Source organism: Akebia trifoliata, chromosome 9 (assembly GCF_017979445.1).
Source record: "Akebia trifoliata isolate Shusen 1 chromosome 9, ASM1797944v1, whole genome shotgun sequence".
Lineage (NCBI taxonomy): Eukaryota > Viridiplantae > Streptophyta > Magnoliopsida > Ranunculales > Lardizabalaceae > Akebia > Akebia trifoliata.
In genome coordinates, this window is record NC_141383.1 from 19,075,825 (window position 1) to 19,138,145 (window position 62,321).

General features: G+C 35.0%; 3 protein-coding genes and 1 long non-coding RNA gene across 27 annotated transcripts in view; 2 read left to right on the forward strand and 2 right to left on the reverse strand.

Moving 5' to 3' along the window:
• The window catches only part of LOC147394506 (uncharacterized), a 6,758-nt gene extending 3,097 nt beyond the window's left edge, over positions 1-3,661 (forward strand). For 9 of the 23 annotated variants that reach the window (XR_015181435.1, XR_015181436.1, XR_015181434.1 and 6 more), the window contains 4 exons: positions 167-1,792; positions 1,910-2,234; positions 3,133-3,278; positions 3,431-3,661. Coding sequence is in view for 11 of the 23 variants with exons in the window: in XM_086453833.1 (XP_086309959.1) it covers positions 1,649-1,792; positions 1,895-2,234; positions 3,133-3,149 (501 nt within the window). In the remaining 12 variants the exon portion in view is untranslated. Of the gene's footprint in view, positions 1-166; positions 1,793-1,894; positions 2,235-3,132; positions 3,279-3,419 lie in introns of all 23 variants that reach the window. The other 14 variants (XM_086453842.1, XM_086453834.1, XM_086453843.1 and 11 more) reach the window with 5 other exon arrangements.
• A 6,473-nt stretch (positions 3,662-10,134) lies between these two features.
• LOC147394507 (dihydrolipoyllysine-residue acetyltransferase component 4 of pyruvate dehydrogenase complex, chloroplastic-like) lies at positions 10,135-11,492 on the reverse strand. Its single transcript, XM_086453998.1, has 2 exons — positions 10,459-11,492; positions 10,135-10,373 (listed from the first exon to the last, which is right to left on the reverse strand). Exons 1-2 carry the CDS (start codon positions 11,331-11,333, stop codon positions 10,370-10,372), a joined length of 879 nt encoding a protein of 292 aa, XP_086310124.1. The 5' UTR covers positions 11,334-11,492; the 3' UTR covers positions 10,135-10,369.
• Positions 11,493-11,649: 157 nt separating this feature from the next.
• On the forward strand, positions 11,650-14,763 carry LOC147394508 (uncharacterized). Of its 2 annotated transcripts, none has more exons than XR_015181453.1 (2): positions 11,650-14,395; positions 14,498-14,763. It is a non-coding gene; the product is annotated as an uncharacterized LOC147394508 (long non-coding RNA). The 2 variants fall into 2 exon arrangements; XR_015181452.1 differs by having other exon boundaries at positions 11,650-14,210.
• A 7,440-nt stretch (positions 14,764-22,203) lies between these two features.
• On the reverse strand, positions 22,204-57,297 carry LOC147394509 (rust resistance kinase Lr10-like). The gene is made up of 3 exons (XM_086453677.1): positions 56,496-57,297; positions 23,573-23,614; positions 22,204-23,464 (listed from the first exon to the last, which is right to left on the reverse strand). Exons 1-3 carry the CDS (start codon positions 57,205-57,207, stop codon positions 22,359-22,361), a joined length of 1,860 nt encoding a protein of 619 aa, XP_086309803.1. The 5' UTR covers positions 57,208-57,297; the 3' UTR covers positions 22,204-22,358.
• Between the last annotated feature and the right edge of the window lie 5,024 nt (positions 57,298-62,321).

Sequence of the window (62,321 nt, forward strand, 5' to 3'; positions counted from 1 at the left end):
AACATGCACAACACTAAATAATTAGATTTAGTTGCTTTACTTTTCTTTTTAAGACACAATTTGTGTGATTTCGGTGTAATACTTTTAAACATATTGAGATGTGTTGAACCAAATTATTGATTTAGAACATTTTCCTCCCCGTAACATTTCAAGAACTATTTTTTAGGTCGAGTTGGAGGACCCTGTTGAGAACATTGGTGCTAAGTTGGTAAGGCAGGCTGGGGATGTGACAACCACCTCTGTTGTTCTTGCACAAGGTCTGATTGCCGAAGGTGTTAAGGTTTGTGAAGCATTCCTCTTACCTGATTATCTTAATTGGATCAAATCCAAACTTGTAAACTTTTCCATGGATGTGCATTCCTTCGGGCTAATAAAAGCCACTTACATTATCCAATCATTTGGAGCACAGAAGTAAAGGTGAATTATTGACATTGTGAGATTCCTTTATGAAAGTATGTTCTTTTTTAATACTCACACACAAGTATGATCTTTCATTTTGAAAGACTTTGTTGGGCATCTTGCAAGCAACAAGTTAAGATTTTGTTTGCAAGTGAGAATCGCAAGGTGAATTTTTTTGTTCTAATGGAAACTCACCACTGTTAAGGTCCATGGGCCTAACTCAACCTCAAAACCATGGTTATAAGGTGAGGGTTGCCTTCTCCTTATATACCGCACAGATTAGACTCCCACAAGCAATGTGAGACTGTCATTCTAACAGCCACAGAGGCAACCACCTTTGCTGCATTGTGATATTAGGATCTTATCATCACTCTTGTTTTAACATTGTAGGAGACATCATATCATACTCACATCTCTGGGTCCGGACTTTACATGGTGGTAAGCATAGCTAGGCATGGTTTATGGTTATGGTATCGAATATTGACACTCAACGACTTTAAACAAACTTAGTTAATTTGCACCTTAAAAAAAAGTAATAATAAAATACTTAAAAGAATTAATCCATTGTTTTTAGGAGGGTTCTTTTTTAATATTTTTATTTAAACGTCATCGGATGTCATGATTTAAGTAGATATCTACTTAGTCGTATTGTGTGGGTGCTAATGGATAAACGTCATCGAAATGTCACGATTTAATTAGATATTTCCAAGTATTGATGGTTGCCTTGAATTTGGCTTCATCTATATTCTATAACATGGCTTGATGTTTGACCTGTTTTCATCCCAATTATTAGTTTATATATATATATATATATATATATATATATATATATATATATATATATATACTAATCCTACCATCATTTTCAATCCCCCATGTCCAAGAACACATGTGAAGTTGAAGATTCTATTACTTATCACCAGCTTGATGATTTGTGCATGGGCTTGCTTGAATTCTTCCATACACTTGCGCCTTTGTACAAGAGAGTAGTTTTCTTTCTCCCTTGATCTCCACACTAGGCTTTGTGATGGACCCTCTTGTGCTATCAAGAGATGAGTCTGGGGAAGGACTGATGTCCTAATCATTCTGGCACTCAGACCATCATAAATCAAACTAAGTAGCTAAATTTCATAGTGCATGGCAAAATATAGAGGAAGACAAATCAAGGGAGTTATTAGAAACAGAGGAGGAGAGCCCAAGGCAGAAAATTGTTATCAAAGAGGAGAAAGTGGTGGTTGCATCTAGATGCATGCAAAGTGTTACCGTTTCAAATTCGAATTCAAAAAGAAATGGAACCGATTGCACAAACATTGGGAAGATCAATGGGATTGAAAATGGTGGGCCTAGTAAGAAGGTTGGATCATCAAAAACCATGGAAGAAGCTATAGGGCAGGTATGATTCCAGCCTGATACATAAATACATTAAATATTTACAAATTTTATTAGAAAATTTTACATTTGATAAGTGTAAACATGATTTAACAATGATAATTAGTATTGCGTGTCACAGACACGGCCAACAACTCCTGCCCGCAATCAATCTGATGCCACCGCTAGAACAAAGGCAGACATCGTTGGAGCCAACATTAAAGAGACATCGATCCTTTCAAAGGGCTTAACTCCCAAGCAAATCACAACTAAACAGGAGAACCTCAACTTGGGTTGTTTCTCAGATAATGGAAACAAAAATAGAACAAAAGATACTCTTTCTTGGGGTTCTCTACCTGCCAATCTTGTGAAGCCTGGGAAACGTATGTTGTCTCTTTTCCCATTCTTCATAATTGCAATGTTAGTCCTGCCGGTCAATCGAATTCTCATAGTATCAACTTATAAAGGTACTCACTTTCTAACTTAACCTCATTGAGCATGTGAGCTGGTGGGCTTGTCTAACTAGAATGTTGGAATTTCTGGATACATTCTGTTTCTTTTCTTCTATGTTTAACTTGTTTATTCAATAACATAACCATTATGCATGCCTTTTCTTTATTCAATAACAGCTTGCTTCAACCATTCTACTTTGTAATGAGAACCATCAAATAACTTGTGACCCACTTCATTAGAGTAATGATTCTTCAGCAACGTACCTTTATAAGTTGAGATGATGCATGCTGATTCTTCAGCATGAGTAGTTCATGAATTTGGTGGATTACATATCTTCAATAGTATAATAATGATTCTTTATCATGTGGAATGGGATATAGATAGAGATACCTGACAACCTCTCGGTGTTTGTAAGTTGAGAAAACTAAATTACGTGAAGTTTTACCGATCATTTAAAAAAAAGAAAATAGAAAAAAGAAAAAAGAAAAAAGAAAAAAGAAAAACCCTTCCCTGAAGTTGTTATGGTGAGTACCCTTATATTTGGTGTAATTTTACCTGATGAGATCTATGTTAGAAAAGTAAAGGAGATATGGCTTTAGACAAAATTGAATGGAGGAACATATATCCATATGGCTTTTGTGTGTCATTTGGCTGGTTTGGTTGCTACAAATTTAATTTTGTTCCAATATTTGATGTAGACAATTTGTTTCCTATGTTTGGGATTAGCTTACATATATGTATCCTGTTTTTTAGTTGTGTTGTCATTGACTCCCTGGATCAACCTATTGAATTTGTTTGCATAGTTATTTCCATGATTCTTACATTCTTCAAGTATGGAAGTTAAAATGCCAGGCATAAATTTAAGTCACCATCCAATAATTGAAAGATTTTACATTTCTGTTTGTGTTCAAGAGGTTCTGTGGAGTTAGCTTCAGCAGGTGTTTCTATATCAATCTTCAACATTATATCCAAGATATTCAATATTCCTCTCCTTAGTGTCGCGACTTCATTTGTAGCTGAAGACATTGCAAAAAATGCCAGCATGGACTCTGCCTCAGGTGAAGTTAAATTGATCCTTTAATGGCTTCCAAGGAACTCAACATGCCATCTTATATTGAGTTCACTACACATTTATGAAATACTTTTGGGACAACTGTCTATTTTTCTATCTTAATTTGAGCTGATTGGTGTGCTGATAGGAGTTTTTCAGGAGAAAGCAATAATGGTAGACCACTTGATGAAAAGACTGGAAGAAAGCAATTAGCATCTGTCTCTACTCCCTTATTTTTAGTTGTTGGAATTGGTATTTTGAGGCTTTAGTCTTGTACTTGGGATCTGGATTGTTAGAGCCTAATTGCTTTTATTAAAGTTTGTTTAGTAATGGAATTTCAATATATAATATGAATTTAGTGGTGTTTAATTTAATTTGGAGTTTGTTTTATGATTTTTCTTTTGTTTTTGATTTTTTTTTTATTATTTCGTTTATTATGATTGGTGAATTAGAGAATCATGCTATTGTTTGTTAAACCTCCAAATTCGACGGTCATACTCAATAGATTTTTGTTTGTTTTTTTTTAAGTTCATTCTCCAATAATTTGATAGTCCAGGGCCGTCAAAAAAAAAATTCTACAAGAGAATATTTGACGGTAAGGTCCATCAAATTTCTCAAAATTTGATAGGCTAAGACCGTCAAATATGGGCCTTTTTCACATAGTGAATGCAGAGTATGTTAGAGTTATCACCGACCTACAATTATTGGATCGGTGGAATGGTTCCTAGATTAAATTAAATAGAGTTAGATTGAGATTCTATTTGTGTTAGATTATGATTGTTTTTAATTAAATCGAGTTAGATTATTTTAAGAATTCTAGTTGAATTAGGAGTTTAATTTATTTTCTATATAAAGACACCGATAGCCATGATTTAGTATGTGTTAATTTTTGTCTTAAAAAAATTAAAATTTTACATTATTTTATTATTCTCTCTCAACTTCTCTCCTTCATCTTCTAGGTGTGGTGTAGCATGTGACATGCTTCTCTTTCTTTTATGTACCCGCAATAATAAAAGCTCATGAAAATTTCAACTCTGCTACATAGAAATCTTAACAATTGGTGTCAAAGCGGGATGATTCATTGGGAGAAAGTTGTCGGCACGGCTACGCAATGAGTTTGATTGAAGAAGATGACCGATGACTCGATTTTCTCATCTTCACGAAATATTAACAACTTTAACTATGATTTATGGAAATCATGTATAGAGTTGTACATGATGGGTCACAAGCTCTAAGACATGATGTGTGGAGACAACATGGTTCGACTAAAAGACCCTACATCGGAGACAAAGTGGAATGTCAAGGTTGGTAGAGTTCTTTATGCACTGAAGCAATCCGTAAATGATAACATGCTAATATATATTTCAGATACAAAGACACCAAAAGAGGCATGGGATATTTTTGCAGGTCTATTCTCAAAGAGAAACATGCATTGCCTTCAACTATTAAAAAATGAGATTGGAAGTCTAGAACAAGGAAAACTCTTGGTAGTAGAGTATTTCTTTCGTAGGAAGACTGCATGTAAGGAGTTGTCTATATTGGATCTAGAGAATAAAATCTCAGATTCCAAGATGAGGAGATTCTTTATCAGCAGTTTACGACGAGAGTACACGTCATGCGTGACAACTATTACCCAGTAGGCGACATAGCTTTCAGTGGATGAGTTGGAAAATCTGCTCATTAGTCACGAGATGGTGCCCGTTAAAAACGATATCTTGAAGATTGAAGATAACGAAGAAGCCATATTTTCTAAAGACTCCAAAAGAAAGTAGCAAGGCAAATTCAAATCCATTTTTTTAAAACCATTTTTGATGGGATTAGAAGTTTTAGAATGAGCTGATTTTTGGTGATGATGATCTCCTCACCGTAGAGATCATCCTCACAAAAAATCAGCCCATTCCAAAACTTCTAACCCATGTTTTGAAAAATGTTTTGCCAAAATGTTTGGTGCCGAACATTTCCCATATATATATAAATTGACTAAAGAAAACCCCTAAGATGAATTAGAGAGAATCTCAATATAGGTTATCTCCCAAGAAACGCTTAGTTTAATGTCTTCAGTTAGACCTATTTGAATCAAGACTCAAAACTTATAAACACTTGGGTTGCCTACCAATAAGTACTAAATTGTGTTTAGTGATCACTAATACATTTCAAAATGTATTATTCTTGATTTTATCAAAATGATCCTGATAACTTGACCAAGAAATCCTTAGCTTGACTGGGAGTTTGGTTCAAAATTTCCCTCTATGCATTGACTCAATTAGCATGAATTGAACAGTCGTCAGTCGTCTGTCCATGCAAAAAAAAGTGGACCAATTGTGCCTTGTTCGATCCTATGGTGACTATGAAGTCATTAAATCTTTCTCAAATTGGGAAAATTCATCATCTACTGGCCTACTAAAATTTCATAATGGCATTCTTAATTTTCTCAATTTTTGCCATAAGGTAGGATTTGGACATGAATTTCTTTTATAAATAGTCCCATATCGTGATTGAATTGGAGACTAAAGAATTTAGGTATGTTGCTGCATGATCTTATAGCGATAACGGGAATAGACAGAGTTTTACATTCTCTTCATCTAATTTTGATTCCTAAATATTTGACAGATAGTCCAATGTTTGTTGAGACAAGTAAATTTATTGTTCACTCTCAAACTGTGAAATTTAGGGATATATTACATATGAATATAAATTATTTATATATTTCAAACACTCAATGCATATCAGACTGAAAGATGATTGTTTCAAAACCAATACAATTAGTTTTCACATCAGATTCTTATAAGAGAACTCCCATTGAAGCATCTTGAAGAGTTGAAGCTTGCATCCAAACAAAAATGCATTAACATTATGAAAATATATGCGACGACTTCCTTGTGTGGTCTTTCTTAGTCCTTACATGAGAAGTCCTAGTTATATGGAATTCTATGGAACCGTGTAGGGTTCTTTTGTGAAAGACATCTGTGGTCCTCTGCCCACTAATTATTCCTTGTGGCTTTAAACCGGTTCTTGCTTGGAAGAAGGATCCTAATTTGACCTGAACCCGATTCATTGACAGCCTTATATTTCACCTACTTTCCAAGAAAGAAAAATGAGACATGGTGGACCCTATAGCAGATAAGGATCATTGAATGGTTGAGAATTTAGAGAGCTGTAATTGGCATCGATATGAAGAAAATAATTAAATGGTTGAGAATAAGTAAATGTTGGGGTGCCATTAGAAAAGCTCTTGTAATTTTCTTTTACTAGATTTATATTTTTTGGGTTTAGAATTTTATTAGCCTAATCGCAATTGTAAACAACTACTGAAATTATTTGAACAAGGGTTAGAATGTTGAGATTATAATTTGTGCTAAACTTTTGTAATATTTGAATGGTGTGAGAAATTGGGGTGTAGTAAGTAAAAAATTGGGGTGCCAATACGAGCTCTCATTATTTATCATCACGTGCTTGATGAAGGTTGGGTTTCGGCACCAGATCAAGACTCTCCTTCATCAGTGTTTGCTAAGTCTTCTCTCTTTCCCCAAATGGAAATAGAAAATCTTCATGCGAATCATACTGGGCTTTGTTGGGGTCCATAATAATTCAAAAGTCCAACAACTTGGCCCATTAACAAGGACTCACAAAAAATATTTACAGGGACAGTTGGGAATTTTGTTCCTCAAAAGGGATATTTTCTCAAAAAATCGTGGACTAATATGTTTTTTAATTGAAAAAAATATTTTTTTTTGTTGGTCCAAACAAATTAGTTTCTTAATAAGGATTGTAGTGTTTCTTAAAAAGAAATAATGTTGAAATTGAAAAATCGATTAACAATCAAATTGGATTTCCAATTTCATCTCGGTTGGGTGCTTTCCTAATTGAGCTAGTGGAGAGAGATCCTACAAATTTCTATCCTATTTCTGTGACGAGTGGAAATTAGTAGACCTAATATCAATATATAACGAACGTGTCTAGAATGGAGAGTAGTGGATCACATCTCTCTGGTTATGTACTACTATCTCTAGCGTACCATTTTGGTGGCAAATTTAACAGATTTTCTCTCGGACGCTCTGATTCTGTTCTTCAAAAATTAACCTCAATCACTAATCCTAATTTAAGCTTAACAAATAATTGCAAAATCTTTAGGACTCTAAACTTGTTTCTTGTATCCTTAAAAAGAGAGCTGTTATTGACACCCTAACTTTACTTATTATGCCCCAATTGAAAAGAAAAAAAAAAGGTAAATGAATGAGAAAAAGTAAAAGTTAGAGTGCAAATATAAAAACTCTCTCTTCTAATTTTTTTTTAGACATACTGAAGTTGTTTGAATGAATGCTACAAATTTTGTAATGTTGAGATTATAATTTTAGTCAAAGCTTTGTAATGTTTCAAGAATGTGTTTTAATCTTTAAGTGGGGTGTATAAATAATTAAGAATTTGGGGTGTAATAAGTAAATGTTGTGTTTCTGTTTTTTCAAAAATAACCTCAATCATTAACACTAATTTAGAGCAATAAATTAGATTACAAAATTTTTAGGACTCTAAACTCATCGTGTAAAATTAATTACTATTAAAAAAACTTGTTTCTTTCTTTAAACAAATTAATACTAAAAAAAAATCTTAGTTTCTTGAATCTTAAGAAAGAGTACAAGTTCCAACGTCTACAATTAATTAATATTAAAATAATTTTTTTTTCATTTCTTGGTTCTTTGATCCATGCTTATTGGGTTTTGAAACCCAACAATTGATATCAGAGCAAGGATCGAGTTCTCACATTTGATCGATTGAGAAAGTTGAATATTCAATTTTGATATTCTCAATTAGAGAGTGAAAGATTTTGAAAAAAAACCTTGGTTTTACCCATGATTTTGATGCCCAAATCAACTGTGGCATCGTCTTCTCAATCCCCCCATTAATGTTGTTGGGCCTACACCAATCCAAGGCACAGGAGGCCAGCCTATTTTTTATTCATGGTTAGCCCTGGTCATTTACCCAAGACGAGTCAAGGGGAAGATACTGAGGACCTTGGTCAATAGACCATGACTGAAGCCCAACAAATTTGTTGCACAGGATCCAAACCCGATCCATTCTACCAAATCGAACCTAGGTAGGACCTGATGCAAGATTTGATCCATGAACACTCCATTTGACCTGTTTGGATCCAATCTTGACATGATATGTTGACCCAATTTGACTATGGTCAAACGAAGTTGACTCATTGACTTGGTCGATCCTTCAATTGATTGGGTGGGATTAATTGATTTTGTTTTGAATTTCATTTGGGCTATGTTTATCATGCTTTGGTGAATCAACTTTTCAAGAATCCCTTTTCTTTTAAGGTTCGTTTTGTAAAATGATCCATAATCAATTTTTCCTAGAATCCATCTGTTTATGAATCATTTATGTTAGAGATCATTTCGATGCCCCATGTTAAATATTTTCTTAATCCATGCATTTTTGCAGATATTTCTGTGTAGTTAAACAAGCCAAATATTATATGATTTATCTTGTAAGTGCCCGGAGGCAATATATTGCAAATGAGGAGCAATTGTGCAAAATTGGGACTACTACACTCAAGGCATAAGAGGGAGAAAATCAAGTAAGGATGAAATACCACACCACCATGGCATGACCAATATGGGTGGTGACGCGGGTGGGAGATCATGACCTGCTCCTGCTCCTACTTGTTTGATGATGGAAATCAGTAATCTCACACATATACCAACCTTTGAATGTGCCAATTGGGCTATAAATACTCCTTAGGCTGTACTTTTAGAAAATGCCACAAATGTTAATAGATTAGGCTAATTTAAGGCTACATCTTCTTCCCCAATTCCCTATGATTTTCTACAATTTTGAGAGAGAGAGAGTGTGTGTACTTGAAGTTGCAATTAATGAAGAATTGTTTACTATATATATTTATTCTTCTTTCCTTCAATATCTCACAATGAAAAGTGATTAGATCCTTCCATTAGAGAGGTTTGTAGACACCACATTTTAGTCCGAATCATGTCAAGCGATCAAGAAAACATGTGTAAGAAGGATTTGATATAAGGGAACAACCACAAGATCCATGGGTCTTGTCAGAAAACCCGTATCCAACTCCTAAGCCCAATCTAATCATAAAATCAATCTCAAACTTGTCTAAACTCATTCATATTCCTAACTCAAGCCCAAATCCAACTCTTCAACCCTCAATAGCCCATGTGTACCAAGGTGGACACATGTCACCACCACACTACGTGAAAATCTCAAATTTTAATCAAAAAAATTGTTGGGCTTGGCCTGACAAATTTTAAAATCTAAAATTCTATGGCCTTTTGACCATGTTTTCAGTCTCTTTCTTGATTTTTCTCTCGATCTCATCTCTCTATCTCGATCGACCTCTCTCTTTCTCTTTATCTCTCTCGATAGACCTCTCCATCTCTCTCTCGACCAACCTCGCTCTTTCTCTCTCTCTTTATCTCGATCGACCTCTCCATCTCTCTTTCACAATCTCTCTTTCGATCGACCTCTCATTCTTTCTCTCGGTCTCCCTCGACTGATCTTATCTCCCACTCTATTTGATAGATCGATCTGTCCCCCTCGATAGATCTTATCTCCCATTCTATTTGATCGATCATTCTCAATCTAAATCTGATCCTCGTTTTATCTATATCTCATCTCTCATTTCTCGAAGTGGTCTATCGATCTCTCTACCTATCTCTGATAGCTCAAAGTAATCTCTCATCTCTCGATCACATTGGTCACAAAGAAACAGTTATCGACTGCATCACCTCATACAACAAGCCAAGAATCATTGCGACTTCGGGCTAAGTACTTTCTCTGATCCCTATTTTCTTTATATAGATTGTATTAAGGTGTTTTATCCAATATATTTAGATTTAGATTGAAGATTTGAGTAATCTTATTAAATGCAGACCGTGTTTGCATCTTGTAAAACAGAAGTAATGAGCCCTCCATTGATTGCCACCGCTACAACAATATTTATACTACCGTTATAGGTAAAACTCTTCCCATCTTTACAACTCGCATTCACAACCGGATGTTGTGCGAGTGCCATTGCTGCTGCTGCTTTCTCCAACAATGCAGTCATCGTCACCCCCTTAGGCTTCACCTGAAATTATCAAATTCATCTAATTCAAATCCCCAAATCCTATAAAACAGACTCAAATTTAACCAAAAACCAATAAAAATTGTACCTTTCATAGAGATAATCAAGAGCGTCAGTCATTACTGGGTACCCAACACGAAATGTTGGCACCGATAGGCTTTCTACCATGTTCTTCCACACTACAGATTGCATCGTTGTGAAAGGAATGACGGTTGAACCAGGAATTTCAGGAAGAGAAGCCAAAGCCGAGGGTTTTGGAGAAGCGACAATGGAGGGCTTGGGAGAAACTACATTGGGGACACTCACACTACTCTTAGAAGGAGAAATTCCGGCCGCAGCTTCGATATCTGCTGGAGTTATCCGACCGAAAGATCCGGACCCAATTACCGATCCAATATCAATTTTATGCTGTTTTGCAAGCTTTTTCACGAATGGGGTCGCAACTATCTTTCTTGACCCTTCGGAAACTGTCGGAGAAGTGGTTTTCGGAGAAGATGGCAATGGAGGTGAAGCAGAAGCAGAAGCAGGAGGTGGTGACGGAGATTGAGGAGGAGAAGAATCGATTTTTGAAGCTTTGGCTTTAGCTTCTGCGACTTCGTCTTCTGTTTCTGCAAGTAATCCAATTGGGGCACCAACAGGAGCGGTTTCGCCTTCACCGACAACAATTGCGGCGAGAATTCCATCGTAGAAAGTTTCGACATCCATATCGGCTTTATTGGATTCGACAACAATGACACTTTCACCTTTGGAGAGGATATCTCCTTCAGATTTTACCCAAGAAATGATCTTGCCTTCAATCATGGTGGAGCTAAGAGCAGGCATGAAGATCTCTTTGATTTTGTTGAGATCTTGCGATGGGGAATGAGATTGAGGATGGGAATGGAGGCCATTGGAGAAGGATGAAGAGAAGGATATTGCTGTTGTGGAGGTTGGGGAAACCCTAGAAAGGAGAAGAGACGCCATTAATGGATCTTTAACTCTATTTTTCTCCCTTGCTTTCTATTTCTCTGGTTCTGTTTCTTTGGAGAAAATGAGAGATTAAAAGTTGGCTTTAGAGGGATTTAGAAATTAGAATAGAGATAGAGAGAAGTGACGGAGAAGACAAGGTGATGTACACTGTTAGCATCGCCAAAGTTGTGTGAGTTAGGAAAAAGGTTGGTTACCCAATTGGACTTATTATGTGTCAATTGCTTGGTTTAGATGGATCGGATCGGTCGATCCAATAAGGATTCATAGAAATTGGACATTTTAATGCCATTTACTAGGGGTGTCAATGGATAGTCGAAATCCAAATTTGAATTCGAAAATTCGTATATTATCCGAAATTTTCGGATATCGGATTCGGATTCAGATGTTATTTTAAAATTTGAATGAGTTTCGGATACGAATTCGGATATTGTAAAATCCGATCTGATAATATCCGGTCCGATATAATATACATATTATGTATTCATGTTTTATAACAAAACTTTTATATATGTATATATAAGTGTCGTGTATGCATGTTATACAACAAAATAAAACTTTTTAACTTTATCTTCTCTCATGTCTCACCACACAAGGACCAGTAGCCATTAACGATCGGTGAGGGGGTTTTCGACTGTGAGTTCCATACCCATCGTCTTCTCCAGTTGACGACATCCAGATACACATTCTTTCTCTCTCTCTCTCGTCTCTCGGTAAAATCAGACCGACGGATCATAACCATCGTGACCGACGAGCTTCCAAAGATACTCTCTCTCTCTCACACACACACACAAAATAAAACCCTATTTTATCTGATTTTAAAATTGAAATAGTTAGAAGATTAAAAAACAAAATGAAAATCGATTTGTTTTTTTTTACCGATTGAGAATGATGGTATTTTATAACATTTTTTTTTTCGAATCGGATATCCGATACATTTTTTGAATTTGAATTCGAATGTTTAGTAGTGATATCTGATCGGATTCAGATTCGAATTCAGATATCATCATTTTTTTTTCAGATTCGAATTCGGATATAATACTATCCGATCGAATATCTATCTGTTGACAGTCCTCCCATTTACTATGGATGCAACTTAATATGGTTCAAACTAAGAGCCGAACCAATCTGTGATTTTTGGATTGAATTGGTTCGGTTTTAATTAAATAACGATTCGGTTTCGGATTAAAAAATTATAAATTGATAGGTTTGGATCGGTTTTCGGTTCCGTATTTGTATATAACTGAACCAAACCGAGAACCGAATCAAAATAATATAAACATTTTAAACCCTAACCCTTTACTCTCTATCTCTATCCCATCTCTGGCTCTCTGCGGCTGTGGCTGAGGCTGAGGCTGCGACTGCGACTGCGACCTTGACGCTCAACGGTGCGAGCCCTGACGGTGAGAGCGGTCGGTCCCTCCCTCCCTCTCTCTCTCTCTCTATTTGTACGACCTGTGATTGTAGATCGGTGCGTCTCTCTCTCTCTCTCTCGTTTGTCTCTGCAACCTGCGGTTGCCGATCGGTGCGTCTCTCTCTCTCTCGTCTTTATCGTCTCTGCGACCTACGGCTGCCGACCGTGCCTCTCTCTTTCTCTCTCTCTCTGTAAAGCTGGAAAACAAATTCAGAGAGATGAGAGTTCTCGTCGATCGGAAAAACGACTGAATTTGTTGACAACCGTAGAACCGAAGCGAACCGAACGGAGTGAAGATCGGTTTGGGCTGGTTCGGTTTTAAATTAATTCGGTTCGGTTTTGATTCTTATATAATGGAACCGATGTTAGTCGGTTTGGTTCTGATTTTGCTCTAAACCGAACCAACCCGAATCAAGTTGCACCCCTACCATTTACAGTTGAGATAGGAGTAGATGTCAATGGATCAGATGGAATTAGATTATAAACTGATCCAATAAACAATTTTGTAACTTAAATAAGAAATACAATTAATATAACTAAAAATTTCATATCTAAATAAGAAATAATTAAAAAATATATTAAAAATAAATAAACCTATATAATTAATATACAAATATTTATATGTTTTGCCTGAACTCTCAACCCAAGCTCAACCTGAAATAAGGGTTGGGTCAAGTTATTCTAACTTGGATGCAAAATGCGTTTCTTGATTTTGGGGATCGAAGGCCCCTTCAATTACAGTGAGCTTCTTTACTTGGCTAGCCGCGCTTTATAAGTTACCTACTCTCGATCACATAATCCTTAAGGGTTTTATGACTCTAAATTTTTGCTTTCTTTGCAATTCAAATAAAGGGTCAATGAACCATATCTTAATTCATTATAAATTTTCTTATCTCATTTGATTCAATTTTTCAACGTTCTAAATATTTTTTGGGTGGTCCTTAGATCAACATAAATGGGATCCCTCCCTATTTATGGGGAGAAAGAAAATCCTTGACACAAACTTCTTCCTCATTGTTACTACTTGGGAGTTACGATTGGAAATGAACATGGGGGTCTTAAAAAATGTTGATACTTTTATTCAGGAACTTACTCTAAACATCCTTGGGTTATTGTTCTCTTGGTGCAAATTTCGGCCCGACTTTGAGGGTATTTTTTTTGAGAATTTTGTATTTAGATGGATCACAATGTGCTTTAGTTAAGAGTGTTTGTGCTTTTATTGATCATCTCGACTGCCTTTTGTTTCTTTTGTATCCTCTTCTGATTCAATAAATTTGTACTCATCTCTCTATGCCTTTTAAGTAATTGTTCCTAGGTGTCCCTGGAGAAAGAAAGAATTACCCCAGAAGTTGGAGCACTTCCCCAACTAGAAAAGAAGGAAAAATACCCTCAAATCGATTGGTGTTAATGGAGGGAGAATAATCACAAGGATTAATCGGTTTGGATGCCATCTAACAATGGTAAATTTTCTTCGACCTCTAGGTTGGAGTTGATTCGAGATCGTAGTCCTACCCACAACAAGTGGAGTTTTATTAGGAAGACTGTTGTCCATTTCAAAATCAAACTATTCGACTGGAAGGTTTTTATTAAAGTAATTCTCGTGGATGATTTCGAAAGGAAAAAAAGAGACATTTAGTTTGCTTATGTATGTCCTCTTTGTTTTAGTGCAAAGGAGACTTTGTCTTACTTATTTACTTGCAATTTTTTTTTAAGAGGTTTGGGTGACTTTCTCGTTTAAATTTTGCAGATCTCCTCCTCGTCAAGGCCCTGTTTCTTATATCGTTTCTTATACCAGGGCAAAGCCACAGAAGGCCCAATGGGGGTTATAGCCCTACCAAAATATTCTAAAAAAAACTTGAATATTTAACCCCTCATGTTTTGTAGGATATTAGGGATAGCTTGTGTTGATTTTTGTTTTTTTGTTTTTTTTATAAGTACATGAGCCATGGTTTTATGGTTTTGAAGGTGATTCATTCCTATTGCAACTTACGGTGTCTACGTGACACCTTTTTATTCTTGAATAAATTCATCCACATGCAATAGAAAATTAGGACCCCTATATGTTTTAAACTCTAACCAAAATGTGCCACCTATACATCTTATCACACTGTTCTATTCCAGGGATAAGCTACTACCGCTACAAGCGGGATGTTCCTTGGTGGGTCAGCTCAATTAGTGAAGGGTACTTATGAGTTAACTAAGTGTTTGATTGATGGCGATTGAATTTAGGTCACTGGGGTTGTACTATCCACATGCTCCTGAGTTGGCTTAAGGAATACATTTTTTGGGTCCGTAAGGGAGGCCATTCATTGCTCACGAGTGCATCTACGTCTTGATCTGTCATGCTTCCATTCATCCATCAATTTTCTTACAACATAGGGCTTTCACGAAAGAGTGTCACCAAGTATGCTTAGTAATATATTCTGTGGATTAATCTTCTTATAAGGAAACACCATAATCGAACATTCTATCCATCCAACGATTTAACTGTTTAAGTTTTCAATACCTTCATCTACTTTGGATTAGGGATAGCCCATATCCGTGGTATAGGTATTCTACTTATGTAAAGTAGAGTTGTGCCTGAATGACTATCTCCCCGCACGCTATATGTTCGAATTGTGGAGAGTGTGGACTCGGTCCATTTTTCAAAGGTGTGATATCCGTACTCGAGCAAGAGGGGATTGGATGCTGAAAAACCACTTGTAAAGCACATAATGCACTCCTTTTACACTTACACTTACAACATAGGGGGGTAAGGGGGGAGGTATGATTCGGAAATATTTTTGGCTTTACCACCCGGACCATCCCTTTCTCTTTCATCTCCTCTCCTTTTAGTCGAGCTCTTGATCAGAACCAGCAATAACACGGCTTTAGTTAGAGCAACGGTGCTCGTAGATCAGCCAACACTCCTTCCATTGCTTGTTTCCTTCGGACCCTCTGTCAATTTCATTTCTGTAGTTTGCTGGGTTGGGTTTGGCTCTCTACCTTCTCACGGGGGATGGCAACAAGAGAGGTCAACTGGAGTGGAAGCCAAACGACGGGGCCGAGAATCTGTGATCGATCCGAAGAACCACTGCCAGATACGATTCTGCTCCAACCGAAGCGATTCTTGCCCGTTCTGACTGCGGTGAGAATGAGGATCACTTCGGAACTCTAGGAGAATGGGCGTTTTAGGGCGGGATCTAAAAGCTCTCCAACGTTAAGCGGAGCCTTCGGCCGTGAGAGGAGAGGGTCTTTTGGCTTCCTCAGGGCCGTGTGAAGCTTAGCTTGCTTTAGCAGCCACGTGATGATTCAAGTTCGTGGTAGGCGTAGGAGCTGGGCGAAGCGGTAGCGAAGCTCAGGTGGTGATGCAAGTGCGCGGTGAGCGTAGTAGCCCCCTCAGGCATGCTCCTTATACAACCAAGCAAAGAGCTAGTGAGGGTCGGGATGGAATATCGTATGTATTGTAGAATTAGATCTAAAGCTCTTTACTAGGATTAGAACAAGTGACCACAAGCTCCTTTTAAGTGCTTGACATGCAGTTAGCTCAAAACATGTTCATCATGTGGTCGAGAGAAGCGCACTTGTGTGAAGTAGCCTATCATCATGTTAGATAGGATCAGAGTGGATGACTTACAATTGAAAGTCAGTTCTCCAGATCAATATATTGTACGATGTAGTTGAGATCTTGGTCTAGATCCTGTGATTCACAGTGTTTGGGACCTAATTATGTTTGATTTGTCACATGAACAGGAGTTTTCACTTCTTCTTCCAGCAAGAGTAGGCCATAACAAGAACATGATAAAACTACACCTAGAAAATCAAATCAAGTATTCGACCCATCAAGCAATGGATGGAGTGCTGCGTGCGAAAGCCATTGTGCTACCAAGCAACTCCAAGAGCATCATTGATCTATAAGCACTGTTGCACGATAGTGCTTTAGTTTTCTTGCTGGAACTACATTATAAGGGAGGAGGCTTCAAAGCAGCCGTAGTGTGCCAAATCAATATTTTAAATTTTCGTATAAAATATTGATTAAAGAGTCACTCTTGTTGCTTAATCGTATAGTAAGGATCCACTGCCCAAAGTACCCTATTGGGTCGATCATCGGTGGCTATTGAATTACACTTTTGCACAAGAAAGACAATAAAAAAGAATATTGTGAAGATATATCATAAAGACAAGGAAATACAACCTTAAGTACCTTACGTGGGTCAATCTCTTGTGGATATGTTTGCTTTCTACCTTCATTTTATTCTTTTGGATGGCGGGTCGACTCGACTGGCAATTGAATCCCTTTCATCTCATCGTGTGACGCTCAATTGAATTGACTCGACTAGTACTAAGATGGAAGAGCAGTTACTAACCGCGTGATGTTTCTCTTGATGCTCAATTGAATTGACTCACATTGACGTATTGAGATTGAATTGGCTCGTGGACGCTATTCCTTTGGACCTGTCTCCCCTTAATAACTATTGGCACTCAATATTCACTTTTTCATCTTTCTTCTCCTACTACTCCTACTACTGGAATTTGCTTTTAGCACATGTCTCTCTCGGACTACACTATAAGTATCAGTTTAGCAGCGGGCCTAACCAGCTCTACAAAGAAGTATTTCTCATAAAAGTCAGCTTCAAGCCTCCGGCAACCGCCTATCCCAGTGGGAAATTCATTTGAACCAGCAGATCAACCAACTGGTTTTTCTACTTTCCTAAGAACGTCGGATCGAGGTCCAATGTCCAATATGGAAATAACTTCCTCGATAGCAGCAGTTGTTGGGGGGGAATTACACCACGTATAGAAGTAGGGTACATTCAACTGTACTTTAAGGTACGCTCGTAGATCAGCTAGGCCAGCGCTCAATCCATCCGTTGCTTGTTCCTTAGCTTCTTTCAGAACCTTTGGATCCTCTGTTTGCGTTTGCTTGGTGTGCCTGTCAAAGTACGGAACTCACTCTGATCCTTCGTCCCCAGCAAGATACTACGGCTTTGAAGCCAAGCCTACTTCTTTCTCTCCTGAACCTCGTCGGTTCAGTGGCTTCCATCTCCTCTCCCTATGGTCGAGATCTTTTAGAACCTTCAGCTTCGTTAAAGTAGTGGCTGGGACCTGCGAAGGAAAGCTGTAACTACCCTAATACTGGGTTTTTAACCGGCACTGAATCCACAGCTGCTGATTATGAAACTCGATCTACTGATTCCTCAATCTGATCTACGACCACCCTCCTTCCTCCGCTTGCTACTGGGCTTGCACTCCTGAACCTTCGGTCAAGTCAAGTGGCTTTTCCTCTGTCTATTCCATCTCCTCTCCTTTTAGTCGACTCTTGACAGATCCTCCACTTGCTCTGCTCGCTCGACTTTCATTAAGCTTGAACCTTGAATCCATTCCTTGGGGGCCCTATCTGAGTCTCGTTTATCAAGTGCACTGCTTCTTCATCAGCAGGTAGGGAATCCATTATGGCATGCGGTTTCGGAAAGTAGGAGCACTCAGAAATAGTTAGTAATTTTCTTGTAAGTTTTAAAAAAGGTGGGTTAGTAGCTAGAAGTTCGTAACACTCCATTGAGCCAATGATTTCTTATGGAAAAACCCATAACAAAAGACTAGATTGTCTGAATACACTAGGTAGAGAATTGGGGAATGAGAAATTCTACATCTTCATGATAAAGGAGTCAAGGAAGTAGAAAACGGTGTCGGTAGAGTAGCTCGACCGAGCAGATCAAGGGACAAGCTACTACCGCTACACGCGGGACGTTCCTTGGTGGGTCAGCTCAGTTAGTGAAGTACATGAGTCGTGGTTTTATGCTTTTAAAGGTGATTCATTCCTATTGCAACTTATGGTGTCTACGTGACACCTTTTTATTCTTGAGTAAATTCATCCAAGTGCAGTCTAACTAGCCTCACTAACCAGGCAAGATTTTAAATCTTACTAAGGATTTTTGGGCTCACGTGGATAACATATTGGCATTCCAACATCACAATCTTCTAAACTCAGATTCAATGAATTTTTTTGTTTTTTTGTTTTTGTTTTTTGAGCTTGATCCAAGTTGTTGAAAATGAATGCTTATTGAATTCCCAAATTTAACGGTGAAAACTAACTTATTTAAATTTTTTTTTTTCAAAGTTCTTAAAATCTCATCATCTACAACCATACAACATCGGATCATGTTTTTGGATGCCACAAGTTGATGTGGAAACTTTTCTTACTAACTTCAAAAAATAAAAAATAAAAAAAAATAATAAAATTGGGGCTTCATCCAAGATTTTGAAAATGGATGGTTACCGAACTTCCACAGAATTCCTAAATTTAAATTTAAAATTCAAGGGTGAAAAATAATTTGTTTTGAAATTTTTTATTGATAGTTCATAGAATTTTGTCCTCTACAACCTTGAAACATTGGATCATCCTTTTGGATGCCTAAGGAGAGCCCCTAGGCCTCTTCATAAGGGTGGAATCCTTGCTAACTTAGTATGACTAGTTAGACTATTTTCCGAGAGTAATGAAAAATGATCCCAATGCTCTCATCACCATCATCATTATCATTGTCATACACATCACTATCACAACTTTCAAAGTGATTTTTTTTTTTTTGGTTTATAAGTCAAGATTGAGGTTAAGGGGTATGTCAACAAAATGAAAGGAGGAATATTTGAAAATTTCACCAAAATATGGAACGAACAAATGTCATAATTTATCTTACAAGTTAGCACTTTATTGTGAAGATTATTAGCTAATCATTGTTTATAGTGGCGAGTCAACATTAACATAAAAGGAAACCAAGATTATTGATTAACGTTAGTACTTAGCCCCCACTGACTAAAAATCCTGGCTTCGCCCCTATTAGTAGTGAAGGCTTTTAAAGGTGGAAAATTTCCATGGGCAGTAAAACCAATTATGTACCAAATGCGAAAGTTGTTTGAAGGGGTTCGTAGGGAAATTCGTCATGTCTACTATAAAGCAAACTTTGATGTAGGCTAATTGCTAATGTTGCTTCCCAAACCTTGGCTCTCAATGGAGATAAAATGGGTATGCCTTGTATTAGAAAAATATAATGGGTTTCAGCCCCCTATTTCTTTATTTTTAATATAATCTCTTGCTTTCTAACTTGCTTAGTGAAGGGAGGCGGGGGGCGGGGGGAGGTGGGAGGGGGAGGAGGAGAAAGTGGTGTGGATCCTTAAAACCAATGATGTTTTTTTTTTTTTGGCTCATTCAACATGGAATCATGGTTTTAAAACTCATCTGAGACGTATTGCTCGAGTCATCTCAGTATTGCCCAATAACAGACGAATAAATGAACAAAGTATTAGGATTTGACAACATCTCGTGAGATGAATGATATATATTGGATGAGATATCAAAAATCTTGTCCGAGATGATTGAGATCTCCTCTGTTTTCATCTCCAAACCCCATCATTTCCTCTTCTCAACCAAGTGAACTATATAACAAAGGGATTTGTTAAAATACTTCATCTTCCTCCTCTAAATCAAGAAGAAATCGTAGAGGATTTGCTCCATCTTCCTTCAAATCAAGTAATCTTTCTTTTTCTTTCATCCATAGAAGTTCTTAGAGTTGTGCTGGAGTAACATTACAATTGACATCGGTTTACACATTGTTGACGTGGAGGAGAGCACAAAACCATAGGGTTGTGTTTAGAAATGGTGGCTGGTGGGAGTTGGAGTTACAACTCCCACCTTAAAATTCTAATTGGTTTTTTGGTTCACTAATTCTATCGAGTAGCAACTTACAACTCTTACCTATGTAGGTGGGATTTACAACTCCAAGCAAAAATCTTTAATCCCAAAAATCGAGTTGATTCACTTGAGTCATCTAGTATGTAAATTATTCAACTCACTTTACATTATTTATAACCTAGATTCTTTTTTAAATAATTATAATTTTTATAATAAAATAAGGTGATTATAATATGGCATAAAATGGGTCGGATTTTATCTGAAATTTGATTGATTTGGATTCAAATTTAGTGAGTTTGAACCCTTTGGAGTAAATCCAAATAAAAATATGGGTCAGTTACGGGTTGATGTCCCTTAATTCGTGTCGTACTCGGGTCAGATATGAATCCATCCATATATCCAAATTATATATTTCTTTGAAAATTACTTTTTTTATCTACCACTTTAATATAACATGAATTCTTAAAAAATAAATAAATTATAATAGTAAAATTGAATAATATAGCAAATAGGAAAAAAATATATAACAAAAAAAAAAAAAATGTTGAGTAGTCCAACATTATTCTACCTGAATCAAGTAATTTGGTTGAGCAGATCTGAATCTGGATTTAGTGTAATCAATGTGGTTCCAATATAATTTTAGCTACTAAGATCCGAGTTAGATTAAGATCTTGATCCAAATAAAAAATTCAGATATGGATATACTCAAATCCAGCCCGAACCCAACCCATTTTAAGCCCTAGATTGGAAGATGTTTCATTACAAAATCATATTTATTTAAGACAATAAATATTAAAATGATCAAAAATAATTATTTTATCAAAATATATAAAATCCAGCCGACTCGGTTGAATTTTATTGGCCATGACAATATTTTTCAAGTAATAAAAGAGTTATATCGGATCTCAATCAAATGCGAATAATTCATTGACTGAATTCCTACACAAACTAAATAGTGGAGTTAGAATGACCTCCAACAACTTTAACTCCAACCCACTCCCAGTTCAATTCCAAATCCAACTAACTACTGCTTCCAAGCACACTATATAGATGATTTTTAGTCGTATCTCGATGAAAAAATCTATGGTTTTGGGCTCATTTACACGTTATTAATGTGTGAATTGATGTCAATTTCAATGTCATTTCAGCATTTTTCAAGTTCTTATTTTAGAATTTTATCAGATTTTTTAAATGGTTTAAAACCATTGTCTCCTTGCTGAATGAGACGACCCGAACAAGATGAAATGACTCGTCCAAGACAACTAAGTATTTGGCATGGACTAGATGAGATGAGATGTGAAAAAAAGTTTTAAAACCACGTTGGAATTTTGTTTGTAAAAGAGGGTTAACAATCCGCAATGGAAACGTTTGAGGGAGTTAAAAGTTCCAACAAAGATAAAATATTTTACTTGTAAGCTACTTCATTCAGCAATTTCCCAGGATAAGGTGAGGAAAAAGATGGGTTGGAAGTTTGCCACTTGATGTTCTCCAAGTGAATCTCAAGAAGAGTCAACAAGTTATCGTTTCTTAAAATGTAGTTTATGGATCGGTGGGTTTTCGGTGCACAAGCTGGATTGGGGAGCTTGCGGCTTAATTTAGTTACCATGATCAATCGGAGCAAAAAATTCAGAAACACAATTTTAAGTGTGATTCCTATATTGTTTGTTTAGGAGATTTGGTTAAATAAACTTCTTCTCCAATTAAGGAGATCAAGGTTATTTTCTCTTTGGCTTGGATCCATATAGTTTGGTAGAAAAATGGTAACAAAACTTTGTGGTTGTGGGTCGAAGAGGTGATTTTTTCATTTCTTATGGTCAACAATTGATTATCAGCTAAATACTAGAGTCATATATTTTTATTGATAATGTTTAAATCTCATATTACATAACCTTTTCCCTATTATAAGCTAGCAAAAATAATACTTACTTTTCTCCCTGAAATATCACTCTAATTCTATGGTGACCAATTCTGTCGAACTTGAATCCATATGAGAGTCTCTCATGGATATTTGTCGTGGAGAAGATAGGACAGGCTTGGGGGGCATTTGCAAATTATCAACATTTTCTTCTAACATCTCTATCACTTTGGTCATGGAAGGACGATCCGCCGGCTTCATTTGAATGCACCATAGCCCCACTATGCATAGTTTCCTCGCAACTTTCAGCTCAATCTCTGTTGCATTCTCAATATCTAGCTCTTTACCTTGATTGAGTTGATCGTAAACCCATGACGGGAAGTAAATTTCACTCAAGTTATCCATTCGTACATTGACATTCTTTCTACCTCCAGCCATTTCTAGCAACAACATACCAAAACTATAAACATCCGATTTATCTGACACGACCCCAAAGTTCCTTGATATCAATTCAGGAGCTATATACCCTATTGTCCCTCTTGTAGTACTAACAGAAACAAAGTCGTATTCCCTAGGGTACAATTTGGAGAGGCCAAAATCAGAGACTTTTGGGGTGAAAGTGTGATCTAAGAGGATGTTATGAGGTTTGATGTCGAAATGTAGAATGCACATATCACATCCCCTGTGTAGGTATTCAATCCCCTTTGCTATGCCCAAAGCAATGTCATGGAGTTTCTTCCAATTCAATAAGTGATGCCTTGCTTTCTTTGAGAAGATATATTTTTCAAGTGATCCATTAGGCATGTATTCATACACTAGAGCTCTCTTAGAACCTTCTGAACAAAATCCAATCAACTTTACCACGTTAACATGGTGAATCCTACCGATGGTGGCCACTTCATTAATAAAATCTTCTCCATTGCACTTGGAAATTCCCAACATTTTTATAGCCATCAAACAGCCAGGGATTTGCCCTTTGTATACAGAACCAAAACCTCCTTGCCCAAGTTTTTCTCTAAAATGGCTAGTCATTCCAATTATATCAGTGTAAGAGTACCGTTTGGGCACAAGAGTCTGATGATTGCAAAGAAACTTCTCTATGCTATCAAAAGTTTTACGTTTCTTTAGGAGGCTGTAGATTACAAATGTGAATATGATCATTGTGAGGATGAATTTGTGTATGATCTTCAATGCTGCAGAGTGAGGAGAAAGTGGAAATGGTTTAGCTATAGATCATTACTAATTTACTAATCAATACTTTCAATTTTTTAAGGTATTGAAGTTGGGTTTGGAAATCATACTCATATAATCTATTCCAATAACTAGAAATTCCACCAAAACTTCTGCAAAAAAAAGAAAAAGAAAAAGGGAAGTAAATAAATAAATAACAAGTCAAATAGATCGGTCAAAAAAGAAGCAAAATTCAGGATCTCTTTAATCCAATGATGTCATAGTGTGTGAATATATGTAAGGAAATGAGTTATTGACAAAGTTTTGTGTCACCCAAAGAATCATTCCATTTAGTTTGTTATTTTTGTAACTGTGTGCGAGATCCTAATTAGCTCATGCTCATGATTAACATCCAAGATGGTTAGCGACTTGGTGACTTTTTTATGAACTAAAAGGATCAAATTAATATCATTTGATTAAGTTTTAAGGGTTGGGAAGTCATTCAAAATACAAAATTAAAATTGAAATGGAGAAACCTTATATTGATCGACCCAGTAACATCGATCGACCAGTAAATTGAAATGGAGGGGGTCAACATGTATCTTAATTAATTGAGATCATACTTGACTGGAACAAAAAGCACAAGAAGGGATCTGTGATGTAGCCCACGATTGGGACTACATGGAGGAGGTCAACATGGATCAACAAACTGAACCAATTAGGTTTTAGATCTTCCACATGTACTTGATTGATTAATCAAAGCAAATATGGATTGGATCCAAGTGGATCACTTCACCTTGAAGTAATCCAATTGGATCATAATTGGACCCTATTCTCAAGGGTTGCTTTGTTAGAATAAATTGTGTGGCCCATTGACCTCACACTTGGTATTTAAATTGCATAAGGCTTTTATAAAGATGATAGATATCAATATTGAAAGGAATCCCAATATCGTTGGAATTAAATAGTATCTTTTAAGGTTAATATGAAACCTTGATGGATATGAATCTTACTAGAAGAAGAACTCTAGGCCCTTAACCTCCATCTATAAAAGAGGATCGGTAGCCCTATATTGGTAAGTGGTGAAAAACGCACATAAGGTAGAGAGTTCTAAATTAGTGATATCCATCAATCACTAAAACCCTAGTTGTTCCATATAAAGAGGAGGAAGAAGGGAGTCTAGGACGCAAAAGATTTATATGATTGGAGTTTGAGCACTTCGACAAATACATGGATTGCAAAGGCACACCGCCAAAAATTATTGAATCAACGTTTTATTATGACACAAGGTAAGTAGCCTAACTCAATTTAAATTTACATGAACGGTATTCGTGAGATATGTGAAAGATTTCAATCCTATTGGGAATCATAGTTTATGAAAGTTATGTTAAAGATTTGAATGTGTGAAATCTATCTTGTGGTATCAGGGCCTTAGGTTTCTTGAATCTCCATATCTTGGTTTTAGGTTATTCATGCATGATGGTTGCCATGACTTAAAATTTTCTTTTTAATTTTCTCTTTAATCATATTATATGCATAACCCTGATTGCTTTTAATTGAATTTTGATTTCAATGTTGACTAAAGTCTTTCCATTTTGGGTTCCAATATTGATTTTACATTTTGGTTTATGAAATTTCAATTTTTGATATATAATTGATTTCAATCTTTAGATTATATAAGTAATTCTAGAATTTCGGTTTATGAAATTTTAGATTTCGGTCAATGATTGAATTTAGATTTCGATTTATTAAATTTTAGATTTCAGTCTATAATTGATTTCAGATTTCAGTCAATAATTGATTTAAGAATTCGGTCAATAATTAATTTCAAATTTGGGTCTATAATTGATTTTAGATTTTAAATTCATATAATTGATCTCAGATTTCTGATTATATTAATTTCAATTTTGATCTTGAATTTCAATTTGAATATTGATTAAAGTTTTATGGTCTATAATATATATATTATAAGATTTTAGTTTTTGTTATGATGAACATGTTACGTTTATTAAAGGGTTTCCACAATGAAAGTTGTACAATATTATTTTGTTAGAATGTTTAAGAATAATTCAAAGATCAAGTAAATAATGTTAAACAATTTAGATGTATATAAATTCTATTAATTTTGTAATCACCAAAGTAGTCTTAATTAGTAAAATTTATGGAATATCTGCTTGTATTAAATTTTGTTATCGGGATGACATTAAAGAATAATAATATTTACAATTGCAGACTCAATTAGGTAAATGAGATTAGCTAAAAGGAGAATTTCATTTAACTAATTGAAATCTGGGTAAGGTAATATAATTTACATGAATTTAACAAAACTAGGATTTGATACCCAAAGTTAATAAAATTAACTAAATAAATTATGTAAATTATGTTAACCTTATAAGATAAATAAATTAATCATTACCTTAAAATGAGTGACCAATATATATGTCTAGTTTAACCCAAAGAAAAAATTTAAGTGATAGTAATGAGTTCATCATTGTCTAATAAAACTCAAAGCACTTATTAGAGCATTATCTATATTTTATTTCAGTTCCTGATTCATTGCACTTATATGCATCTATCGTTTCAATCCTTAATTTGATCCAATTTTTCGGAATGGTATGAACACATCAAATTCATTCTAGGTATTCAGGATCTTGACCTAGTGCTCATTTTGCAAAACTCGCGGACCTCACTGAGAGTACTAAAGTAGAGTAAGAAAACTTGCTTCTCACTTGGAAAAGATCGAATAAACTTAGTTTGATGCTTATGAGGATGACGATTATAAAAAACATTAAGACATCTCTACCTCCGACAGAAAGTGCAGAATAGTATTTGAGGAATGTGTAAAAAAAGTTCAAGTATGTTGATAAATCGCTTGTGGGCACTCTAATGGCTGAGATGACGACTATGAAATACGATGGGATGTGAGGAATAAAAGATCATATCCTTAATATAATAGATAAGACTACAAAACTTATGACATTTGGAATGAGCGTAGATGAGTCTTTCTTAGTACAGTTCATCTCAACTCTCTCCTAGCTCAGTTTGATTCCTTTAAGATTCACTATAACACTAATAAAGACAAGTGGAGTATGAATGAACTGATTAATATGTGCATTCAAGAAGAAATGAGATTGAGAAAAAAAGGGAAGTAGTTTGCTTTCATAATGACTCAAGAAACAAGAAAAAAATGAGGAAAGTCAAATAAATGGAAGAAGAACTCATCAGGGAAAGGTAAAATGCTTAGGAATGCAAATCAGACTGAAGGAAATGATGACAATGGTGTCGGGTGCTATTTTTGTGGCAAAACATAATACATAAAGAAGGATATCGTAAAACATAGAAATTGATTCGAAAAGAAAGACATATTTCTTTCTTTTGTATGCTATGAATCAAATTTAGTTGAAGTGCTTTCTATTACCTAATGGATTGATTATATATACATAACTCATACTATGAATTCGGTACAGAGATTCCTTTCCAATAAGAAGTCAATGCAAAATGAAAGATCTATCTTCATGGGAAACCATCTTGGAGTGTAAGTGCTAGTTGTGGGGACTTATTGCTTAGTATTGGAAATTGGTCAACATATAGATCTGGAGAGCACCTTTTATGTTCCCACCATACTAGGACTTTAATTTCGTTATCTAGACTAGACAATGTAGGATATTCGATTATTTTTAATGTGGATAATTAAAGTTGTTTTTACATTCAATTTTAGTTGGATTTGGGATTTTATTTGATAATTTATATAAAATTAATTTAAAATTTGATTATGCCCAGTCTTTAGTTTCCTTACATTCGAATAATGATTTGAAACGTGGCTTGATAAATGAAAATTTCTTTATCTTTTGGCATAAACGTTTGGGGCAAATCTACAAAGATATGATAGAAATATTGGTGAAGGACAACGTTTTGGACAATTTAGACTTCACGAACTTCTGGGTATGTGTAGATTAAATTAAAGGAAAGTAAACTAAACATACTAATAAAGGAACCATAAGAAGTAAAGAACTTCTTGAGATCATTTACACTAACATGTGTAGATTTTTTCCGATTGCATATTTAAGTGAAGAAAGATACTTCATTACTTTTATAGACGACCTCTCTAGGTTTGGTTATTTTTATTTGATTCATGAAAAATCTCAATCTGTAGATATCCTCTAGATATTTATAATTGAGATATAAAGATAGTTGCATAGGAAGATTAAAATAGTTAGGTCATATAGAGAAGGTGAATACTATGATAGATTTAATAAATCAAGTCAAAATCCTTACCCTTTTGCCAAACTCTTAGAAAAGTTATGTATTTTTACATAATATTCAATGTTAAGGAGGTTTCAACAAAATGGTGTAGCTGAAAGACATAATCGTACACTCATGAACATGGTTAGGAGTATATTGAGTCACTCGACAATTCCAGAATTCTTGTGGGGAGCAGCATTAAAGATCACAATATATATCTTAAACAAGATTTCTAGTAAGGAAATAAGTAAGATTTTATTCGAGTTATGAACTGGTAGGAAACCTAGTTTAAGACACTTATATGTTTGGGACTGTCCAATAGAAGTAAGGATTTACAATCCACAAGAAAGGAAATTGGATCCCAAGATTATTTTTGGATATTTCAATGGTTATCTAGAAAAGTTTAAAAGGATACAAATTTTATTGTCCTAACCACAGTATGAAAATAGTTGAAATCGAAAATGTTAAAATTTTAAAAAATGGTAAGATTAATAGGAGTGTGGAACTACGTAAAATAACTCTCGAAAAAATAAGAATGGGTATCTTACCACCTCTTAATCTTCAGAAAATTGTTGATTCTCAGGATGTTCAACAACTTGAGGAGAATGAACAATAGTTAGAGCAAGTTGTTTCAACACTCCATTATGACTCAACCATTATAATTGAAAATTCACTACCGGTAATTTTGAGAAGATTTCTTAGAATAAGAAGACATGCCATTTTAGATGATCATGTGATGTATCTACATGAATCTAATTTTGATATTAGGATGAACAAATATCCGATTACATTTTCACAAATAATGAAAATTAATAATTTTATCAAGTGGATAGATGTCATGAAAGAATAGTTAAAATCTATGGACTAGAACCGTGTTTGGGATCTCGTCGAATTAACTCCTAAAAATAAGAAAGTCGATTATAAATAGGTCTTTAAGACCAAACGCAATGTAAAAAATAATGTCGAATGATTTATAGCTAGACTTGTTGTCAAAGATTTTACTCAGAAGGAATATATCAATTATACTAGGACTTTCTTTCTAGTTTCAAAAAAAGAGTCATTTAGAATCATTATGGCATTGGTGGCTTATTATGATTTCAAGTTATATTAGATGGATGTCAAAATGACTTTCTTAAATGGAAGTTTGGATGAAGAAATCTACATAGAGTAACCTGAGGGGTCAAAAAAAAAAGGAAAAGGAAAAATTAGCCTATAGATTTAAGAAATCCATTTACAGACTTAAACAAACTTCAAGGTAATGATTTATAAAATTTAATGATATTATTACCTCCTTTAGATTTAAGAAAAACACTGTTGACTAATGTATATATCTGAAGATCAGTGGGAGCAAGTTTATCATATTGGTTTTGTATGTGGATGATATTCTCTTAGAAAATAGTGATCTTGGTTTGTTGCATGAAACCAAAAATTATCTTACTAAGAACTTTAAAATGATTGATATGGGTGGGACAACATGTGTCATTGGCATAGAAATCTATAGGAATCAATTTTAAGGATTATTAAGGTTGTTCCAAAATGGTTATATCAACAAAGTCTTAGATAGATATAATATGTAACCTTGTTTTATTGGTGACATGCCTATCGGAAAATGAGACAAGTTCAACTTGATATAGTGTCCGTAGAATAATTTAGAAAGGGAACAGGTGAAGGATATTTCATACGCTTCAATTATTTGGAGTTTGATGTACGCTCAAATATGTATCGAATCGAATATTAATTTTATAGTTAAAATGTTAGGCAGATATCAAAGTAACTCAGGAATAGATCATTGAAAAGCTGTAAAGAAAGTTATAAATTATCAAGAAGGGATGAAGGACTATATGCTCACTTATATGAGATCAAATCATCTAGAAGTGATTGGGTACTTGGATTCAGATTTTGTCGGATGTTTTGATAGTAGAAAGTCTACATTGAATTTTATTTTTGCTAATAGGAGGAATGTGAAATAAACCATTATTATTTCATCTACTATGGGCGTTGAATTCATGGCATGCTTTGAGACCACGAGCTATGCTCTATAGTTACGAAATTTTATCTCAAGACTTGGGATTATCGACTCTATAACTAGGTCGTTGAAGATATATTATGATAATATTGTAGTTGTGTTCTTCTCTAAGAATGGAAAGTACTCGAATAGTATGAAACATATGGAGATCAAGTACTTGGTGGTTAGATAAAGAGTCTAGAAATAATTAGTGTTAGTAGATAACATTAGTATCACTCAAATGATAGTAGATCCATTGACAAAATGATTATTACCAAAAGCTTACAAAAAATATGTTATCAAGATGGGTTTTTTGAAAAAATCTTTTATGTATTTGACATAGATTATTTTGAAGCGATTATGTAATTCATATTAACATTAGTACTAAATAAAGTTAGTCTTTGTTTATTTCCTATTTCTATTTATGTTATGATCATATTTTATTTCAGATTTAAATAACATAAGAAATGTCTTGACAAGACAAATGACAAGGGCAAAATTAAAAGTTATATGAGAAAGGATATTGATGGCATGGTACATGGAATGAAGTGTGGCATAAATGACATACAACTGCCATGACTCATATTAATATCTAATCGAAATATGACATTATAGAATCTAATTGAATATTATGAATATTAACAATTTTTTAAAAATTTGTGATCATGTATAACATGTTTTAATTATAGAATCATAAATTGAGTCTTTTCAAAATGTTTTGAAAATCATTTCAGCACAATCAGTGTAATAGGCAAAGATGGAGAATGTTAAAATAAATCGTTTGGCACATTGACCTCACGTTTGGTATTTTAATTGCACAAGGATTTTACAAAGGAAATAAATATCAATATTAAAGGGAATCCAAATCGTTGAAATTAGTAGTATTCTTTTAAGGTTAGTATAAAATCTTGATGGATAGGAATCTTACTCAAAGAAGAACTCTAGGTCCTCAACCTTTATCTATATAAGAGGATCGATGACCCTATATTGGTAAGTGGTGGAAAATACACATGAGGTAGAGAGTTCTGAAATAGTGATATCCATCAATCACTAGAACCCTAACCATTCCATATAGAGAAGAGGGAAAAGGTGAGTCTAGAACGTAAGAGATTAATACGATTGGGTTTTGAGTACTTCGACAAACACATGGTTTGCAAAGGCACACCACCAACGATTATTGAATCAACGTTTTATTATGCCACAAAGTAAGTACCCTAACTCAATTTAAATTTACATGTATAGTATTCTTGAGATATGTGAAAGATTTCGATCCTATTGGGAATCATAGTTTATGAAAGTTATGTTAAAGATTCGAATGTGTGAAATCTAACATACTTAGATTTTGGCCACTCTCTCTTGAAGAAAACAACCATTTATCTAGTATTATTAAGTCTTGTAATTTCCTAGAGTTTTAGTTTAAATTCTGCAACTACTTACCTTGGACCTTGGGAGAATTAATGGGAGCATTAATTCTCAAATTTCTTTATAAATAGAGGCCCTCATAACGTGGATGGATTAGACCTAGATTATATTAAATTTTGTTTAAGTTGTAGTGAGCTTTTCTCTTCCTTAGAAGTCTAGGATCATTCCTAGCAAAACCAACAAGGTAAGGTTGTTAACTTGATCATTTTCTATTTTAATTGATCTTTTGGGCTGTTTTTGGGTGTGACGATTTGACCTTCAAGGGTGGAGAGTGAATCTGATTTGATCGTGTGCCATTACCTAATCCATGCTACATCAACGCGCTACCTTATAAAAGCGACCACTTCAACTTAATTAGTTTTTGTTTTAGCTGGACACAAGAATATAGAACATGGTATTTAATCAATTCTTTTTATATAAAAAAAAAGAATTTATTAAGACAACCATATGCTACAACAATTTTGAAAATTATTTTCTATAAGAAAGCTTTTTTGTGTATAATATAATTAGAAAAAATAAAGTATTTGAAAGTATTTTCAAAAGCTGAAGGGGATTGGATTGGAGGAATTAAATAGAATATGGAAGTTTTGTAATATGATAAGCTCTTGGGAGTAAATTCAAAATCAAGGGTGGAGCTAGGATTTTTCCCATGTGGGGGCAACTAAGAGTAGAAAATATTTTGTGGGGACAACTTAGAGTGAAAAAAATATTTTGTGGGGGCAACTAATGCTTTGTTTGGATTGAGAGAAATAAAGAGAAGAGAAAATAAATGCGTTTCTCTCCATTTCTCTTGTTTGGATTGTTAAGTGGGGAGAGAAGAAAAAAGAATTGGAGAGTAGAGGAGAGAACAAATAGGTGAGTTTTCTTTCTCTCCAAAAGTGAAGCGAAGATAAGAGAAATGAAGAGAAATCCTTTTAATTTATAATTCCAACTCTGCCTCTAGATCTCTTTTAAGATATTTTAAAATTCCAAAGTTGTCCCAACTTCTCTCTTGTCAATCCTAACATACTGGAGAGAAATTGAGTTTCTCTTAATGAGTTTTTCTCTTCTCCACTTCTCTCAATCCAAACATAATCTTAAGAGTAAATTTTTTTTATGGGGGCAATAGTGATAGATTTTTTTATCCACCGCTAATATCTGTCGCAATAGCTCATTAATCTACAAACTTTGAAAATTCCTGTGAGGGCAGGTACCCCCACTGTAAATTCGCCCCTGTTCAAAATAAAGAATTGAGATTCTTTAAAATAATTATGTCTTTTGTCAAAATGAATAAGATTGATCTTTTTGAAATAATTGAAACAATTAATTTCTCTACTAAAACTAGATGAGAAATCAAAGAGTCACGATAAACTGACTCGAAATTCACTCGTTGAAATAATTGATTTGTCTAGGAAAAATAAAAGCGTAATCAAAGAGTTTGGGATAAACTGACCTGAAAAAAGCCACTCGAATTTCACTTGTTGATGCAATATTTGGATAGAACCATAGATCTATTTTTTCGGGATAAATAAGGAAAAAATCTATAGTTCCATACAGACATCCACATCAGCAAGTGACTTTGAGTGGCTTTTTTCAAGTCAGTTAATCATTAGTCGATATCAAATTTGAAATCTATAACCAATGAGTTTGGAAGGAAGGCACTTGTAATTGGGACATCGAACATTTATCTACTTTATTTTTTTTATAATGAAACATAAGTCTGACAATCCTAGAAGTTGGAGAAATCTTTGATATCATTTTCCAAATGAAAGTGAGTGTGGCTCTAAGCTGGAATGGCTTTTTTAGGATCTTCTATAAGAAGGCATTGAAAATTATTAGGGGGAGACCTTGATGTAGCAATGATACATTTATTCAATGAAAGAGAAATCTTGAATGTTATGAATTTGGCATCAATCATTATTTCCCCGAAGGTGAAGGTACTTGGTAATTTTCTGATTTAATACCCGTGGAGGGTATTTCTCGGAGATAGTGACACGTTGCAATTTCTAGGAATCATAACCGACTCACCGAGTTGAATTGGAAATACACCGAGCTGTAGCAAATCAGATTTCATAAACAAAGGTCAGACACATATAAAACCTGATAGGATAAATGTGACAATTCTGTCACTGACAAAATAGATGTGACAACTGCAATCTGACAGATTGTTTGAAACTGCTCTTGTACTGACAAGACAGGTATTACGACTCCCACAGCTAACAAACCAAAGAGCAGACACAACTACTCCGACAAAAATCATTGGAAAGATCTTGGGAAATCTATCGAAGTTCGAAACGTACGACAGGATCAGGGATCTTATGGACCATATCCTCCACTACAATAGTCAAATGGTCTTGTACCAGAACGATGATTATTTTCTCTACAAACTCTTCCCATCTACTCTGAGGAATAGGGCTATGTCGTGGTTTCATAGGCTGCCAGCTAGGTCGATAGGGAATTTTGCTGAACTAGAGTAGACATTCGTACGACAATTCGTCCACTTACGTAAGAAGAAGGTCGAGGTGAACACGCTTTTTAACCTACGATAGGAAATCGATAAGAATATATGCTCTTTTGTTATCTAATTCTAAACAAGGGCGATAACTGTCGAAAGCATGGATGAGGCAACCACCTGCATAGCTTATGTGGCGGCGATCATCTCCAGAACACAGTTGCATGAGTCGTTAATAAAATCCAACCCCCTTGACTTGAAGACCTCTATACGAAAGTGGAAAAGTACAACCTGGTGGAAGAGTCGATGAAGAGTAGGGGATGGGGTCACAGATAGTCGCTAATAGTACGGGAGGTCAGGAGGCCCCGAAAGTGATCATCAAGATAAGAGATGGGGGTAGCAAGAAGAGACGACAGGACCCGAAAGAGCAGTCGAGGTGGAAAAGAGGACATGTATACATGCCGCTCAACAAAAAGCTGTCGATGATACTAAGGCACATTCGTAATGACCTCGGGTTCATGCAGCCACCTCGGGACTATCGAGGATAGTCGAGGATGCTGTATTGTGAACACCATGGAGCAGAGGACCACCCGCTCGAGGATTGTTATAGATTGTGGCATATCATACAAGATATGGTTGAGGATGGGAAGCTCAAAAGGCATGTGGTGACGACAACCAGGGGTAGACGAGAGTCCCAGGGGGGAGAGAATCGAAAATCGCAGCTTTAAATGCCTAGAGGGGAAAGACAACACGAGCCAGAGGGACGTAGGGTAGTGCACACTATCACGAGAATACATGAGTTAGAGAGGCAGTCAAGGCAGCTGGCCAAAGCAAGGGTGATGAAGATACGCCACGAGGTCGAAATCAACCAAGTCACCTCGAGGGTCACTAGAGCAAGGAATTTAGACCCTGCCGCAGGAGAATAGGCGATAATATTCATAGAGAATGACCTGTGAGGGACAACTATGCCTTATCAAGATGCTCTCGTCATAACATTCCCGGTCGGGAATGTAGACCTCTGAAGAATTCTAGTAGACGTCAGAAGTGCGGTGGACATTCTCTTATTGGAAGCAGAAAAGAATATGGAAATCTCGGAAAGCTTGTGGCCAACTTAGTCTACTGTGTTAGGATTCAATGGGGCCCCAGTAGCTTAGTAGGAGATATCACTCCCCATAACAGTGGGAACAAAAGCAGTTATGAAAAGATTTATAATGATTGACGCAAACTCGACAGACAATGCCATTTTGGGAAGGAAATGGATACACGAGATGAAGGTTGTTCCATCGACCTACCATCAGATAATCCGATTCCTGAGCAAAAATGGTGTGATGGAAATTAGAGGAGACCAAGAAATGGCATAGAGGTGTTTTAACTTGTTACTAAAGCTTGGAAAGTACGGCTCAACCAAGTCCCAGAAGAAGAGAAATGAGCCACCCATGGAAAATAAGCAATTATAGCAGTTACAGAATGAACCATGGGTAGAACGAGCAACAACAGTCGACGGAGTGGAACAGGTAGACCTTGGGACTACTAAGGAACAATTAGTCAGCATTGGGGGCAACATTGATGCAACAAGAGCGGGATATGCTGGTGCAGTTATTAAGGGCCAACAAGGACGTATTCGCTTGGTCATTTAAAGACATGCCTAGAATAAACCCCTTCATTGTGTGCCATAGTTTAAACGTCGATAGGATATTCCATCTAGTCCGGCAAAAGCCAAGGAGATTATCACCAAGCTTAAGGCACGGGGTGAATGAGGAAATCAACAAACTCTAAAGGGTGGGGTTCATCGGAGAAGTCGAGTATCTTGAGTGGATAGCTAATATAATCGCAGTACCAAAGAAAGACGGGAGAGTCATGGTATGCATCAATTTCACAAACCTCAACAAAGTCTACCCAAAAGATAGTGAAAATTGATAGATTGATTGATGCCACCTCAGGGTATGAAAGAATGTCATTTATGGACGAATACTTGGGTTATAACCAGATCCCTTTAACAACGGAGGACCAAGATAAAACATCTTTCACGACTGAGCAAAGTTTATTCTACTTTAGAGTTATGTCATTCGGATTGAAAAATGTTGGGGCGACTTATCAGAGGCTGGTGACCAAAATGTTTGAGGCTATGATCGAGAGATTGGTCAAAGTATACATCGATGACCTGTTGGTAAAAAGAAAAAAAAATAGAAGATCACCTAAATGACCTCGGGGAGACGTTCGAGTACCTAAGGGGATATCAGATGAAGTTAAACCCAGAGAAGTATGTGTTTGAGGTATTTTCTAGAAAATTCCTCAAGCATATCGTCACCAAAAGAGGTATTGAAGCAAATCCCGATCAGATCAGATCCGATCCTTGATTTAGGTGCCGAGTCCGAGATACTTGAAACGGGGTGCAAATTTTAACGGGAAGAATAGTAGCCCTAAACAGGTTCATTTCTTGAGTCTCGGACATATGCCACCCATTGTTTAACCTGTTAAAAAAGGGAAAAAGATTCACGTCGAGGGAAGAATGTGAGGTAGCCTTCCACATCCTAAAGGGATACTTGGGACAGTCACCCATACTTAGGACTCCAGAAGAAGGGGAAGAGCTGGGGATCTATTTAGCAACCACGACATTATCCATAAGCTCGGTGCTTTTTAAGGTAGACCTCGAATGAAAGTACCGTATCTTTTACATCAGCAGAACACTTGGCCCATCAAAGGTCAAGTATATGAAGAATGGGAAGGTTGGCTTGTCCTTGGTTTACTCGACCCAAAAACTCTTACCTTATTTTCTATTTCACCGAATCAAGATAGTAATTGACCACCTATTGAAAGATATGATGTACAGGTCGGATAAGTCCAGGCGAATGACAAGATGGGCAGTAACTCTTGGGGAGTATGATCTATAGTTAGAGGGTCGAACAACTCTAAAGGGACAAGTGTTGGCAGATTTCCTAGCAAACTTCCTAATTGAGGACCCAGACTGGGAAGAGGATGAAACGGCAGAGGAGGTTGACACATGGAATAAATAGGTAGGGTGGAGGATGTTCGTCGAAGGGTCATCAAACTATACTGGGCCAGGCATCGAAGTAGTGCTGGTAACTCTGAGCAACGACAGATTTGCAAAAGTATTGAAGCTTGGGTACAGGATTTTAAACAATGAGGCAATTATAAACGGGCTCAAAATGGCAAAAAATCTTAGGATCGACAGACTGACAACTAGTCGTGAATCAGTGTAATGAGGAGTATGAAGCAAAAGATGACCGAATGGCAAAGTACCTAGCAGCGGTAAAAATGGAGTTTAGCGATTTTACCGAAGTAAAAATAAATAGGATCTCGAGGGATGAAAATAGGCATGCAGACTCATTAGCGTTCATTGCCTCAATGCTCAGAGATTCAGAAACACGACCTATACCTGTGAAGTACCAGTAGAAAGCATGCATTAACTGCCAAAGGAAGAATGTATGCAGATCGGCCAGATGCTAGGGTAAATGTAGAAGTACATAGAATACCTCCAAATGAAGATTCTCCACCAAGATAAGAAAGAAGCCATAAACCTCATTTATAAGATCGGGAGGTACATACTCGCTGAAGGATAACTGTATAGAATATCATTTGGAGGACCCCTCTTGAAATGCCTGAATACAAAAGAGTCCGAGCTCGTGAAGGTTGAAATACACGAAAAGATATGTGGTAATCATTTGTGAGGGCGGTCACTAGCAAAAAAAGTAGTAACTCAAGGCTACTTCTGGCCAAGGATGAATGAGGATTGTAAGAGGTATGTCAGGATATGCGACAAGTGTTAGGGGTATACGCATCTGAATCTCTGACCTACTAACGAGCTCCACCCATTGACGATTCCTTGGCCTTTTTTCATCTAGGGAATGGATAATGTCGTACCCTTGCCATGAGAAAAAGGGGGTAAGTTGTTTATCTTGGTAGCAACGGACTATTTCACCAAGTAGGTAGAAGCTATTCCCCTCACTCGAATTAGAGAAGAAGAGGTTATTAAATTCACATGGGAATATATCATAACCCGTTTCAGAATCCCTTATGCGTTAATTTCAAACAACGGGACATAGTTAAAGGGAAGCCGAATGCAGTCATATTACAGAGAATACAGGATTCGTTCGCTTCAATTATCCCCAAGGTATCCATAAGGGAACGAACAAACAGAGGCTTCTAGCAAGACTATCCTCAACAATTTGAAAAAAAAAATTAGCCGAGCATAAACGAAGATGGGTGGAAGAATTGCATAGTATACTATGGGCATGCCGAACAACACCCAAAAGGGCCACAAGGCTAACACCGTTTGCTTTGGCATATGGGACGGAGGTTATCATCCTTACTAAGATACAAGTCCCCACCACCAGGATGCAAATCATTGAAACAAGTATGAACGAAGAAATGATAGCACAGAACCTTGACTGGTTGGATGAAACTCAAGAGAGAATAATGGAAAGACTTGCATGATGTTAGTAATAGCTAAAGAGGTCTTACGACAAGAAGGTATGGAGGAGAGAATTTGAGGTCAGGAACATGGTTTTGAGGAGATGTTTGCTAACACAAAGGAACTTAATAATGGGAAGCTGGAAGCTAATTGGGAAGGACCATATCTCATCTGTAAAGTCAAGGAATTGGGGGTGTATTATTTAAAAATGGTGGAAGGAGATGTAATCACGGTACCATAGAATTCCTTCAATCTCAAAATACACTGTCACTAGAGCATTTGTCTCTAAGCTATACTGTGTCCAGTTACTCCATCAAAGCCTTGGCCTATCATTGGCGTCGAGCCCAACTAAGAAGTTGGTTTAGCAAAAAACCTTGGCCTATCACTAGCACCGAGCCCAACTAAGGAGTTGGTTTAGCGAAAAGCCTTGGCTTATCAATGGCATCGAGTCCAATTGAGGAGTTGGTTTAGTGAAAAGATTTGGCCTATTATTGGTGCCAAGCCCAACTGAGGAGTTAGTTTAACGAAAAGCCTTACCCCTTTATTGGCGTCGAGCCCAACTGAGGGGTTGGTTCAACGAAAAGCCTTAGCCCTTTCCTACACATGTTGAAGTGACTTAAGCCCGACCATTTAAAGTTAGACTTGGTAAAATTTCTGGTTAAATCCAAAAAAATTACTAAATCATCAAGTAGGTTTGGGCAGATTTACATGAGAAACCTTTAAAGTTAAATCGAGATAAAAGAAAGTAGACTTTTCATTAATAAAAAAGATAATCATTACTCATGATGTAAAAGTCTATTCACATTCAAAAGGTTACAAAAACAAAAACGAGAAAATATTATTCGTCAATAAGATAATTGGCATCCTTAAGGGCTCGCTCTTCTTCTTTCTTGGAAGGCACTTGTGTAGTCTATTTGACTTTCTTCAGTTTGGATTTTAGCTTGTTGTATGCCTTCTCACACGTCAATTCTGAGGCGTTGAGCTGAGAATGAAGAGAAGCAAGTTGCTCTCCTAGCACTCTCTCTTTCTCGGCCTTTTTAGCTTCAAGCTGACCTTTTAGTGAAGCAATCTCCCCCTCTGCCAGGGCAAAATTTTTCTTCACCAATTCCAACTCAAACTTCCTGTCATCCAAACTGGTTTGGATCCTCAAAGAATGAGACGTAGTAGTATCCCTCTCGGCCTAAAGCTTTTTTGCGAGCGCTTAAGCTTTGTCACGATCAATCAACATTTCATCTCGTGACTGACTGAGCTTGGCCATGACATGCTGAACCTAAAAATCATCAAATTAACGAAGTCTAAGAACTTGAGGTTTTATGTAATTAAAGGAAAAATTGGGTAATTAAAACAACTTACCATGGTTATAGCTTGGAGTGTGTCATTGAAGAAGCGTGCTGGATCTTCAGCGAATTGTTTATTCGTAGTCGCCAGGTCTCGAGGAAGGACCGACGACTCAAAAAAGGCTCGATCTACCTGGGAGTTGGACGGCATGGAGTCCTGATCGATAACTGGGTGGCCACCCACAATCAGGTTAACTATCCATGGAGAAAGCAAGGAGTCATTGTCCTTATGACCCGACCCCACTGTCGAGGTTAACGCCTTAGATATCTCAGTAGGGGGTGGGGGAGTTGTGGAGATCGTTGGAGGGGGTGGAGATCTAGCCGCTGGTGCAACTGCCCTCAAAGGCTGAGGGTCGATACCCCTCTTAAGCCTCTTGAGGAGCGGCTGGTCATCCTTAGCCTCGGAGGGAAGCACCTCTATCACCTTGTCCTCGGACTCGTCTTAGTCAACGATAGGGGCAGGGCGATTCGAGCGGAGAGACATATTTTAGGTGGGGATGGTGGCTCGATTCGCGGGAAGGAAAGACTCTATGGCTTGATGGTATAAGGTCGGATTGGATAGAAGGTGAGTAATGATCACCGAATCCCCGATGAATTAATTTTTGCTCAAGCCTACAATAATAAGAGGATGTGGGCTCATTTATGTAGGACATGCCTACGCTATTAAGGACAACAAAAGCTTCCCTAACCATAGACAAAAGAAGGCATGTAGGGAATGGGATTTTCCCCTGGCCATTGGTAGAAACAAAGGAAAAGAAAGAGAAAGAAATCTTTTAAAGGTAAGGGAAGGGGATTTTGATCTCTAACTTTGTGAGGCTTGGAATGCTTAAAAAACTTCGAGAATTCGGAGAGTTTGTAGGAGCCCTTGTTGATGCCGAGCTTTGCGAAGAAGTAGGAGCAAAAGACTAGAGGGAAAATGAGAGAATAGAGAAATGACAGAGAAACTAAAAGGTAAAAATGAAAAATGAAAAGGAACAAAGTATATATAGGCTTGAGAAGGCTCGAAATGCTGAACCAAATTAAAGGCCAGGATTCCCTCGAAAAACAAAATAATAATGAAAACGACGGAGCATTAAATGATGTTGAAAATGAGGCACGAGTACGTACACGCATGCTTGACCGACCATTCTTAGAATGCCATATGTAGACGGTGCATAAATGCGTCGCACAAACCAAAAGTCAGGAGCACACATCACGAGAGAAATAATTACATACATTATCCTCGAAATACGTGTGATCGGACATCATGAATTAATGAGATTAATGAGTCAGATCAGACAACACCTAATAAAAATCGCCACATGTCAACTAACATTATATCTCGAGGTCTCAGATTTAGATCCAAGACCTTGAGAGGGGGTATTGTGGTGGGTATTTCTCGAAGATAGTGACATGTTGCAATTTCTAGGAATCATAACCGACTCACAGAGTCAAATGGGAAATATACTGGGCTGCAGCAGATCGGATTTCATAAACGAAGGTCGGACGCATACAAAACCTAACAGGATAAATGTGACAATTCTGTCACTGACAGGATAGATGTGACAACTCCAATCTAATAGATTGGTTGAAACTGCTCCTGCACTGACAAGATAGGTATAACGATTCCTACAATTGATAGACCAGAAAGTAGGCACAACTACTCTAACAGAAATCATTGGAAAGATCTTGGAAAATCCATGAATCAGGAACTCTATAAATACCAAGTTTCTACTCACATTAAAGGTTAGAAAAATCTTCCTAGAGAATTTTTTATTAGCTCAGCACTAATTTCTAACTTGATCGTTAAAGTGGTCCTGTTGCAGGCTATCCACTAAGCTGGGAGTTCTCAAGGGAGATCTTGAGGTAGAACGAGAACTCACATCTACAAGACCCATTATTTTGTGTGAGTCCTAAATGTTATGATTCAGCATCGATCACTTTTATCCCGAAGGTGAAGGTACTTGCTAATTTTTTTGATTCAAAACCCATTATTTGGTATGAGAAAAAAAAATTCTTTATACATGATATTATCAAATATTATTGATTCCCACCTTGGGAAGCTTCTTCCACTTATAATTCTAAAGAGTGAAGGGATTTTAACAAGGGGGGTGACATATATGAAAATGTTGTTTAGGCCCATGAATCTATTGACTCAATAAGGAGATGTAAGGAGGTAATGTGATTTTCAAAGTCGATATAAAAAATCATACGAAAAAATTGAATAGGGTTTCCTATGATTGGTGCTCAAAAGATTAGGATTTTCTAACAGTCTAATAAAGTTGGTATATGGTTGCCTTTCTATTGCATCATGCATGGTGGTAGTGAATAAATCAACTTTCAAGTATTTTAAGAGTTCAACGGGATTAAGGCAAGAGAGATCCTCTATCTCCATTCTTGTTCATTATTATTATTATTATAAATCTAATGACTAGAATAATTTGTTTTAGGATGTTTTAGGTGATTATGATTTTTCTTCTTTTAGGTTTTGAAAGAGATAGAAGAGGAGTATACAAGGGTTCTAGGGTTTGGGTATGGGATTAAAATATTCTATTGTTTTATTTGATTTTCTTAGTGAAGAAGATTAGATTTACCATGGACATAGGCATCATTGTCGAACTACATACATCTTAGTGTCCACTTTTCTATATTTATCTTCTTTGCTATTTTCTCCATATTTGTATCAAACAAGTATCTCTAAATTCGTAACAATTGGCATCAAAGCAATCAGGTTTGTACAAAGAAATTATACAAATGAATTTTGTTTTGGAAATTGTTTTTCTCTTCTTTCTGGAGTTTGATATGATGACTGTGAAGAGTTCAAACATGAAGTTCGAGGTTGAAAGATTTGACAATAATGTTACCTCTAATCTATGACAAAGAATGATGAAAGATATCTTGATTCAACAGGACTTACCCAGAGTATTGAAAGGGAAGTTTGGTAAATCCGAGAAGATGACATATGCATATTAGCAAGGGATCTAGGCAACAACTGTTAGTACAATTTGATTTTGTCTCGCAACTAGAGTTTTGTTTAAAGTTATGAAGGAGTAATCAACATTGGAAGTGTGGGAGAATTTGGAAAATCTATGCATGTGTAAGATCTTGATCAATAAGTTATGTATGTAAAAGGCAATGTATGCCTTGAAGATGGCAATGGGCGAGAATCTCTTGGAATAAATTAATGTGCTCAATTAGATTTTAGATCAACTACACAAGGATGATATTAAGTTGGAAGAACAAGATAAGACCTTTATGAATCTTACATCATTTTCAAATTTCTATCACAATCTGATGAAAACATTTTTTTATACGGAGGATATTGTAAAACTAAAAGAAGTCAAAACAACGCTCCTGTTAAAATATATTAGGAGGTGCCCAATAATAAACGTAATGGTTAAGGGTTGATTGTTCATGGATGAAATTAATGATAGTGGATTTAAAAATAGTAGAAGTAGATCCAAATTAAAGGGGAAGTACAATATACAATGCTATTATTGCAAAGAATATGGTCACATCAAGAGGGATTATTTGGCTCATGTGAAAAAATCTAAATGTAGGTCTAGTTCTGATAACATGATTGATCTAATGAAGATAGACATGGAGATCACTCTGGAGATGTTCTCACAATCTCCAAAGGTATACATACTTTCTCTAATGAGGTGTACCTATTATATTTAGATTTTTTTTCCATATATGTTCCAAAAGGAATATTTTGATACATTCTGAGAAGGGAAGACTGGTGTTCTTTCCTTGGGTGATGGATTTAATTGTAGTGTCACATGATTTTTATTTGGTACTATAAATATCATAATGTCCGATGAGGTGACACATACTTCTAGTGATGAGGTTTTTGTCCCAAATATATGAAAGAAGATAATATCACTTGGCAGGTTGGATTCCATGGCTTGAAGGTATTCAACTGGAGGTAGAGCTATGAAAATCACCCGTGACTGATGCACAATCTTAATGAAGGGAGAAAAATATGGTGAATATAGTTTTGTAGGAGATGCAGTGATACTTGGTGTTTCCAAGACCTCTTTGGGTAGATGAAAATAGGGAAAACGAGTAGTAGATATCTACAAAGAGTCTCTTTCATAGATGATGAAGAGATAGATTTTGGTTTCCACGTTGCAGAAAAAGTGAGAAAGTTTTTACGATTTGAGAGGACAGGTTGTACTCCCTCTCTAGGTTGACTAGGGAGTTGGCCTGGGAGAGATACGCATGTACATTGACCATGTCATCGGATATAGGTGGACTAAGTCAATTCTATAGCGTGTACCCGGTGGTTCTTGTAGACACCTCATTTTCACACTCACCTGATTAATCAACTCGCCAACTTGATTGTGACGATTCCTGATGATGGATGAATATTCCAATGTTTTTGTTATTAATAGACATGTGTTTAGAAATTCGGATGAGAAATTCAAGCAAACAAAACTTTAGAATCCATGCTACGCTAAGAAAATATGATCCAAAACATAGAAATCATCATTCTTCAAACAAAAGGAAGTTTTACGAAAAAAATCACTAAAAATGAAGAAATGACCAAAATACGCCTGACATCAAAACATCCCTAAAGCTTACATTTCGCATAGGAAAACCCTTTCGAACACATAAAATAACAAATTAAAATTAAATAAACTGTTTCACCAATTTTCATAAAATTTGATCAAATTACGAAAATGGCCCTCATAGGATTCACAATCATCTCATGCAGAAAACCCATAAGTGACACAAACCAATACTCTTATTAAATTTCTTATGAAAAAAATTGATTTCAAAACATCCCAAAACACCAAAAATCAAACTCTTAACGCAAAGCCCTCTTAGAGGGCAAAACAATAATTTTTCAATCCTTAAAAATAAAAAATCTAAGACTAATAATTAAAATATTAATTAACATAAAGTGAAATATTAATAAATTAAATTAAAATTTTTGAACAAATATAGCCAATTAATTAAGCCCACGGGCCAAATTTTAATTGGTGGCCTATTTATTTAAATGGGACCCACATGGTTTTAATAAAGACCCCTCAACCGAGGGTCCCAAAGAATTAAAAATATAATTAGGGGGTTCTCCAAAAACTAAAGAAATATCTTTTTCTTATGCGTAAGATTTAAATTCCTAATTCAAAATCTAATTAAACAACTTAAAGAGACCTAATCAAACTAAAAAACTCTCAAAAATCTTTATAAAAATGAGCCTCTACAACTTAAATTCGCAGGTCAAGAAAAATTATAAGAAGGAAAGGCAAAAAATTATTCCCAGCCTTCCCAATACCCAAAATATGAAGTCCCAAGTCTTTACCTAATATCCCAAACCCCATTTTTTACTCAAAAAATACTTAGAAATCCTAAAAAAAATACCTAGAAACTCCCAAAACACCTAGAAAAGTTATGAAATATTCAAATCTCGGAGGAGAATATCTTATCTCAAATATCGACAGCGGATCTAGTGACGGAGACAAAAATTGGAAGACTACACGAAGAACACTTTTCGCTAGTTTATAAGGGAATCAACCATCACAATGACCCAGGTAATAAAGGTAATATTTTTGTTTTGATTTTTAGGTTGTTATTTTTGCAATATAATTTTTTAGGAAAATAGAGATTGGCATTTGTCGGACAGGATTGGTGCCTTACACCTTCCAATCCTGTACCGTAATCTCTGAACCCATTCTTTTCGTAGATTAGTACTTTTTATCTGTTTTGAGTCATGTTTCGATTCCTAGATTAGAAAACTAAGTGGCGACTCCTAAAACACAAAAAAGAGGATCCGCATAGGCGGATTGAGGGTGCTTTCAGTGCTGACTCCACTAGGGACAATTTTGAAGATCAAATTTGAAAATCCCAAGTATTAGTGTAATGCAAAATTGACCTAGTTTTTTATTTATTTATTTTGTTTGTTTTGTATTTGTTTATTTAGTTATTATTTTTGTTCTTTTGGCTCGATTGTGCATAATTTGATTGGATTTTGGGAATTTATTTTTGTTTTTTTTCTCTATGGTCCAATCGAGGGTCATCTCTGATGACCTGAAACAATTAAGATTTCAAAAAAAAAAATAGTGAACTGAGGATGGAATGATGGTGGTTGAGATGAGGAGTTATGAAATATATATATATATATATATATATATATATATATATATATATATATATATATATATATATATATATATATATATATATATAATTATTTTTCAATCAATGCTGCTGTGTTTCAGCTGTTAGTAACTACAAAAAATAAAAATAAAAAGTAAAAAAAAATCCAATTAATATTGCTGTGTGTGATGAAGAGGCATAAAAAAAGGGGAATCTCCTTATCATCTCTTTTTAAATCTCTCTCTCTCTTCCTCTCAAACACCATTATCTGGAGTTTGCTCAAGATGGTTAAGAATCAAAGAAAGGTGTGATCTTTCTTACATGTTTATCAATCTCACTCAAGGGTTTCTCTCTATTCTCTTTCTTCCTTGTTGAACCGAGAGAAATAAAGTAAAGAAAAATAGTCAAGAATGGTTGGCGACAGCAAGGTGTTCAATTTGGCAGAAGTCTTAGAACGCAAAGATTTTAAGGATTGTTGGCTCGTTATTAGTGGGAAGGTTTATGATGTAATGAAATACTTGGAAGACCATCTTAGAGATTACGAGGCCCTCAATTGATGAAGAAATATTGAGGATTGAACTGGAGAACGAGCCAAAAAATTAATTTGTACAGTCAGATTTCAGATAATTCAAGCCCTTCGAAGAGTGGATTGGTTAGAGAAACGTCAGATAAATCTCATGTAGCATCTTGTTTCTCATCTCGAAAGGCTGGAATTAAACTTATTCGCATCCAAGGAATCAAACCCAAATTGGGCATTCCTTTCACTTGGATGGTTAAAAACTTGATGAACCAAGAACGCTTTCTTCATATCTGTGTTTTTGTTGGAGTTCCTCAAGATTGAGTTGAGAAAAGATGACAGGTAGTCAGTCTACTTCAATCTCTTTCACCATTGTTAGGAATCTGGTATCTTCATTTTTCTTTACAAGGTCTCCCACTATATATTTATTTGCTGTATAAAAATATTCAGATATAACTTCATTATCTGAAAGGCATCAAACAAAAAAAATGGAGGTGTATGCGTGTGTGTTGGCAACAACCAAAGAGTGTTTTTAAAATGTTTTAAAAAAAGAAAAACAAATAGGTTGTGAGTATTGCTGGCAGCAACCTAAAATTTTATTTTTTGGTTTTATATTAAAAAAAAAAAATGATTGGACTAGTCTTAGTAATTTAGTAAGGTCTTTTTCTTTCTAAGAGTCATTGACCTTTCCACATGACATCCAAGAGTGATCCAATGCCACGTGCGTGTGGCGGATGAAATTCTAAGAACTTAAAAAAAAAAAAAAAAAAAAAAAAATTATTTTAAATTTGATTTCATAGTCTCTCATTTTAAAAACATTGGATCAAAGTTAAAAAATGTGAATTTACTTTTGGTCCAATTCTTTTCCCATCAAATCTAGAAAGCCATGACATTGGATTATCGATCACGTTGGCTAATGACTCTTTGTAAAATTTGAAATCTTAATGCGTTAGTTGAGATAACTTAAGTTCCCATTGAGAAGGTTGTTAAGTAATAAATTCAAAAAAGCAAAAGAATAATAAATAAATAAAAATAAAAAATAAAAACTCTCCATCTCTACAACTATCATTCTATCCTCAATTCAATATTTTTTGAAATCTCGATTTGTTTTGGATCGCCAAAAAGGATTTTCGATTGGACCATAGATTAAAAATAATCCTTTTGTTTTTGTTAAAAAATAATTAAAAAAATTGCGCCTGTTTCAATGTTGGATTAGATTGATTATTCTTTGTGTTATATTCATTGATTGCCCATCTAATATACCATGATATCTACAGATATATTTTTGATGTGCTTGTTTTGATCTTAATTTTGTTGTGATGGGTTTTGTATTGTTTTGATTAGTATTTATATGATGTCTATGTTTTGATAGTTTGATTTGGCCCATGAGTCCATTCATCTAAAAAATGCCCCGGGCACACCCCACCTTATTTTGCATACACCACTAACATGTTTATTTTACATTGCATTACATAATTACATATCCCTTATAGCCAACGTGACACTAGTGCGTGGTCCGATCTCCTCATGAAACGCAACGTCATTCATGAAAATTACAACTTTAATCACGTACCTCTATGGTATATAAAATTAGGACATCAGTACCATATGATCAGGTGACCTTAAAAGGCATATGGATGTACCCATGTTGGAGCAACCTGAGCCTTTGTCCTATTGTAAATCGCAAAATCACATGTCCCGATTGCTAACGTAGTACTAATATGTGGTCAATCCCCTTATGGGATGCTAAACCATTTATGAAAGGTATAACCCTTAACTTAGGTTAAACTTGACCCTAGGCAAAACTAATCTAAGTTGCACCAATTGCACTTCTTAGTCAAAATCAGTGCCTAAACAAGATCCTACCCCATTGTACACCTCGTGTACTAGGAAGATAGACGACATCTATTCTAGACGAGAGGTGACTTAATAGTGCTTTTGCTCAGCATCGTGCACCACCTCTCAATTGAGGATTAAATTGACTATTTTAGACTTCAGAGATTTGGGTTAGAAGCTCAGATTATTAATTTGAATACCTATACGATATATCAAACCAAGTCACCACGTATTGTCTAATTGAGTACGCTTGAGAGGTATATAAGTGCACTTGGACGAGGGTGGCCAAATAAATTGTATTGCAGGAAGTAAACTTAGAGTCTAAGAGCTTTCCTATAGGTCATGACCTGAACCGACTATAGGTGTTCCCGGGTTGTTCTATTTAAACAAACCAATAGGTAAGTGGGCGGACTAATCCAGACTATTCAAACTAAACCCGCAATATCAGTCCGACCCAATCTATGAAATGTACCGATCAATTTGAACCAATTAAACTAATTGGCCCAATCGACAAATGAATCAAACTAATCAACACCAAACTGATTGAACCAATTAATTTTACTTTCAAAGATTCAGACCATTTTATACCAAAAAAATTTGATCTCAAGGTCAAATTAATTTGTCTAATCAAAAGTTCAATCCCAATCAAAGGTAGACCCATGACAAACCTTTCTTACCTTCTTGGTTACCTATATCGACTTATAGCGCATTTAGATTCGATATTTCCCACTAGATTTAGGTTAATTTATATCAAAATTTTAATCATGTTATTAAGAGTCAAATCTTTAGAATCAATGGTTAATCTTGATTTACTTTCAATCAGGTAATAATTGCTCTCAGACGTCTAAACCACCATCTATGCCACTTTGGATTCATCAAAAGAGTCGTCTTACCAGAGTACCACCGTCAAGTCCAAGTAGTCAGTCCTTGCCATAAAAAGAAACAAGAACCATGGATAAAGCAACACTCCATTAAATTTTGAAATCTTTTCAAGCATAGATTATTGCTTCTGTTTAAACACAAATTGAAACCTTAAATACTGAAAAGAAAAAAAATATAAAACTATAGAACTTCAAGCTGTGTTTGACCTCGTCGAATACCAAAAAGATAATCAATTACCTATCAACCTTATTTTAGCTCATCAAATAAGTCAAGTCGAAACTGTCTTGAAGAATATCAAATAGCATGACGATCTTTCTCTTGGATTAAAGGCAATGACGTTATTTTTCACAATTCGTCTACTAGAGAAGTTCACAATGTCAGACATAGATAAGTTTGATGGGATTAGATGCCCTAAGACTCACTTGAAAGTATATGCCAGCATTATGCAATCTCAGGGTCTGAGTGAAGAATATATGGCCTAACTTTTTCAAAGAACCCTTACAGGTCCTGCCTTACGCTGGCTAATGTCATTTGACTCATCTCGGGTAAGAACATGACATGAATTGATGAAGGAGTTTATTGGTATTTATTCAACACAGACATTGAACTCACAAGAAGAGATTTAGAAACGACTAAGTAAAAGTCTAGGGAAACCTTCATTGAGTTCATTGCTCGATTAGGAGATAAAGTCGTTTAATACTTGATGCCTCAATACCTTCCCACCTTTCAATCTCTCCTTGAGGCTAGAAACCAAGTTGAAGATGCATACTCTTCAAAACTTTTTGGTAACTCGTCTGAGTCAAAATCTAATGTCAATTCCTTACAAGTGGCTAACACCTCTTTTGCACTAGCTTCACAAGCCACTCAGTCCTCACAAGCTAAGACTAGGAGACAAATTTTCAATCTTAGAATGTCGCTTAGTGTTGCCCATCAAAAAGTGATGAAAAGGGATTGCTGACACAATTATAATCTAAGCTTTTGCCCAATTCTCTTCCTCTAAACTTAGACAATAGGTAATTCTATGAATTCCATCAGATGTCCGACCATGTTCTTGATAGATGCATTACTCTCCGTCATGTTATTCAATACCTTATTGAGTAAGGAAATGTCACAATACCCGCTCCTACTGCACCCAATGTTAAAATTAACCCTTTGCCTACATTTCAAAATCCAGCCCCTCCTATTTTAAATCTAATATTCATATCCAAATCCAAATCAATTGATCCGATTTCTTTCATTTGCTTGATTGGTCTTAACAATGTTCCCCCATTATGCCAAGATGAGCATATCTACTTTAAGACAATGATAGAATTGAATAATAGAGAGATTATTGAAGCAACGACTTGTTCAGCATCTGATAGGCTTGAATTAGAATATGAAGAGATAGCGAAAGCAGACAAGTTCAAATCACCCATTAAAGATATCCAAAGTGGCATAGACCCTTGTATTGTGTCCTTCCATTCAGAATGATGTCCTTGCTTTAACTCTTCTTTTTAGCTTCAATTGCGTTAGTCTTTGAGTTCAGTTAGTCATTTCAACTATGTTAAATCTTTTTAATTTTGGGCTTTAGTCAAGTTTTTGTTATCTATGTTTTTTTTTTTATTCCAATAAATAAAGAAACTTTTGATTATCATGCGTACAATAATGATGTGAAGATAAAATCTAACATGAGGATTGACTTAGAGCTCACTAATCAAACTTGATAAATATTGAAATTAAAGAGTACGCTCAAAAAGTGCAAATAGGTACTACATTATCCTAAGGAAAAATGAGATAATAATAAACTTACTTGAGAAATTCAACAAAGTTCCTACATGGTCTCATTGATAAACTGTACCAAAATAGATCAAGGCATAAAGTCGATGGTGAACTTCAAAATCAAAGATTATTGGTCAAGAATGATGTAATTGAACCATCGACAAAGGTGCTAAGATCTGCATGGAAAATGATCCACTATGTTTTTCACTCGAGAGAGGAGAGTTCTCATTCACAAAATAATAAAAGATTTTTTCAAAAGAGTTTAACATTATTCCTTCTCAAAAGAATACTTTACTTGATAGAGCAATCCAGATATCGAGTTCTCAAAATTTTGACCAAATCAAGTAGCATTCACCAAAAGAGGCTTTCTTTGGTAGAACAATTTTCTTAACTTGATAAAAAAATATAACCTTCGTTAGCCCCTCGCAACCTCTAAAAAATCAATAGCTTCTTCTTTCTAAACCACACTAACTAACCTTGGGAGGGAAATATTAGTATGAACTATATTTTGATCTAATTCCAAAAGAGAAAAGAAAGATTTGAGTTACGTAGGCAACCTGAGAAGTTACTTTAAGCCTAATCACACAAAAAAAATTTATTCTCTTAAGAAAATTGTCATCCAAAAGGAAAATCCCCTATTGAAAGATTCAAAAGAAAAGAATGTCAAACTAGAGGCATTTGCAAAAAAAAAGAATAAAAAGAATTGATAGAAAAGAAAAGAATGTCAAATTAGTGGCATTAAAAAAAAAGAATCAAAAGAATTTACAAAAAGGAAAAAAATGTTAAATTATGGGTATTAAAAAAAAAGAATATCAGACTAGGGGCATTCTCGAAAGTTGAGCCTTATACCTTTTCTTTCTAAACCATGTCCTAAGCTTACCTATTGAGTCTTCCTGAATGCTAATTGACTCAGTAAAGGTGCAGGAAACCAAAAAGTTATCGATTTAAATATTCAAGATCATCCAGAAGAAAGATAAGCCCGCTAAGGTGAAAATTAGAAAGGGTGACTTAGGCAAAAGTTAGGAGATAATCATATAAAAGAAGATTTGCTAGGTTGAAAACCTTAAAAGATGACCTAAGAAAAAATCAAGACATCTTTAGAAAAAGAAAAACAAAACCCGTTAGGTTGAAAACCTAAAAAGGCAACGTAGACAAAAATTAGGAAACAAAAAAAAAAAGGAAAAATCTCATTAAAAAGAAAAATTCAAAAGGAAGTTGTCGAGTTGATTATTCAAGATCATCAAGAAAAAAAAGAAGCACGCTAAGTTAAAAACCTGAAAGGGCGACTTAGGCAAAAGTTAAGGTATAATCATAAAAAATAAGACATGTTAGGTTGAAAATCTAAAAAGGCGACTTAGATAAAAATCATGGTATTCTCAGAAAAAAAAAAAGACAAAGCCCACTAGATTGAAAACTTGAAAAAGACAACCTAGGCAAAAATTAGGGTACCAAAAAAAGGAAAGACAAAATTCAATTAAGAAGAAAAATCCAAAATGAAGTTTATTAGGAAATGCAGAAAATAATTCAAGTCACGACAGTCATTTTCTAGTTAAGAGCTCACATCTGATGAAGATAGTGTTGAAGTCGACAAAACTCGGAAGTCATCTTGAGCATGTCAAATCTTTAAGGGTATGTTTTCTTGTTCAAGTGTTCGTTAAAAGAAAGTATAAAACCATCGACCACTTGGAAGAGAAAGATCTTCTATTATAATAATTATCAAGATTTTAAATCCAACTCAAGTATTTTTCAAAAGAAAATAATCAAATTCCTTATTGTACATATGATAATTTTAAGACTCTTGAAAATTTAAAGGAATGTCGATTCTTCTATCTGTCATTTATCAGAGTCTATAGTTTCTCGTCCGTATTTTTCAAAAGCAATCCATTTTGTCAATTTCGTTATAAAGTTCCAATTAGAAGCCAACCTTTAAACTAGGGGCATTTTTTAAAGTCATTGTGATTCTAAAGTTTTGTTTTTAAATCACATGATAAAAAATTATTAAAGTCTGGTGAAGCCCAATGATAATTATGAATCTAGATGTATGATAAGCCACTAACGGTCCAGTTTCCCAATTTTTGAGCTCGATAATATTGAGTCTTTTGTTAATCTTAGCCTAAGAAACGTAGCTCCAATATGTTCGAGTATAAGAAATGAGACTCCAATTTGAATAGGATTTTTTTAAGTTCCTACAAATCTTAGTCCTCCAAGAAACGAGACTTCAACTTGAACATGATTTTTTAAGTTCCAACAAAACTTAACCCGAGAAACGCGACTCCAATAAGTTCGAGTCCGAGAAACGAGATTCCAACTTGAATAGGATTTTTAAATTCCTATTCACCTTAGTCCGAGAAACGCTTCTCTAATAAGTTCGAGTCCAAGAAATGAGACTCCAACTTGAATAGGAATTTTTAAGTTCTTGTTCACCTTAGCCCGAGAAGTGTGGCTCCAGTAAGTTCGAGTCCGAGAATTGAGACTCCAACTTGAATATAATTTTGTAAGTTCCTACAAACCTTAGCCCGATAAGCGTGGTTCCAATAAACTCGAGTTCGATAAATGAGACTCAAATTTTTTTGAATTTTAAAAAAGAATTTCGATAAGATTTAATGAAGTTCTTACATCACCTGATTCTGATAATGTTATGACTCTAATTACCTAGTTGTTCAACCTTACCATAATTGTTTGATTATTTTCATTACATAAGTGCACTTCAATTGGAATCATTGTTGTCAATGAGAGAAGATCTCTAGGACTTGACACTTTTTTTTAATCGACAAGAGTTTATTTTCAACGATCCAATAAAATATTCCATAGGCATCAGACCATTGCATACACGTATACATTCATTACTTTTACATTAGTCAGGGAGAGTTTTCTAAAATTCAAGGATCTGACATCGTTAGTGAGAGTTCAGGCTCGAACATCTGACAAACTTTTAGTTAAGGGAGAATTTTAGCCTCAAAGATCTAAACGTCCCGATGAATTGCTAAATCAGGCTACAAAATGAATTGTCACTAGCTTTGACATTTAAATATTGTACTATCTACTAAAGTAGATTTGCATCTAGTGTGTTTCACCCTTTGCCAAAAAGGGGTATCTGTAGACACCCTATTTTCGCACTCACCTAATTAATCAACTCATCAACCCGATTGCGACTGATCCCAATGATAGATGAATATTTCAATATTTTTGTTGTTACTATATACGTTTCAGAAATTCAAATGAGATATTTCAAGCAAGCAAAACTTTAGAAACCACGCTACACTAGGAAAATATGACCCAAAACATAGAAATTATCATTCTTCAAAGAACAAAGAAACTTTACGAGAAAAATCACTAAAAAATGAAAAAATAATCAAAATACCCCTGACATCAAAACATCTCTAGACGTAGAGCCTGCATTATGCTTAGAAAAATCCTTTCGAACACATAAAACAACAAATTAAAAATAAATAAATTATTTCATAAATTTTCACAAAATTCGATTAAATTATGTCATTTCATGTCAGAAACCTATAAGTGGCATAAATTGATACTCTCATTAAATTTCTTACAAAAAATTGATTTCCAAACATTCCAGAACGTCGAAAATCAACTTCTCAACATACAAACCCTCTTTGAGGGTAAAACGGTAATTTTTCAATCCTTAAAAATTAAAAATCTAAAACTAATAATAAAAACATTAATTTAAAGTGAAATATTAATAAATTAAATTAAAAATTTTGAACAAATAAAATCAATTAATTAAGCCCACGGGCTAAATTTTAAGTGGTGACCCATTTATTTAAGTAGGGCCCACATGATATTTAATAAAGACCTCTCAATCGGGGGTCCCAAAGAAATAAAAATATAATTAGGGAGGTTTCTAAAAGAGAAGGTCTATGATATCGTGGCTCTGCTTTGATTGATTGATTCCCTAGTAATTGGATGAACTACAAAATCTCTGATATTTCGATTAAAGAAAATTCCTAAAATGGAGCACAAAAAATGACTAATTCCCAAAATGGTGCACTATTGAAATTATTTTCCAAATGGTAAATTACCATTTTAGGAATTAATCCTTTTTTTTTTTTCAAATTGGTAAAAAAAATAAAATGATTGGTGTTTTGATAATTTTTCATATCAAAAATACCCTTTTCAGTTCAGAATATTATTTGAAGCACAAGACCCGGTTGACATTGTATCAGAATATGATTTAATTTCAAAAATGATAATTTATCCTTTTCTGAATTAAAATGAGTAGTCTACTGTTTTGGGAAATTTTCAATTTTCATGGTAAAACATTCTCTATTCAATGCTGTATAAATATTGCGAAGAATCCTATAATATGGTCGAAACCGCCTGAACATAATTCAATCAAGCTAAATGTTGAAGGTCGCAGTTTGGGTAACTCAGGTTCGCTGGACATTATTAATGGTTGCATTTTCATCCAGGCAGCATATTGATCTTCTGGAATTTTTTCAAAGTTTGAAGCTGTTGGGTTGCATCGGGAAATAGATCATGATAGAAGTTGAGACTGTTAAGGGTTTTAGATCCTTCGGGCTAGTTTGTTTTGTGCCCCTAAATTCTTGGTGTTAGGAGTATATAATGCGATATAGCACTTTTTTTTTTCTTTCTAAGAGATAATGTAATACAGTAGGGTACTTGAGATACACTGAATCATATTTGATGTATATGGTTACTAAGTGACAAGTTGTGACGTATGGAGGGTTGTAGTAGAGACTTAGAATGATGTGTAGAAGATCATTATTATTAAATATTTAGAAAGTTTAATATTATGAAGTAGGATTTTCTAAACTAGGAAAATGAAGGCTAGTTATGGTTTTCTTTCATATAAGCTCATTCACCTATGGTTCTTGTAATATCATTCAAGACTTACGAATAAAATTAGAGAAAATTTTCAAAACACACTCAACTTTTGTTAAAATTCTCATTTCAGTATACTGTTCATTTTAATTCCCAAAACATAAACAACAAGATCATAGATATTTACTCTAATAAAAGTGCTGATCTCGCTGATAAAAGGTGAACCTTTAAAGTCAAACATTGTTTGAGATTCAACGATAGGATCACAAGTATTTATTCTAAAAGTGGTGATCTTGCTTAAATTGTTTTTTCAAAACATGTGAAGTTTGGTTTCGGAATTTGAATGAAGAATTTGTTGGAATGGGAAGTATCCCATATTCAGCACACAAAATGGTACTTTAGCCATAAATCCAAGTCGTGCTAGAATGACATTGAAATTGACATTGTTTCACACACATTAGTGTGCACAGAACCATAGATGGTTTTAACTCGTATCTTGATGAAAAGCATCTATGGTTCTATACACATACATGTAGGACTTAAAATGGGTCAGATTTTATCCGAGTGATCCAAATCCGATTTTTAGCGGATTTGGTTTGTTTAAGCAATTCCAAACTAAAATATGGGTTGGATATGGGTTGATGTCCCTTGACCCGAGTTGGGTACAGATCCATCCCTATATCCACCTATATCTGAATGATATATTATTTTGTATTTTGTATGTTATATTTTTATATTTTTTTTAGTCTATCGTTCATCCCTTTAATAAATTACTTCATAATGGTTTGAAATTATCCGACTCGAATCAATTAATTCTGTTCGATTGGATTTATATATGGTTTAATGAAAGTGAAAAAATGGATATGGTTTGAGTTAGTCGGATCCTGATCCACAGTTGGACCGAATTAAAAATTCGGATATGGATACAAGTAGACATGTATCCGGCCTGAACCTGACCCGTTTTAAGCCCTTCATCCACTTCAGCAATGCTTGAAACAATGTCAATCTCAATGTCACTTGAGCATTTTCCTAAAATTATTTTTATCAGCCATTAGGAATAAGAATTTGCATTCCTTAAGGCTTGGGAACAAAGATTTGCTGTTTCAAATTTTATGTGCAAAACTGATGTACCAACGGCATGCCACCATGTGTATTGAAAAACCGGAAATTTCTCTCCCCTAACCAATTACTCTTGTTTTCTTAATGCATACCTTTGATTTATCAGCTTAGCACATAAAATTCAAGACAACAAATCTCTGCCTTGATTTGTATTTTCTGTTGAATTAAGAAGCCAATACTACTTACCGGGACACCTATGGGATTTTTTTGTTCCATGCTTGGTCAATCGGGAGCAAAACTTCCCAGCATATTCCAATACGAGCCAACGTAGGTACAAAGTTGGGTACCAATTCACTTCGAACCCTGTCTGTAATAATGTCTGAATATCGGTGACTGAAGTATTCAATAACTCCTCCAAGTGAACAGGAATAGCAGCCACAATGCTGCATGAAATTTGAAGATCTGTGATGATGCCACCATAGAGAACATAGATATTGGATGTGGTCCCACTCAAGCAAGGAATGCGCCTAAAAGTAGTAGTAGTAGTATGGTTGATGGATTTGGAGCAATTCATGAAAGTAGCAACATCATCTTCATTGACAAGATAATATGGAAAAGGGAAAGACAAATGAAAGATATCCGGTGATGGATATGGAAGACTGCAATTGCCGCTTATCAAGTTCATATCAACCAAACGGATTGTATGGTGTTCATATGAAATCCGTTTCACTTGATATCTCCCTTGTTTTATATACAAGATGGTATTGTTATTATTGTCGCAAGATAGCTCATACTGTGGATCACCACAGCTGAAGTGATCACCCTTTAAGCGAAATGGTTTTCTTATGTTACCGATTTCTCCACACGTAGAAGAACAATGCCTTCTTGCTTCACCAACACAGAATAAAAGGAAAAATAGATGTAGTAGAGCCACTGATGACATCTCTTCTTTTCTCATCTTAATTATCCTTCAATAAATCAAAACAAAGCTTCAAATTTCGTGCATTCTGGTTTTTATTTTGTTCTTCAATAAATAGAGTCCGAGTTGCCCAAGTAATAGACTCTTGAGATAATAGAAACCATACGCTTTTTAGGTGAAATAATTCGAGTAGCAATAATGCAAGATGACTGGACGACTACAAAGTCAAGTCAATTACCAAGTCCTGCCGTCCCTCTCACGTCACCTCATCCAACTTTATCAATTATTTTGAGGCTGTTTTAGATATGCCCTCCAAGTTTTGGAGACTATTTAAGATACCCCTATATTATATTTATAATATGAATCCCTTAAACTCAGTCTTCTGTGATAGCTTAATTGAAATTGACCATAGTAACCTTACCTTCAATTTGTAGTTGAATTCCCTTAGTGCTTTTTTCCCTCACATCTCATGTTCAACTCCTTGATTCATCAGCTTCAAACCACTCCATCTTCAACCTCCCAAACGTTAATCTGGGGTTGAAAACTATGGATTAAAGATAACATTTAATAGATTAAAAGAAATATACAATAGAAGATAAAGAGCTTAAAGATTGACGATTGATTTTGAGAGAAAAAATGAAGAATGTTTTGACTAGAGGTTAAATATTGGGATAATGATTGTGAATGATTTTTTATTGAGAGTATGTACGGACTAGTCCCCTAGTAAAAATATGGACCAATTAAGTCCCACCTAATAAAATAATAACCTACTAAGAATTCTTTGAAGATTCTTTTAAAGAAAAATACCTAAAATACCCTTTTTAACAACTTTACATAGTGGGTTGATTTAAATAAAAAACTTAATCAATTTATTTTCTTATTGATATTTCTATGAAAAATAAAAAATAATTTTTTTTATTTATTAAAAGACTTCATAAATCAATATAATTTTATTTGACTCATTTAAGTCGAGTTGGCAATTTTTTAGTTAAATCAATTTGATGAACATCCAAGTCAAGTTTTAAAATTAATATTTAAAACTATTTATATATTTTAATAAATCTATCATACATAGATCAAATCATTTTGATGATAGATGATGATGATCATATTCATCTTCATCATCATCTATGTGAGTTAAGAGTAAAAGTTTTGTGAAGAGAAAACAAAGATTTTTTTTTCATTTATCTCTATTTTTTCATTGTTCTATAAGATATGACCATGGTCAAGGGGCTTGTAATTAATTTTAAAACATAGGAGTACCTCAATTAATTTTTTTAATTTGAACTTAAACAATAATTAAAAGGGTAATTACGGTATTTTCACTTCAAAAATCCTTTTCAGACTAATAATTTATAAAAATAGGACTAAAGAGTCCATAATTTTTTATAAGAGATTTTTTTGTACATATTTTAAAAAACTAGGTCATTGTCCCTTAAATATTAAGGTATTTGGATCATATAGATTAAATTTAACTATAGAGAAAGATCGACATCAAGGATCATGTAATCAATTTGAAAACATAGGGATGTATCTCAACTATTCTCCAGAAAGTGGAGAGGGTATGCCCAACTCTTTAATCTCCAAAAAAGTTTAAATCGTATCTCGAGAAAAATCTCAAGAACTTAAAATACTTAGGACGAGACCCAAAGATTCTAAATAATAAACTTATTGAAAAAATAAACCTTATATTTGAATGCAGAATGCTAGAATATCCTAGGATAATATGTAAGCATGTTGGAATCCGAGTCAGGGGGAAAATTAAAAAATTTATCGATTTTCGCACAAAGTGTTGGCCTAGTAGGGGTATTTTTGAAAAGTTGAAAATTTAAAAGTTCAAGTACACCACTAGACTCACAACGAAAAATTATTAACCGTGGACTATAAATTTGCGTAAAACATTTCAAAAAAGTTAGAAACCAAGATAATTGAATCTTCTAACCATTATACCCTTAAGTGGTGTAAATGCCACAATTAACAAAGAATTTACAAAATGTTTGCTTTACTCTATGCAAAAACCTAACAGAGAAACATAACCCTAACAAAAATCTACAATTTTGGGAGCGAATTCTAAGGTTGAAAAGCAAGAACTAGGAGATCTCATAGAAAATCAAAACGATCATGGCAAAAAGATCTACAATCATAACCGAACGAAATAGCGACCGACACAAATTTCGTCAAACACAACGAGAACCTGGAATCTTTTGTCGTCTTAGCAACGCAGGCGTTAAGGTGGGAGATTTTAAGATCTTTTTGGCATACTAGTTTTTCGTAGAGTTTTTTCCCAATCAAAAAATTCCTAATTTTCGAAAAAACTAGGGCAACATTATACTAATTTTAAAACGCATTCCATTGTTAGAGGATTTCAATACTTTTAAGTTACAAACCAGTTTCACGATAATCCGAAAACAATACACTAAGGGAAACCTAAATTGGAAAACCAAAAGTTAGTTTTGTAGATAGGTTGTATGAAGCTAGGTTACCCAATTCGCTAGTTAAGTGCCAAACCGTGAATTGATTCAAATTGAACTAGTTAACAATACGGTTCACTCTACATTTGTGAAAAGTAACGAATTAAGAAACTTCATTTTACTTTGCTTTTTTACATTTCCCCCCACATTTTGATAATATTTGAGATATCCCTCAAAATTTTAAATTAATGATATTTAATAATAGATTAATGCACAATGACCAAAAACCATCATCTTAAATATATAAATAAATAAAAACTTGATTTTTTCTTTTCAAAATCTTTTCCTACTAATCATTTCAACCTTCAAATGCTCTCTTCTCCGTCTACCCTTAATAAGAACTGGGTTCATTGTCGAGTGACGAACCATAAACTTGAATTTGAACTGAGCGACCCACAAATCAAGTAACATGGGTATGGAGCATGGGCGGCACCTAAAAATTTCTCCGCCTCCGGTCGTGGTGTCACGTCCCAAATTTTGATAACAAATATCAAAGTTTTGACCAATTTTTTTTTCCAAGGAGTCTCATGGATTAATTGAAGTATTAAATAGTAAAGGTTAATGCTTAATTAAAAAAGATCAAGGGTTCACATGATTTGCCACTGTTGCTCAAAAAAATAAAAATAAATAAATAACAACAATATTTATAATTCAATAAATTAAACTTATTTTAAATATTTATTAAATGTAAATTATTCAATTACATGCATCAAATAAATTTAAGAATATCAAATAAACTATAAATTTTTTTCCATAGTCCCATAAAATCATATTTAATTATTCAATTATTATGACCATATTCATATCATTCAACACCTAAGATAATAAAAAGTAATTAAATCCTTCAAGTCTCCATCTGATCCATCAGTCACTTGTATCATTAGATTAAAAATAAAGGGATATCTTTAATATTGATCAAGACTTAGGATTTATAAAATAAGTATTTATTTTTAATATTAACCAAATCATACATGAAAAATCCAAGTTATATGGAATTCAATGGAACCGTGTGGGGATGGGGACCTTTTGAAGATGACATCTGTGGTTCTCTAGCCACTATTATCACTTGTGAATCTGTAAGGATAGGATTCAATGGTCAACACTAGGAAACTTCCCTTTTGCTTATAAGAAGGTTCCTAATTTGACCTGAAGCCGGTAGAATAAAGACAGCCTTATATTTCACCTACATTCCAAGAAAGAAAAATGAGACATGGTGGGCCATGCAGCAAATAAAGATTATTGAATTGGAATTACCAACCAGGTTACCATGGTCTAGCATGATCATGTATAGTATATATATTATGATGGTAAATTTTCATATAGTACATCACTGTCCATTGTCACCTCATCACCATCACATTGGCTACTAAAGTCTCTTTTCGTCAAGTTGGGAGCACCCTGTTGTGTATGAGATGTCTTGTATTCAATTGGTGCACAGTTGCAAGGGTGCGAGGGGGGTGCGCTTGGCCCATATGTTTTAGGATTACGGAAAGTGCAATCATGTAATATTTTCTTAAAGATTTTCTAATTTTGAAGGTTTTTATTTGGGGAGATTTACATGTTTCATTAACTCCCGATTTCAAAAGAGATTTCTAGGACTGTAAAACTTGAGAGAAAATAGCGATTATTAATGTTCTAATCCATGGACGTAAGCATATCACCAAACCACATAAATCCTTGTGTGAGATTTTTTTCTCTTTACTATTTCGTTTTTTCAATCACCGACCTTGAATTAAGAGGAAATTAAGAAACCTTATCAAGGAAGATTCATCTTATTGCAAGCTGAGGTATCACTCATAAAGGCCAAATTAATAACTTGATCAGATAGACATTCTAGGCCAATAGAAAGAAAATGGATGAATGATTACCAATCAAATTAGTTCATCTTTGTTGCACTAGTTGGGGGACTATATGTCAGACTAGCTTTTTGGGAGGCAAATGATTAGTATGACTACGAGAAAGGAAAAAAAAAACGAAGAAGATTTGTATGACTAATAGAAATTTGATTGCCTCCAACAAGTTTTCAAATCATACATCAATTGATTGATAAGAAATTCGATTGCCTCCTACAAAAAAAATAAAAATAAAAATAAAAGAAGAGAACACAATATATGAAAATCAACATTTCGAAAGAAATATGAAAAGTTTCTATTTCACAACATATAAATCGAATTTTCAGTGTTTCTTCTCTCTATTTGTTCATTGAGGCCAAATAATGAAATCCCCTAACCCCAAAATTATACCTTTTTTTACCCCTCAATCCTACAATTTCTACCTGGGTAAAAGTCATCCCACCATGAACCTTGATTCTAGACTCATATTTTCCAGAAACGAGACCAAATAGAATGAGTAAACGAGCAATGGATGAGAACATTATTGGTGGATTCATCACATATTTACATGGCAAGTGACAATTTTATGTGGTTTGACAAATCAAAGATAAAAAGGTTGAGCAAGATGGAAAAAAAGGAATGGCTCTTTGTTATCATTTCGAAGAAACATCAATATAAAAAAAAATTAACTGATAGTGCCCCTTTTGGTAATACCTAGAACTGTAACTTGGATATATGGCTCCAAACCAATGAATATATACTTAAGCAAATATACACGACAATCTATTTATGAAAGAAACAACAGATCAATAATTACTCACAATTTTTTAATTTCCCTTCCATTGTGAGT

Excerpts from the sequence above, each read along its gene's own strand:
- LOC147394507 (XM_086453998.1), bottom strand. The coding sequence starts at position 11,333 with ATGGCGTCTCTTCTCCTTTCTAGGGTTTCCCCAACCTCCACAACAGCA.
- LOC147394509 (XM_086453677.1), bottom strand. The coding sequence starts at position 57,207 with ATGAGAAAAGAAGAGATGTCATCAGTGGCTCTACTACATCTATTTTTC. Across the intron at positions 23,615-56,495 it reads AAAATCCCATAGGTGTCCCG|AAGTTTTGGTGGAATTTCTA; the intron begins GTAAGTAGTATT and ends TTTTTTTTGCAG. Across the intron at positions 23,465-23,572 it reads TATTGGAATAGATTATATGA|CATTGAAGATCATACACAAA; the intron begins GTATGATTTCCA and ends CTCACTCTGCAG.